Below are 72,089 nucleotides of genomic sequence, written 5' to 3'. Positions count from 1 at the left end.
TATTTCTGTATGCATTGTAATTAATTACTTTATGCTTTTATTCATGTATGAAGTGATCATGCAAGTTAATTAATTTATCTATATTTTATGTAATGGTGCAAACTTGAGTGATCACTTAGTATCATGTTTAAGGATTAAAGCATGTCATATGGAATGGAATGGAATGAGATTCTTTGTGCAATGTGAAATGTTTAAATGATTTAATTTATTTGTGTGAAGCATGTAATTATGTGTCTACTAATGCGTGTTAATTTAATGATGTTTTGCACTTGATGCATGAATTTTGGTGGAATTGAATCAAGGGAATTATTTTATTTAATTTTCGTGTGCGTGCGTAGGAATGATTAAAAATAAATAATCATTTCCTTTGAAAGTGACTTATTAGGGGCGATTGTGTGGCCGTGTCCACCTTTCTACCTTAATATATATATTTGATGATCATGAATGTGATTTATTAAGCAAGTGGAGTTCTTTCGCACTGATGTCGGCCTAAGAGTGTGTTATATTTCTAGGCAGAGAAGGAGGATGGCTAATAACGATGCTTTAGCTGCTGCTATTAGGACTAGTTGAACCAAATTCGATTGACTTGCCTATTAGTTTGCCTACTGGTGAGGTTGTGAGGTGCACCAAGTTACATAAGGGTTTACCTTTGAGTATTGGAGAGACTGATTTTCCATCTAATCTTATAGAATTTGAGTTGGGTGACCTTGATGTCATTTTGGAAATAGATTGGTTAGCCACTTATAAGCTAATATAAGATTGATTGTGAGATAAAGAAGGTTTAGTTAAGGAGTTCTTTGGGGGAGATTGTGTATTACAGACGTTATGGGAAACCAAATGGTTTTGGGATTATTTCTGCGTTGAAGTTGTCAAAACTTGTACGTAAGGGGCATCCTTTGTTCTTTTGTTGTGTGCAAGACTTGGATATGAGTAGTAAGTGAATGTGGAAGATGTGCCAATTGTGAATGAGTTTTGGATGTATTTTGTGAAGAAGAAAGATGGGAGCATGAGATTGTGGATCGATTATAGGGAGTTGAAATAATGCCAGAATAAAGAATAAGTACCCACTACCCAAGATCGATGATTTGTTTGATCAATTGAAGGGAGCTAGTGTGTTTTTCAAGATTGATTTACGTTCGAGGTATCATCAATTAAGAGTGGCTGATAAGGATATACCTAAGACTGCTTTTAGGATTAGATATGGGCACTACGAGTTTACAGTTATGTCTTTTGAGTTGACCAATGCACTTGCAATCTTTATAGACTTAATGAATCGAGTATTCCATGAGCAAGTTTGCAGTTGTTTTTATTGATGATATTTTGGTATACTCGAAAAGTGAGGAAAACATGAGCCATTGGGAGGCCGAGGATGATATGAGAAAGAGATAACCTAAGTTATTTAATGAGGTGAGTTACGAAGGCGTAACTCTTGTTCTTTAAGGGGGGTAGAATGCGTATAATTTCGCGCTTTTTGCCCTATTTTATGCTATTTTATGGTGTTTTCATGCTTTTCATAGCAATTTTATTTGTTTATGCATCTAGTGAAGTGCGTAAATTGGAATGGTGATAAAGTATTAGTGTCGATATTATGAAACAATTGGAATTCCAGTAACATAATTTTAAAATTTTTGAAATGACTTAATGCAAATGTTTTGCAATTTAAGGGATTTTGTGCTAAGTTTCGGGACGAAACTTCTTTTAAGAGGGGTAGATTGTAATCCCCCGTATTTTTAAATATATTATTAATGAAATTATATTTTATTCATAATACTTATTTGTATGTTTTCGGATTTAATTTTAAAAAATTCAAATTTTTTTTGGGTTTGATGAACGATTTTATTACAAAGAACTTTTTATGAACCTTTCTTCAATATTTTATGTCCAACAAACAAACCAAACCCATTTTCCTTTCTTAATTGGCCCAATAATTTTATGAGGCCCAATCTTAAAACTAACCCTACACCACTCTCTCTCCTATAAATACCCCATACATCCCCAAAATTTCCCCACACAAAAGGCGGTTAGTCTTATTTTCTTTCTCTTTTGTTTTATTAATTTGTGTAATTATAATTATTGATTCTGGGTTTTGATTTTATTGTTTGAAATTAATTTAATTAGTATCAAATTGTATTTTGATGATTAAACTTTATAATTTCAAATTTTATAAATGTTATAATTTTCAGATTTTGTAAATTTAATAACCTAGGGTTTTTAATTATTGAAAATCAGGATTTTAGGGTTTTTATGAACAATTGATTTAGGGCTTTTATAGTAATGATGTTTTGAAATTTTGGTGATTATAACTACTAATTAGTTTAACTTAATTCCAGATTATATTGAACACGTAAATTCGTGTTTTAATGTTTAGATTTCGGTTCGTTAACATTAATCCCGTTTTAATCCCGATCAAGTTCTGAAATCATCCGATTTTGACAAAAATGTAGTGTTTTCCATGTGGAAACGATGTTTTAAGAAAGACTCAGTACCTTTGGTAGTGAGCACCACCCTCTCGTGGCCAAATTCTGCCTCTAAATATGATTTTTGGGCAGTTTTTCATTTTTAACGAAGTTTTTTTTATGCTTAAAATTTTATTCTTGAGTTTGATTAATAAAATTAATTATGTTTAAATTTAATTAAGCATATAAATATGTTTTTTTATTTTAATAAGTTTTTCATCATATTATATTGTTGGAAATTACTTGGGTTAGTAATATTAATTGTTGGTTGTTTTCTAGGAAGTGATTATTTCCTAGGAGAATTTTAAGTGATTAAAAGTGGCTCAAAGGATTGTTTGTACGAGGTACGTACATGTCTACTTCGTTATAAGTAGTATCATGTTTAGGTACAAAAAGGAAAGAACTTAGTTTCATGATTATGGAACACTTGGATGGAAATTGTTTGGTTACACATTGATTTAATTCATGTGCTTATGTTTATGAACCATGTTTTGGTGAATTGATTATGTTTGTATGGAATTATGGATGCAAACATGTTGAATTATATTAGATTAAATGTTTGTATGGAATGTTGATACAAGCATAATTTTATTGGATTGGTTTGTTAACCACATTTGGATTATTAAAGGATTGGAATTGAATGGTTTAAGTGGAATGAATTTATTTATTTATTTATTCCACAAGGTTGCTATTTATTTTATTTATTACTCAATCATGACTTGTTAGTATGTTGAGTAAAGGTGGATTAAGCCGAAATGGCTAGGTGAGTTGACTATGTTCAACAATTTTGGATAATTTGGAAGTGTAATGGAATTAAAGGTCAATTTGTGAGGTGATCACCATTGTTCTAAATAAGATTAAAAATGAATTGATGTATGATTGTTATGTATGGTCTTCTTGATTGAGTCGGCTATTAATTAAAATTGTAATCACGTAAAGTGAAACATGGATGAGCAATAAAACTCTGGAAAGCGTACACTTCTAGAGTATTGACAATTATGGTTTGGGGTACACGGTGGTAGCCCGTGGCTTTTCGAGGCTTGTTTGATCAACATGTCCTCTTCTCTTTTGGTATTTACATTTTATTTTATTATGAAAGTTAGATGGGATCCTAGACTAACTTTGTGAGAATAGAGTCGCGCCCATTCTTGCATCGCGCTAAACTTTTATTTCAAATGCTCATTTGGGACCAAAATGATTTGGTGGATTGGACAACCTCGTCTATTGCTTACTCCAAACTAAATTAAATTAATTGGATTAAATATATAGTGTCAAGTGTTTGGATTTGTTTAGTGAGTATGTTGAGTCAATTGAATTGTCTAAGTGTGGAGTCTTGATTAATGAATTCGTATTGTATGTTTATTTACTTCAATTAGTTGAACATGCTAGGTTTTGTGCGTTGAAGCTTGTATGTACTCAGCTTTGCTGATTGCGTGCTCTTGTGTGTGTTTTCTTTTGGTCATGGCCTTCGCCTTTCAATAACCCTGTGATGATCCAATTATTACACTTGTATTATTGGGGAGCAGTATTGCACAGGTTAGCTTGATGATGTGAAGTTCGGGATTTGACACACGCATTGTCAAGGGTTTGGTGTGGTTGAGAGTATTCGATTCTTGTGTTGAACTTATTTATATTTTTCTATTTCATTTATGTTTTGGATTTTTAATATTGGTTTGGTTTTAAATAAGGGCCTTACATGGTTCCAATTTGTAAGCTTTGACTTATTCCCTTTCTAAACTATATTATGTTATTTAAAGACTTAAGTTTGATTTTCCGCTGCAATACTTTGATAAAGCCTTAACGTTTTAACACGTGGCGGTAACAAGTCAATGGTTCTCCACTATTTTATTTAAAGTAAGTGGTTTGGAAAAGGGAGAATTATTGGGGTGTTACATTTACTCACCATAGTAGTTGAAGCAACATTCGTACAAGAACCACTATCAATGATCACATTGCATGTTTTTTCACCAACTTTGCATCGGGTATGGAACAAACTCTCACGTTGAGAGTTATTGGAAGTGGACTCGGCATGAAGGATCTTCCTTATCACAAGAAAATTATCATCACTCTCGGGAAAAGCCTCATCTTCTTCCTCATCAGTGTGTATCTCCTTAGCTTCGGACTTTTCATCTTCACACTCAAAGGTTATGTTTTGCTCTTGCTCTTCCATTTGTCGATACTGCTTGATTGTAAGAGCTTTCTTTATAGGACATTGATCGGATCTATGTCCCTTTCCTTGACACTTGAAGCACCTAATCCGACTTTCAAATTCCTCTTTTGACACCTTAACAACCTTCTTTTCTCCACTCATCGAACTCTCTCCTTTGTTCTCATTAGAAAAAGTTGTGGAACTAGACTTGAAAGGCTTCGAAAAACTTTTACTTGTCTCCATTTTTTCCTTATCCTCGAGCCAATGATTTTCGATCTTCAAAGCTAGTTTGCACACATCATTGAATGATTCATAGGCACTCAACTCAATTTTTTTAGCAATAATAGGTCGATTAAGACCCTTGAGGAATCTAGCAACCCGCAATTGTTCCTTCTCCTCCAAACCACAAAGAGAGGTTAGTTTATCAAATTCAGCAATATGTACATTAACACTCTTAGTGCCTTGTGACAACAAAGTGAGTCGAATGTATAGGTTTTGTTCGAAATCATGTGGAAGGTTTTTAGAGCTCATCATCTTCTTCAAAACAGTCCATGTCTTGATTTTCTCCTTCCCTGCTCTAGCACGTCGAGCCTTTAAATTATCGAACCAAATTCCCGCATTCTTAGTGAGTCGAATATAGGCAATTTTGAAACGTTTAGCATCATCAAACCCTTATAATCTGAAATTTTCTCCAATTGTCTCGCCCACTCGAGAAAATCTTCGAGGCTTCTTAGACCAGTGAAATCATCAAGTTTGATTCTTCCATCATCAATCTTATGTGAATTATGATGATTATCATCATCACTACCAGAAGCATCACTATCACTATCATGTTTTTTCTTCTTTTTCTTCGTATCAAGCAATAATTGAGCAAAAGCATTAAAACGTTCTTCCGTGTTATCGTGTAATCTAGCCAAGTCGTCCATAATTTTTTTGAGGGTTTCCTCCATTATAAATAGACTCAAAACACCTTAAAAAACACAGAAACAAGCCACAAAAATTGCAGCACAACTTTGAACAAAATCGCACACAAAAAGCACCAACTACCAAATCGGACTAAAACTGACACATTTGCGAAAAACAGTCCAGTTTAATAGCAAACAAACTCTGAAAATTCTGAAATTTTCAAGTAGAAATTAGACGAAATTTCACCAAAATTAAAAAAAAAATCACCTTAAAAGACCTCATAACGAATGAGAATGAGCCCTCTGAAGTTGACTGAAAAACTGGTTGTCCGAGAACATTTTCAACTTGATTGAACAAGTTGTAGATCGATTAAACCAACCTAACTCTGATACCAATTTGATGTGGATTAAATCCCTTTAACCTAATATAAGATCTATAATCACACAATTAGAATAAAGCTTCGTTCTTGATAAGAAATTCGAACCAAAAACGAATGCAATAAACTGGATATAACCTTGGAAACGACCACTCCTGGAACGAATTCAATGCCTAATAAAATTATCTAGACTACTCCTAGAACTAGATACTTTGATGAATAAATCTTAGACTACTTCTAGAACTAAGAATTGCATGTTCGAATTATCAAAACGACTCCTTGAATTGAAAACTAGCAAAGAAAGTGTTTAAACAAAGCTAAACAATTGTATTGAATTAATCTGATTTTCATGACCATGAAAATCCTTTATTTATAGACTAAAAATAAACTAATTCCATCCCTACAAGGATTAGAACAAACCTCTAACCTTGCCTCCCAAGTATCCTAACTAGAATAGAAAACCAATCCTGATAGGATTAGGAAACTACTTCTAATTAGAATAGGAAAACTAATCCTAAACAAACTAAAAACTTTCCTAATATACTTAAAAATTTTATAGCAACTAAATAACAGAAAATAAACTTAATTCTAAGTGCTTAAACCAAGAAAACCCCTTTCAATTGAAAGGTAAAAACTTGCAAGCAAAACTCTAAAAAAAAACTAAGTATAGAATTTTATTCACTTCATGTCGTCGCCGTTCCGCCACCACACGTGCCGCCTCTTGCCTCACGCACCGGCTCCGCTTGTGGATGGGTTCAAGGTGGTTCCAGGAAGGTGGCGTGTTGGCCCCATCCCGGCGCGTGGCATCCGTCAACCTCGCCAGAATCGAATAACTGCACACCTCCTTCCTTGGCGATCAAGCTTTCTTCTTTCTCTATTGATCTAGTGGACTTTTCCTTGTTTATTTCATTGTTTGGGCAGCCTTTAACGAAGCTATTTAGACCTTCTAAAAGTATCTTGGGCCCTTCAAAAGAATTAGCCTCTTGATTCACATCACCATATCAGCCAACAAATAAAACATATTAGCCAACACATGAAACATATCAGCCAACGAGTAAAATATATCATCCAAGCCTCCGCAAAAAACAGTTTGTGCGTCCGTACGCATGCAATACTTTCTCAAAAAAAAGCAGCCTATTTCTCGGGTTGAGCCAAGATTAGGGCCGAAAATTATACGCCCAAACCCGCCCAGACTAGTCGAGTCGTGTGGGATTTTTGGGCCGGGCCAAAAAAAATGAATTAAAAATTGCGTAAAATCGATCGCTTTCCCAAGCCCGCACGAAAAATCGATCCGGATAAATCTGCCCCAAACCCGCCCAAATTCGGGCAAGGCCATCGGGCCGGGTTCACTTTAATCAGCCCAATGTTGGAGGGATAAGATGGTTAAAGGGTATGTCATAGATAGAATAAAGGAAAAATTAGAAAAAATAATCCCAACTTTCATCAATTTTGGAAAATTAATCCCAACTTTTGATTATTCAGGCATGGAATAACCCGAACTTTGGGGGGTTTTCTTTTTCTTCAATCCCAAATACCGGTTGCCGTTTGAATGGGTTAAATTTTTTTTTGTTAAAGTGATACGTGTCACAATTTAATTGGTTAAAATACAAAAAAAAAAACCACCCATTTCGAAACCCAGCCAGTCCGGCAAACCCGCCCAGCCAGCCACCTCCCTCGCCGGACTGACGTCTCTTCCCCCACCAGCAGAGTCGCCGCTCCGGCGTCCTCTCTAAACCACTGCCCCCCCCTCCTCAAAACCCCTACGCAACCACCAATAAAACGAATTTGAAGGTCAATTTTTTGGGCATAAATAGCTGCGATTGTTGGCGATTAGGTGCTGCTCGTTAGCTCCTCTTTGTGGGCTGTTGTTTTGTGTGTTCGATTGGTGGTCTAAGATAGCTGAATCGGCGACAGACGGTGGTTGGCTTATGGGGGGCGGCTGCTGGCTGGGTGTTGATTGTGGGGGGATGCTGCTGGAAAATCGAATCGTAAAAGGAGAGGGTTGGGGGTGGAGGTGGGTCGCAACACCGGCACAAGGGGGTTTGGGGGGAAAGTGGCGCACTTTTGGGGGAAGGGGAAGGGATGGGTAGGTCGCGGCCGGCGATGTTGGTAGTGGGTGTTACGGTGGTCAGGTAAGGGATTAAGGGTTTTCTGGGTTTATTTTTAATTAATTCTTTTCATATTTTTTTATTGGACCAATTGCAACTTGACATGTGGTACATAAGCTGTTATAATAGGTCATTGACTTTTGTTGATCAGTTTGGGATTGAAGTCATATATGTATATACCCCAGCCACCCCATCCCCACCGCGGCACCATTGCAGTCCCACCATTACCCTATCGTTCCCAGGTCAAAGCAACCGGAAAACCCCCCATTCCCTTTCCCCCTCCCAGAAGCCGAGAATCACATCCCAACGACCACGATCTAAGGTCGTCGTTCAGTTTTCAAACAACCATAAATCGGCCACTTAAGGTCGAAATCGACCGTTTTATGGTCGAAATCAACCATTTAGGCCCTAAATCAGACGATTTCGACCACTTGCGATCGTTTTCGGTGGATGTTTTTATGGAGTCTTGAAAACGGCGGCCGTTTTTGGTGGGCTTTGGGGGAGAGCTACCGGTTTTGGGGAGGGGAAAGGAAGGGAAGGGATTTGCCGGTTTCTAGGGTTAGAATAGGGTTGTTAAGGGGAAGGAGTGGTGGCGGCACGCTGCCAGAGGTGGGGCTGGCGGTGGGGGTGGGGTGGCTGGGGTAGTTTTAGGCATTTTGTTTTTTATTTTTTAATTTTTTTTTAAATTTTGAACTAATTATATGTTGACACGTAGGCATTGTGAGCCCCACCAACGGATTCCATCCATGAATCAGTTAAGTGGTGGTAATTTTAAATTTTGAGAACTTTTGGTGGTGTTAAAATAAAAGTTTTTTTTTCTTTTTTTTTAGCGTTAAAATCCATTTTTGTGCTTTTTTGAGGTGTTCAAAAATCAAAATTTCCTAATTTTTATATGATTGACTAATTTTTTATTCATTGTATGACATATATATCATATGATTTTGATTGAAAAACAAAAAACCAAAAAAAAAAGTGAACCACAACGATACCAAACGAAATATTTTCATATCAAGACGTAATATTTTCCTTTTTTTTTTGAAACAACGTAATATTTTCCTCACGAGACAACAAGATATAAATATGAATACAGTAACAATTCAGGATCGCTCAAAAGATCAACAGTTTGATGTTCGACAACGAAATGAGGACATGTATTAGTAGTATATAACAAATACATAACTATCAAGTATTTGTAATGATGACCCGTTGGATGATCGAATCATAGGAGGAAGTAACTTCGGGGCGTGTAATTCAGCATTACATGCGGAGGCTCTGGCGTGCTTGTATGGGCTACAATGGGCTTCTGATCGTCGGTGTCATTCTATCACGGTTTTTACGGATTCATATAATCTTGTCACCCTTCTTCGGGGGGACGGTCATGGTAATGTGGCTTACCTCTGGCTTGTTCGCAAGATTCAATTACTTGGTTCAACCTTTCAGTATTGTAGCATACATGAGTAAAAGGCAAAAAATAGACTTTAATGGGTTCTGAACCTGGTCTGGCGTCATCATCATGATAATGGATAATGATGACCTGTTGGATGATCGAATCATAGGAGGAAGTAACTTCGGGGTTGTGTAATTCAGCATTACATACGGAGGCTCTAGTGTGCTTGTATGGGCTACAATGGGCTTCTGATCGTCGGTGTCATTCTATCACGGTTTTTACGGATTCATATAATCTTGTCACCCTTCTTCGGGGGGACGGTCATGGTAATTTGGTTTACCTCTAGCTTATTCGCAAGATTCAGTTACTTGGTTTAACCTTTCAGTATTGTAGCATACATGAGTAAAAGGCAAAAAATAGACTTTAATGGGTTCTGAACCTGGTCTGGCGTCATCATCATGATAATGGATAATGATGACCCGTTGGATGATCGAATCATAGGAGGAAGTAACTTCGGGGTTGTGTAATTCAGCATTACATACGGAGGCTCTAGTGTGCTTGTATGGGCTACAATGGGCTTCTGATCGTCGGTGTCATTCTATCACGGTTTTTACGGATTCATATAATCTTGTCACCCTTCTTCGGGGGGACGGTCATGGTAATTTGGTTTACCTCTAGCTTATTCGCAAGATTCAGTTACTTGGTTTAACCTTTCAGTATTGTAGCATACATGAGTAAAAGGCAAAAAATAGACTTTAATGGGTTCTGAACCTGGTCTGGCGTCATCATCATGATAATGGATAATGATGACCCGTTGGATGATCGAATCATAGGAGGAAGTAACTTCGGGGTTGTGTAATTCAGCATTACATACGGAGGCTCTAGTGTGCTTGTATGGGCTACAATGGGCTTCTGATCGTCGGTGTCATTCTATCACGGTTTTTACGGATTCATATAATCTTGTCACCCTTCTTCGGGGGGACGGTCATGGTAATTTGGTTTACCTCTAGCTTATTCGCAAGATTCAGTTACTTGGTTTAACCTTTCAGTATTGTAGCATACATGAGTAAAAGGCAAAAAATAGACTTTAATGGGTTCTGAACCTGGTCTGGCGTCATCATCATGATAATGGATAATGATGACCCGTTGGATGATCGAATCATAGGAGGAAGTAACTTCGGGGTTGTGTAATTCAGCATTACATACGGAGGCTCTAGTGTGCTTGTATGGGCTACAATGGGCTTCTGATCGTCGGTGTCATTCTATCACGGTTTTTACGGATTCATATAATCTTGTCACCCTTCTTCGGGGGGACGGTCATGGTAATTTGGTTTACCTCTAGCTTATTCGCAAGATTCAGTTACTTGGTTCAACCTTTCAGTATTGTAGCATACATAAGGCGGATCGTCCGCGCGTTCATCGAGCTTATCAAATTGCCAGGGAAGCAGCGGTTAAAATTTTTTTTTTTTTTGAAGGCAAATGGGAACGGGGCAATAATATTAAAAAACACAGCTTACAACATATCTAATTCCACCAAGGCTATCACACCTTGCGGAAAATCATCCACAAAAATCTGTTCAACCCCATCCCCAGGCAACAATCTAGCAACTAAGTGGGCTACTATTAGCATTTCTCTTAAGATGAGAACAACAAAAATAATCACAAGAATTCCCAATAAGAGCAATGTCCTCAATGATCAAGTCAAACGGGGATCTTCCTTGCCTATCCTTTTGCACTGCATTAACAACACTCAAGGCATCTGACTCAAGCTCAATTCTTCTATATCCCAGACTCTTGGCCAGCAGCAATCCCATTCTTGCAGCCTGAGCTTCTGCAACCTTCACATTGCCATCCCCAGCCACTCTCTTCACCATAGCAGCGAGTAGCTTCCCCTGTCCATCCCTTAGTGCTGTACCCAAGCCCACACACCCTTCGTGAATCATAGCAACATCCGAATTCACACGCACAACGTTATCCAGAGGTGGAATCCACCTGCGACGCGAGCCAGCACCTATAGCCCCAATAGTACAGCCTACAGCAGAAGTGTACTTCTTGTAGTCTTCCACCAGCCGTAAATATCCCATCGTGCCAACGATATCGCAGCTCCAAGGGTTGTTAAAAATAACCGAGTTTCGAAAGGACCAAGCTGCCCACGCAATTGTAGCAAAAGAGATAAGTTCGTCCCTGCTCAGCTTAGACGCAACCCAAACAAATAATTCCTTAAAGTTAGCACGCGGAGCATCAAGCAGCAATGCATTAAAAGAGGAAGTATCCCAAATTCGCTTCACATTCTGGCAGAAGAATATAGCATGACATATAGTTTCATTGCTATTCAAACACAAAGGGCAAATGTCATCATCACGCACATGTCTATCTTTAAGTCTACCCAAAGTAGCAAGAGCATTAGAGCTAGCTTTCCAAATAAATTGTTTCAGCTTAGGTGGGCCACCAAAATTCCAGATCATTCTCCAAAAGTCCTCACCAATGCTACTATACTGCTGCTCCCATCCTCTAATATGACCCAATCTTCCCAACCAGTAGGCAGACTTTGTAGAGAACATACCATCATCCGAAGGCCACCAATACCTTGTGTCAGCAGGATCTCGCAGACTAAGGGGGATGCTTGCAGCCTTCGGCACATCACTGGCAGCAAGGTGTAACTGCAGAGCCTCCAAATCCCACATTCCTCTCTCATGATCGATTAAAGCAGCAACTTTCAAGTCAGCTGGACTTTCAATATTTGGCATAGGGACAATAACAGAGCTACGACCAGAAAGCCACGCCTCATCCCACACATTTATGCTTTCTCCATTGCCTACTCTCCATTTAAGACCATCAAGAAGCAAAGCTTTTGCCCCCCAAATACTCCGCCACACATAGCTTGGATCATAACCCCTCCTAGCATCCACAAACTCGTCGTTCTTAAAATATCTTGCCTTTAGGACTTGTAAACAAGAGAGGTAGGATTGCACAGGAGTCTCCAACCTTGCTTCGCGAGAAGAGCTTGATTAAAGACTTTTAAGTCCCGAAACCCCATCCCCCCATGAGACTTAGGCAAACATAATTTTTCCCAACTCATCCAATGCATCTTCCGATTTACACCATCCGACCCCCACCAAAACCGGGCTAGCAAGGCATGAATTTCATCCAATAAGCCATCCGGGATTTTAAAAAGTCCCATCATATAAGTCGGGATCGATTGTGCAACCGCTTTGATTAGGACTTCTCTGCCAGCTTGTGACACCAACTTCCCCTTCCATCCTAGCATTTTCTTCCAAATTCTCTCCTTGAGACAACTGAAAATCCCCTTCTTTGATCTTCCAATAATTGTAGGGAGCCCTAAGTATTTTTCATGTTTCGCCACTTCCCTAACACCTAGTACCGTAACAATGTCCCTCCTTCGATTGTACTCCACAATCTTGCTAAATGACACCTCCGATTTTTCAAAATTAATTTTTTGACCCGAAGCTTCCTCATAAATGCTAATAATGTTAGCAATTTTTGAGCATTCATGGAGAGTGGCTCTAGCAAATAATATACTATCATCCGCGAAGAAGAGATGAGAAACCCTTGGGGCTCCTCGGTAAACCTGTGCACCATGGATCTCACCTTCACAAGCCGCTTTCCGAAGTAGACCAGAAAAAGCCTCCGCACAAAGAAGAAATAGATAAGGTGATATTGGATCGCCTTGTCTAAGGCCTCTAGAAGGGATCACCTCACCATCCACAAAACCAATCCACTTAAAAGTATTAGTATTAGTATGTAATCTGTTTGTATCCTTTGTAAAAAAAAAAAGTATTTGTAATAACGATTATTAAATAAAAAAAATATGACTTAACGTTTGGGCTCGAAATTTGACCCGATCTGACTTGACATGATCTGACCCATATCCAACTTGACCCGATTAATTGTTGACCCAAAATCCAAAATGACCCGACCCGAACCCAGCTAATTTGCCAGGTCTAGATAAAGACATAAAGTATACAACTATACAAATACAAGTATGGTAAAAACAAAAAAAAAACCGATGAACGTAGACCAACTGTCTTCCTCCTCTCTCTCAATTTCCCATTGAAGCGCACTCCAAGTTCTCCATTGATATTTCTATCCTCCATTGAAGCAGCTGCTGAGGTAAGTTTTTCTTCTTTTTGCAATCATCGAATATCAATTTCGCAATCTAGGGTTTATCGTTGATCAAATATGATTTAATTGTCAGTATCAGTATAGTAATTTTAGGGTTCGAATTTTCGGACTATTGGTTCTAATAATTAAGGGTTCTGAAAGATCATAACGAGCAATTATGTTGCTAGAGAAGGAAATTATGAACCTAATTTGATGATTGAATTAAATGTGCCTTTTCTCCCTAAAACTATGTGATTTTACGAGCTTGATTTGATGATTGAATCAAATGTGCGTTTTTTCCTTCAAATTATGTGATATTACGAGCCGAATTTGATAATTGATTCAAGTGTGCCTTTTTTCTCTGAAATTATGTGATTTTTTGAGCCGAAATTGATAGTCGAATCAAATTTGGTTACTAATGTGTTGCAGAACCTTTTAATGTTAGGATTGAACTATGAAATTGGACCTGAGCTGTGAGAATACTAAGAGGAACATTTGTGTAAGACCGCCTTACTAGACAGCTTTTGTGAGTCACTACAACTCTATCCCAGGTCTATTTTAACACAAAATGTTTATTATATTAATAAAAAGTACTTAATACTTCATTTAATAAGCATAGAATTCAGTTCTAATCCATGTTTATTAATGATTTTGGCTAGATTGTAGTCTCAACGCATTATGGATGCAAACAGAGATTCAGGGGGTAGAATTTTCCGGAACAGAGGACGGCCATCATATGCTCCATACCAAAAGGATCGTAGAGGTTTTAGGTAACCTCTCTATTTATTTATTTTATTTTTTTTTTTTTTGGGGGGGGGGGGGTGGAGGCTAGCTTTTGTTATACTTGTGTACACATGCATATGTATTTTAAATGTCATTGTCGAACTTGTTCTAAATCTGGATATATGGAATTGTTTATATCTTGAAACTTGTATTGAGCTGCATAATTAATTTTTCAAGTAAATTATGCTTGTTATGTCGAGGTACATGCTAATTGACATTTGAATTGAGTGTCTATGATATGCGTCATGTGTTAATGTCATGTTTGTTTGGTTTTTTATTTTTTATTTTTCCTTACTGCATCATGAGATCAGGTTTTGAGACATACATATGATATGTGTAGCATGCTTTCTTTTTTGATCTGATGTCATGCATTCATGGCTGGCACATGCTATGGGTGTAATGCTTACATCTCTCAATTACATGACGTGTCTAGTTAAGAAATTAAGAAAAGGTGGAACTACAATTTTGAGATGCTTTGTCCGTCCCCACAAGTGACTGTAGAGAACTTTTTCTTTTGAAATTCTGAAAACTTGAATTTATTTGGGAATGAAGGAGCATATGCTATACAGATTACCTGCTATGCTATCTAAGCAAGATAAAACAAGAGAGGGGGGGGGGGGGGGTTAGGGACTTACTTTAGGCTCCTCTTTAAAGTTTTTTCACCTGCTCATGATAAGTGACTCTGTGACAGCCATTGTATAATTTGTATGTAGTTTACAAGCCCTTCCAGTTGGTATGGAGAAATCATCAGCAACTTTAATTAGTATGAGGTTTATATGATAAAGTCTCCTGAAAATGGCAGCGTTAAGCGTGAATGTAATTGGCCTTGGCTAAAGCAGTAGCATATTTGTTGCTATTATAGTTTAGAAGGACTGAGCTATGATGTGTTCACTAGATGTAGTTGCTGTCATTCAATGTTGCAGGGGCTTCACTCTTTAGTTACCTATATGTCTTGGTGGGTAGACTGATGGTTGTTTTCAGTGGTGGATCTTAGTGCTTTTTGAATAATGATTAGCTAGGGCATTTCTTCAGGGGATAACTTTCCCAATGTTTTTTTGCCCCCATTTATTTTTCATTTGTGGAAACAAAGGCAAATTAGGAGCAGTGGAAGAGAAGAACAAGGAGATTAAATTTGATGTTTTTTAGCGCACTTTTTGATTTTCAACACAACAGATACTTTTGGCTGTTACTTTGATCATTTTTAGAAGTTATCAACATATGTGGACAGTCAACTTCTGATTTAGTGTCTGTAAGGACTATACTAATGGCCCGTTTGGTAGCCGGTAATAAATGGTGGTAAATTTTTTTTTGTTTTTTTTTTGAGAGGAATGTTTGGTGGTAATTGAAATGAATCTTAAAAGTGATAATTGGGATGATCAATCAAACTAATAATTGTTGATTTTTATGGTTAATGAAGATTGAGATAGACAGCTCTCCTCAATTTTAAGTGTAAATTAGGAGTGAAATTAACGTTGTAATCTCCATGGTAATGCAATTTCAACACCAGGCATGTGTTCTTCATTTTTTCAATTGCCATCCATTACCACTTTGGAAGAGGTATTAAATTGAAATGAAAATTTCTAAAGGAAAATGGTCATTTTGGGGTAAGCTAGCATTATCATGGTCATGAACCTTGATTTTCCTTACAATTTTAAATACAAATTCATTTCTATCACCATAATTTATGGCCACATACCAAACAGGCCTCAAGTTTAATATGTTGATTTGATTAGAATCGAAGGGACAGTAAAATATTTACAGCCTGAAGCAGCTTTAAGGGCTGGAAGTTAATTAGTGGCTTGCCTGATTCTTAAATGGAAAGTGGAAAAGATTGAAGTACCTTAAGGTTTCATTTTGGAACATAGAGTTGATTATTAGAATTACTAATTGTTCTGGAATGTTAATTTATTAATTTCCATTTCACAAATGTTTGGATAATTGGAAGAGATTTCACAGTTGTTAAATCCAAGTCACAGTTGTTAAATCCAAGTGCACTAATTGAAGAGGAATCAAAGATCAATAGAGTTATAAGATATAGGACAGAGTACATGCAAAGTTTAGGGGGTGGGGCAATCAAAGAATTTACCCCTTGTTACATTGTCAGTTTATCATCATTATTTCTGTTATGATGTATAAACTATCATAAATTCATTATCATCATTTGTCAGCACTTCATTTTTCAAAAGTTACTCGTGATTGGAGGGAAGTGGTTTGTGATGGATTTTTTAGGGAGTGCTTGAATTTGAATGAGAGTTTAAGTAAAGGTCTAAGTTGATGATGTTGAAGTTTTGAAAGTAATTGTGCATTAGTTTTTTGATGGCAAATCTAACCCCCCACCCCACCCCCCCCCCCCCCCCCCCCCCCCCCCAAACAAGCAGATCATTAACTGAAAAAGGTGAATTATAACATGAAAGTGGTACATTTCCTTGCCTAATTTAACATGTTAGGAAGCAAATTGTGGGCTCGTGTCCAATCTCGTGTTAGTGAGTTTGGTAACTATGGTTGGAACTTAAATTGCTGTAATGTCCCTGAGAAATATTTCATTATAAGAACAAACATTTGTTTGGTTGGCTTAATTTATGTTACTTGCTTAATGTTATTGCTACTGTTATTGTTATTATCTGATTGCTATATGCCTATATCTCAACTATATGCATAGGCTAATCTCCCTATTTTTTTTCCTTTGGTAAATGGAAAAGCTGATTTTCATGTACAGTAATTGTTTGATATTATAAGATCATTTCTTGTATTGTAACTAAAAAAATCAGTAAAACTAGTATAATTATATATTGTTTCTATGTGCAATTTGTCCTTTAGTTTTACATATTAGCTACTCCCTCCATCTCCAAATAAAGGTCTTAAGTCTTATTTGCCTTCAGCAAGAGATTTTAGGAAGGTGATTAAAAAAAGATAGAGAGCTTGGTTGATTAAAGGTGAATATTAAAAAAAATAGTGTTTTGTTGATTAAAAGTGAATAAAATAATTAGATAAAGGTGAAATATGACTTATTTAGGAACAAGGATTTTAGGTGAATGGGACTTCTATTTTGGGTACAAAGGGAGTTTGCCTTTATTTACTTTTGAAGAATTTAGTTATAATCATACTATTTGTGTTTTATTTAGTACATTTAATATGTTGAACTCAATTAACTAATTTCAATACATGTTTGATGGCTGCTCAATTAAATAAGTATATATTGGTCTTGTTTAGTTGTTTGGCAATCTTTTGATGGTTGTTGGTTTTTTTTAACTTGGTATTTATCACCTGTTTAGTTGAATTAGTTGTTTATGTACAGTTTCAAAAAAATTCTTGTTTTTGTTATTTAATTTTTAAAATAATCAAAATTTTCAAATTGTCTTTGAAAGCTAGCTCATAAACTGCTCTAGGTTTTCAACAACCATTTACCTAATTTATGTTTGGGCTGTTTAACCGCATTGATTACTCAAAGCCCCAAGTTATTGAAAAATGGCCATTTAAATTGGTTTTTCATTTGAATCTTTGACCAGCTTATTTGACTTCTTGAACAGAATATCTTTCCTTTGCTCCTCTAGTGCTGCAAGTCTTGCAACATGGGGGAGTGCACACAACTTTAGATGTTGGTTATTTTCTAAATCAACAAGCATAAACAAGTAAAAGTATATTGAGTATGTTTAGTGTGAAAGGAGATGTATGCTTACCTAAAGTGGGTATTTACAAGGTAAATGTCGCCATAATTAGAAATTGATGAAGTATTATCGTTCCAAAGTTTTCTTCAGCCAAATCTTATGGTTAGATATTATAATCATATTGCATATATAACAGATTAATAGATAAACTTACGTATATTTACATGGCTAATAAAAGCTATTACTTAATTCGGGCCCAAAATATTTGTGAGCTGTGTGTATTTTTTTTATTTTATTTTTTATTACCTCTTACCTTTACTTTTACTCTAAAATTTGTATAAAATGCTCAATTGACGTTTTCTTTGTGTCTGAAAACTTCCTCTGATACTTCTTTAATTATCATTATCAATTTTCAACCTGTATATCATGTGGGGTATTTGATTTTGTTTTCTGTTGTTGCCATTTGCCAATATTCGTAATACATATTTAAAAATCTCATATTGGTTGATAAACCGTGTGCTAATTACTTGTATGTCTTTCCAAAATTTTAGGATTATTTTTTATGTCTTCTTTCCTAGATGAGCTTTCTGCTGATGACTAATTTTTTTTTACCTATCCTTGTTTTTATTCCACCATTACTAATTACTCTATTAATATAAATTGCTTTTCCAGGCAAAGTTATCTGTGTAAGAACTGTAAGCGGCCTGGGCATTTTGCTAAAGAATGCCCAAATGATTCTGTGTGCAACAACTGTGGGCAACCTGGGTAAGTAAATGAACCTTTGTTGCATAATGAGTTCATTTTATCTAATAAGGCTACCTTGGTCTATTGTTATAGATATTGGAGAATAATGCCTCCCGCATTTAATCAGAACCCTGACTTGACTTTATGGTGTGGAGGGAAATGATCTTTTTTGAAAGTTTGTTGACTGATCTGTCTAGATTTAACAAAACCCTGAAGTCATATGTTTCGTTAAGCAATTAGACCATGATCAGTATTTTAGTTCCTGGAATTGCTGTTAGAGCTGTTAAAGGTTCTGTTTTGGGAAAGGAACAAATTTATGTATAATTAGGCTAATCACTGCATGGGGTAGGCCAGAAGTGTAGAACTATAATTTAAAGGGCTGGTGAACATCTTTTCATTTATGGTGGATACTAGGGTTGCTAATAAAACGTTTGGCAATGTTAGCCCCTGAGATGGGTATTTTCTGATGAATACTCCTGTTGTAGATTAGTTTTCACACTTATCAGGGCCTACATGACAAGATTTCCACCGGATTTTCAATTTGGGTGGTAATCTGAGTATTTAATTAAATTAAGGGGTGGTAATTAAAATAAAGAAAGTTTTGGGTGGTTAGTTTTCAATGGTTACATTTTTGGGTGGTAATTTAAAAATTTTCCTCAATATTTTTTTAACTTAAAGTAAATATGATAGAATTGTGGGGTTTTTTTTTATTATTTTATTTTATTTATTTTTTTTTTATTGAATGAAAGAGTGTGGGATCCTAAATTTTTGTATGGGAAGAGAGAAATTATTAATTACTATTAGGATCTTTCCCAACTTAGAACAAAGTTAGTAAATATTCACAATCTATAACAAATACTAAAGTAGCAACCGCTGATGTCATCTTTTTACAAAGTTGTACACGTGGTGCTATTTCATGAAAAGATTTCCCACTCAAATGCTAATTTTTTAATTTTTTATTTTGAAACAAAATGCTAAATAATTTTAAACAAATAGTAGCTATTATCTATAGGTAATTAATTTATAAAAAGTACATATTACTTTGGTGATTTATGTTGATATTAGGTTGTTGGAGTCTTTATAGGAGTTGTTGGCACAATTGAGGTCAATTAAATTGAACTTATGAACATTTTAAACTCAAAAAAATTTTACAAAAATCCAAAGATAATTTACTGGTAAACCTGTGCATCGTACGGGTGCTAACCTAGTAGGAAATGATAGGAGTACTCATTAAACTTTGATTCAGTCAGTTATAGAGACAATTCAGACAAAAATAAATGCTGGAGAGAAATGTTCTTTGGATTGTTGCTATAAGAAAAGTGAGTGTGATGATTCACTTACAATTTAGTCTTATGGTTATTGTGTATGTGTTGAAAGGATTGAATAGTTTGATAGCTTATGTTGCATTCTGTTTACTTTCTGTAGGCCCTGATCAGTTGTTTTGTAGTTTGTGCACAGTTTTTTTGTTTGTTTGTTTATTTTTATTATTATTTTTTTTTTTTAAATTTTAATTTTTTTTTTACATTTATACTTTGAACCATATTCAGTTTTTCTGCATATGGCCAATTCAGAAACTAGAAGTAAAACTTCAATAGAATTCCCACAAGAGAATCAGTTATTCAATGCTTTGAAATCTATGCTGAAATCACCACTATTCGTTTCATTTGGGAGATGAGGTGTGTTATACATAACTAAAAAGCTGGATAAAAGCGACAATGTTTGTACTCACCTGGTTGCCCATATTCTTTTTGCTAGTTATGAGATCAGTTGCTAGATACTGTCAACCATTATAAACTAGTGGGGACTTCCAAAGTTTTGATATGATAAATGGAGTGTAGATAAACTTTTGCAATAGGGTTTATGCCCTGTTTTGAAGGTGGTAATAAATGTTAGTAATGAGAATGAGTTTGTATGTAAATATAGCCCATTGGATTTAGGCACATATATCAAGGAAGGGTGGATAAAATGTCAAAAGACTATTTACCCCTGCCAACTACCCCCTCCCCCCCCCCCCCCTTTCCCACTACCGACATCACCACCATAGCCACCTACACCGCCAGGTCCACCACCATCCAGACCACTGAAAATAGCGCATCCCTTCACCCCCGAAGTAGAGAAACAAGAGAAGAGAGACAAGACCCACCCTTCAACAACCACCACCAAAATTGACATCAACGATGCAGCAAGACCAATCATCTCACCGGTACTACTGCTCCAATATGTTGTCGTATTTCTCACCACAGTCCATACCACCACCAAAGTAAACATACGAGATGAAATTGAAATACCCACTCTCCACCAACCATCGTCACATAAGAGCAAAGTTTTAAGAAATCAAGAGCTTCTAGGTCGAATTTAGTTATGATGGTTTCAGATTTGAAATATCCAGCCAAATTTGACCACCATGTCCTTGGGTTTGATAAACTTTGAGAACTTCTACAATCGACAGCGATGGCGACGGTGACGGCGCGAAGGTGACGAGAGGGTGTCAGGGGAGGAGGGTGGAGGCCTTGGAGGGCTTTGCCGGTGAAAATGAGAGAAGTGTGGTGATTGATGTTTGGTGGTGTTTCAATAATAAGGGTGGTGGTGACGATAGTTGCCATGGATAATTTGGAGGGATGGAGGTTCTGTTGGTGAGCTGTGAAGAACTATGGGGCTTGGTGCTTTTGGTTAATTGGTTAGCCAGCCAAAGGGAGTGACGGATTGGTTGTTGAGTGTTTGAGGTGAGAGAGGAGGGAAAGTGATAAGGATATTGTGGCCTTTGTGGGTTAATGTTTGTTGGAAAGGTGAAGGTATATCAGTAAAAGAGTAGTGTTAAAGTTGCCTAAAAAAGGAAACAGGTCAAGTAATAAGAACTCCGAAAAAGGAATATAGGTAAAGTAATAAAGAACGGAGAAAGTAATTTGCTGTGCTAGATTCTCAAGTTGAGCTACGAAGCGCTGACATAGGATTTTAGACTTGGTTCTCATTCACACACACACACACACACACACACACACTCACACACACACACACGAAATAAGAAATAAGGGTATAAATGTCGCACACACGCACACACACACACATGAAAAAAGAAATAAGGGTATAAAAGTCGCTCACACACACATAAGAATAAAGAAATAAAGGTATAAAACACACACAAACACAGACACACACACACACACACACACACAAGAAAAAATAAATTTGATCAAGAATAGATATAAAATTTACAATTTTGCTTTCTTACCTGGCCCTAGTTTTCTTTCTCTTCACTCTTCATAGCTCCTCTCTGTAACAGCTCCTCTTCTTTGCCTTCACCACCACGGCAGCAGGCACATCATGTGGCAGTGGTGCACTTGATTTTTGTTAAAATTTCACTGAACGGTTGTGGCTTGATTTTCATATTTCAGCCTCTTGGACCAACTGGAGAGTTGTCCCTTCTCCTAGCTCTCTTCCTGAACTTTCCTGTCCTTTCTCTCCCTCCCATAATTTTTTAATGTTTACTTTCCCTGAATTTCACTGTGCTTACTGGCCCTACTTGTGTTGCTCTTGAATAATAAAGTTACTGAGCTGCCTGCCATGACTTATCATTGCACTAATTCAATGAAATAGGCATCGTTGCACATTATAAGCCTTCTCATAAACTAAATTACTTCATCTAGTCGTTGTGGGACATATGTGAATAGCATAAATGTCTTTTATTTTTGATGGAATCTTTTTCTAAAAGGCTGTTTTGTTGACAATCTTATGTCAGGAAAATGATTTTTTTTTTTTTCTTCCTTTTTGAATTTTTTTTTTTTTTTTCTTTCTAATTTTGATAAATTTCATTTCTGATATCAACCTCTCCATTGTTGAAGGGCAAAATTTTGAGTTCTCAAATTAGATTTGGCCTGAAGATAAACAATGCTTGGAATTCATAAGCTAAGTCATGTTGGTAAATGTTAGTCCTGTCTGAGAGTATTAAGTTCCGCTAGGCATGCTTCTGTGATCTGTTGGTCAAGCTCTTTAAGCTTTCTGGGTTGTGAAGAAGATGCTTGTGCTTTTTGTATCATTTGATGTGAAGTTAACGCTACACTTAGAAAGCAGCATTGTCTTCTTGGTGTCTGTCTACATGATGGTGACTCCACAAAGTTTTGGAAGTTTGAAACCAGGGCAATATCAAAGCCACTGCTGTCTCTAATAGGAATTGTTAAGGGATTGTACTTGGTTTAATAAAGAAACATGATATTTACGCTCCATCCTTTTGAAAGTATATTTAACAGATATACTTATTTTGTCTGCCAGTTATAGCATACAAGTACAATTTGTAGTACTCCTTTTCTCCTTTGTAGCCTAAATATGTTTCCTTTACTGTTTCTCTGAAGTTGGGCTCAATGCCCATCCGCGAACTCTCTTTTAATCTGTTTTCTCTTTATCTTTGTGCCTTTTATTTATGTTAACTTTTAACTGAGACAGGAATAGCTTATTAATATTCTATAAAATTTTAAATTTGGCCCCTTAAATCTCTCCTCAGTTTTTTATGTTATAAGGAATAATCAACTTTAATTCATGTAGCCGACCCCAATTATGGGATTAAGGCGTTGATTGATTGATTGATTTGGTAAATTGTTGAATCATCTCTAGTACATTTGTGGGTGTAAGCTTCTCAGTGATAGGTTTCCTGCTAATGGATAAATGCATAAATGCATGATATATGCATATATGTTGCACCAACCTGTAGATCTTTTTTATTTTTCTGGCACTGTGGCTTATCAGTATAAAGCTCCACTTGGTTAATAGTAATTTTCATGGATTTTAGGCACATGGCTGCTGAATGCAACTCAAAAACAATGTGTTGGAACTGCAAAGAACCAGGTCATCTATCTACCGAATGCAAGAATCAACCTATTTGCCACTCCTGTGGGAAGATGGGTCATCTGGCCCGAGAGTGTCCTAAATCAAGCGATCCAAGAGTTTGCAGCAATTGTTTCCAGCCAGGCCATTTGACAGCAGACTGTATGAATGAAAAAGCATGCAACAAGTGCCGAAAACCTGGCCACCTTGCTCGTGACTGTCTCAATGAGCCTATTTGCAACAACTGCAATTTAACTGGACATATGGCCCGCTATTGTCCTAATCTAACTTTCCCGCCACCATTTCCACCACCATTGATGTTTAGGGGCCCTCCACCCATGCTTGGTGGCCCACCACCTATTCCTCCGCCCATTGCTGGGGGTCAATTGTATGATATCTTCTGTCAAAATTGTGGACGTCCAGGACACATAAGTCATCAATGCATGTACATGATTATGTGTGGTGCCTGTGGTGGGCGTGGTCATCGATCATTTGAATGCCCATCAGGTCCAATGCTTGATATGAATCATATGATCTATCGGCGATTTTGACAATTTACTGATATATGAAAAGTTCATTTATAGATTTTCAAATCTTTGCTTAATACATCGTAGTATACTAGTATTGAACTTGGTCTTTTGAAAGAAATTCACTGATCGTGCAGGTTAGATGATTTTACTTATTGGCCCTTATGGTTTTGGTTTGTTTTTCCTTTTTTCGGTAGGGATTGAAAATTGGCAAACCATCATTAGAACAAATAATAAGGGGCAGAAAAGAGTTTCATGCGATGTTTGTTCAAGGACTGGAATAAGATATTCGGCCCAAAAATGCCAATATGCCAATATGGGTTATTTTGGCTCCAGCCACGGCCTTGTTAGTCCAATTTTTGTAGTACGAGTGTACGATTTTTATTTTTGAAATTATATACTCCATCTCTTATTTTTTGCTCGATAGAGGTAAGTTACATTAAAAATTGGGGAGAAAAATGGTGGGGTAAGTCCGTAAGTGAGCTGGTTGTGAGAATAAAAGTGTGATCCCATATGGTTAAAAATATAGTGCGGTATGACTGAAAAGGAAATTGGTAGGGAGTATAGGGTGAACCAATTTCGTCAGGATCCACCTTATTTTCCTATGTATTTTCCTTTCGGTTCCTATCCACCTTCCTTCGATACTCACCTCGATATGAAAATGACGCGAATGATTTAGTATCACTCAAACCCAAACTAGCTTAACCCTAGTAAGGGTGTAATTGAATTGAGATTCAATAAACTATTCAGGCTTGAGCTTGTTTGAAGCTCGTTCATGTTTGTTTATTTAATAAATGATCCGAACTTGAATAAATTTTATAACTCCTTTAAAAAATGAGCCGAGCTTGAGCAAATAAATTTTGCTGCTCATATAAATGAGTTTGAATACGAATATAGATATACGTAATTAAATACTTTCACGAACTACTCGTTTATTTATGTTCATGAAATAACTCATTCTTTGTTAAATTATTTATTTTATTGTCACCGATTTACCATATTTTTTTACAAAAATATCGTATATTTATTCCTTTTTTTTTTTTGGTAATTTTGAGATTTCAAACATCAAAGGTACATAGCTTATTTATTAGAGATACTTGTTCATGAAAAAAACACGTTTATAAATTTGTTTAATAAATGAGTCATTCACAAACCGTTTGCGAATACCATAGTGTACTAATGAACCGAGCTTTAAAACATTTTTGACCTCACTTTTTTTTTTTACCTCACTTAAAGTCTCAAAATTAAGCTCGAAGTCTCGAACTCATCTAAAGTAAATAAACTTGAACATGAAAAAGTAATACTCGACTCGACTCAATTTATTCACACTCATAGACCCGACCTACCTAGTGACTCGAATTGACACCTCCACGTCAAAGTTTGCAAACACCACCAATCCCTAAACCGTTTGCAAACACCAACATCAAATTCGTACACCATGGTAAATTGGTAATGAGTCATCCACACACATACAGCAATCCTTAAACAACACCAACATCAAATTTCACATACGTAGCACTAGTATTAAAGCCCATAAAAAATTTAAAAAATCCACACATTAGTAAAAAAGCCCAACAAAATGAACGAGTAACCAAAACCCTAACCCTATAAACACCCCTCTTAAAAACCCTAATTCGCACACTTTATCCTATTTCCGCCCAACCCCATTTTCACACCCACCACTTTCTCTCTCCTCCTTCCGCCGTCACCTCCTCCCACTATCTCCCCACCATGCCGCCGAAGCTCGACCCCTCCCAAGTCGTCGACGTCTTCGTCCGAGTCACCGGAGGCGAAGTCGGAGCCGCGAGTTCACTCGCCCCCAAAATCGGACCCCTCGGTCTTTCCCCGAAGAAAATCGGAGAAGACATTGCTAAGGAAACCGCCAAAGATTGGAAGGGTCTTCGTGTTACAGTCAAGCTTACTGTTCAGAATCGTCAAGCTAAGGTCACTGTTGTTCCTTCTGCTGCTGCTCTTGTTATCAAGGCGTTGAAGGAGCCTGAAAGAGACAGGAAGAAGGTGAAGAATATCAAGCATACTGGTAATATTTCTCTTGATGATGTTATTGAGATTGCTAAGATTATGAAGCCTAGATCTATGGCGAAGGAATTGAAGGGTACTGTGAAGGAGATTTTGGGGACTTGTGTTTCTGTTGGGTGTACTGTTGATGGTAAAGATCCTAAGGATTTGCAACAGGAGATTGCTGATGATGAGGTTGAGATTCCAGAGAATTAAGGGGTTTTTTTTTTAAATTTGGGTAATTTTTGATTTTTGATGGAATCCTTGATTTTGGTTGTTAATGAGGAAATTGTTATGATTAGGGTTTTGATGGATGAATTTTGCAGAAAAATTATGTTATATTTCGATAATTTTGAGTATGGATATGTTTTTCTCTGTCATTTCCTTTTTATAATTGCATATGTTATCATGGATTTTGTTAAGGATCATTAATACAGTAGTTTTTTTTTAATCTTATCAAATTAGTTGTTTTATCTTTGATTATTCATCTGTTGATTTTGGTTAATTGCTCTGGAATGTTGTTTTGGGTATAATTGAATTTTAATTTGCAGTTGGTTTTTCAATTTTATTATAGCTGTGTAATATATTGAAGTCATTTGTGATAGTTTAACTGATTTTGAATCTTATCTGAATATTCTATTGAAATTATTGCTTTATCTTTGATTATTTATCAATTGATTTGGTGGATTTTGGTATGATTGATTTTGAAATTGTTCAACATTGGGTCGCTCTTTTAATATATTAAAGTCATTTGTGATGTTAAACTGATTTCAAATCGATTTAAGGTATAATTACTAATAACTTTATTATGTTTCAAACTGCTCAATGTTGCAATTATGCTGCAAGGTTTCTGGTAAAGTAGATTGGACTTCGTTCGAATTTGTTTAAACCTATGGTGTTGTTACTCATATTAAACCATACTGCTTGGTGGTCAAGTTTATGGGTTTGATATTCAGCAGAATGCTTGAGCAATTGTGTTTGTTGGCCGCGCTCGCCTGCTCGGTCTTGAATCAATGTTAGTTGTTCTTAGACTAGCAATTCTATTAGTATTCTCCATTAGTTCACGAGTTCAGAATAAATTTTCCATCATATTGGGATTTCTATATTCCTTAGTAATGGATAGCATTGGTGATATTGGTTGCCTAAGCCCAGTCTTTTGGCAAGTATACACCAATCTCGATTTAGCGTTGGTTTTAGCTAGCCTTGATGGGGAATCATGGGTTTCATTAATCGTGCTTAGGAGTTAATAACTGATCGGGCCGAGACTTAGCTTTGTCTAGCTTAAAGATTACATGCAGTGTTTACCTTTGACCAATCTACTATACTCCCAACTTGGCTAAAAAGGTTTTACTTGCACGTACTGCTGTACTAGAAATAGATAACAGAGAAGATTGCTGTGGCTTGTGAGTGATATCCTGCTTTGCGAGTTTGCCTGCAAAATGATAAAAGCCAAGATAATATTAATGCTTAAAAATGCCTGGCTTTGTTAAAATATAATGCTTTATATTTAAGAATGATAAGTTTGGGCTAAAAAAATCCATTTATTAGGTGGTTTTACATGTTTCTTGTTCAATAGTGAATCACGAGTAAATACAAGTTTCTCAACATGAGAAACATTCTATGTATCTCAAAGGAGCAATTTTGTCATTTTCAGTTATTAAGTTGGGCAATATTGTAATTTTGTCAAATAAATAGATGAATTCAAGCTGTAACAGAGGAAACTGAACATGAGCTTTAACGGAGGAGCTAGGATGATGCATCTACCCTTTAGGGTTAACACCGACCCTTATTTCTCCATTACATATTAGGGTTTTCTTTTAATTTGGCGGCGGAGCCGTCGTTAAAACGGTGGTAAAAATGGTGGTTCAAGAGAGGAAAATTTGGCAGTTTTAATGGAGTACTACTTAAAATGAAGGTTGGAAGAGGACGAAGAAGAAGGATGAAGATGGAGGTGGGTTAGAGTTGGGATCGAAGGATGATGGAGTTGGGTTGTTGATGGAGATTTGAGGAAGGAGTCACGGGAGGAAGAAGGAGATGAGGGGAAAAAGTAATAAAATATTAACAAAGTTTGTCTTATTTACTATTTGCCATGCTTTTCTCATGTTGAGAAACTGGGGCAAGCCCGTAAATCACCATCTTAAAGTACCAATTATGTGACCCAATTCAAGAAATCTGAAACACCCATTACCTTCAGAATGCTCCTTTAATAGAATCCAGATTAGGCACCCCATAATTGAGAATTATACAAAATAAAAAATTTTTTGAGACAAAGACTTGGGTTATCGATTGTTCCACAATGGCTAAGTGAAGATAGCATCATACACTTACAAAGCCAACATTTCTGAAGCACCTTTGAGACAATATCACACATCACAAAGTTCAAAGCGTGGACCACATGATATGATGGCCTGATGGGCATACCTGAATGCTATTATCTCGATGAATTCTGCATCAATCTAAAGAGGCAGAATCACATTAGCAAAACATTGGATGCATCCTCTTCCATAATTGGAATAAATGACATTGAGAGACCACTTACTCCTGTCTCTTCCTTCACTTCTCTAACAACTGCTGCACATATATCTTCTCCCTACATGGTAAATAAACCATTAGAAACTTACAATATGCATAAAGCAACAATAAACAGGAAGCGGAAAGTAAAAGTCTCTTAGATATATACTTCATCCACGACTCTAGTAGGCATCTTCCAGGTACCTAATCCTTAAAATCCGCCACTCTTCTCCTGTACTACAAGCATCTATAAATAACAATTGATCAGGCTATGACTTCTAAACTATGACTATATAAAAAGCATTTGGTACTCAGCAGTTGGACATTAGAAGTTAAGAACCATAATCATGGGACAATCAAATGGTAGTCAACAGTTAGACTGCTCAACCTCAATCTGGTGGCTAGAACCCGAGTACATGATCAAATTTGAACTGCCAAATTCAAATCCGATAAACTCAAGTTTTCAGTTTTGAACTGAAAAGAGCTGAGCCTTCTTTACCCCTCCCCACCCTATCCATATTATAAATTTCAACTGCTTTCAAATCTATGTTATGTCCCACTAAACTCTACCATATGCTCATTATCTTATTGGATATTTTATGTCTCACTATACTATACAAAGTAGTGTTTAAGATTTTGAACATACAATTATTTATAATTGAATATTTAATTAAAGAGCATTATTTTAGATGAAAAATGTATAAAATTTATAATTTTGTACTCCCTCCGTTTCATAAAGATGTTCCTGTTTCGCAAATCGATGCAATATTTTACCCATCTTTGACCGCAAACATCTTTAATCTCACACTAGCAAAAATTATAAAAATTAGATATTAATAATCTACTCACCAAGACGAATCAAACTAGATCCCACATGACTATATTTGCTCTTATAGATTAAGAGAAATTTAGAAGATTCTCTCTTTCTTAAAAAAGTCAAAGATTCAAAACAGGAACATCATTGTGGAACGGAGGGAGTACTTGTTATTGAAAATTTTTGAAGGTAGCACACACTCCTTATTATAATTGTAAGAATCATTCCATGAAAACTACAACATAGCACACACTCTTATTGAAATTCCTTATTAAATTTGTTAAAATAACTAATTCATGATATAATTGGGTGCTTTAATTAGTAGTATAAAAATGAAATTTTAAGTATATGCACGTATTCATTTTAAAATTAATGCATTTACTTATTGATCATGAATAAGAACGAAAATGAACATTTATCAATACGTAAATTAACATTTATATATAATGAAAATGAACATTTATCAATACGTAAATTAACATTTATCATCTATTAAAATGTGAATGATGTTATACTAACAACATATAAATGAACATTTAACAAAATGAAAATGAACATTCATAAAAATAAAAAAAAAATTAAAGAAATAATAAATAATAAAAAAAATAACTACGAACTATAATCTTTGTTTCTCTTCTCTGAAATGGTTTCCTTCGCTCTGCAAACAAAACTGAAGAATGTACAGATATAATTTATTAGTTCTTCAATAAAAATTGCTAAGATTATAGTATAATACTTACATTGATTTACATTACTATATATGTAAATGAACATTATGAATTTCATATATTATCAAAAGATTTCATAGTATGCACAAGTCAGTTTCTCAACTCAAATGAATGAATATTTATATATGCATTTCATAAATGTGCATAACGTATCATAAAAATGAACAATTTTTTATTTTGGCATATAAAGTCAAATATAAACTCAAATAGATTCAAATATACAAATGAACATTTATAATTTAGTATATGTTCATATATTACCTCGGAATTGTAGAAATGTTAACATATATACCATAAGTTTTAATATCTTTTAAAAGTTCTTGATCTACAATAGGAGATTTTTACAATGACTATGTAGTACTCTCTCCGTTCCTAAATGTTTTTTACGTTTCCATTTAGGGTGTTTCTTTTTATTCTTTACATTTAGTATCTTTCCTATTTTGGTCATAAATTTTGGACTATTTACCCTTGTTTTACAATTTTTTTTTACTCAAAAGTCCTTACTTTTCCATGTGCTATTGTACTTTTTGTACTATTTTAATACTTTTTCAACACTTATTATTACTTTCTCTCTCCTCTCTCTTCTAATTTCTCCACCCCACATGCTCAACTTTGTATTTTTCAATAAATTTGTACTTTCAATCATTGAAATATTCCAATATACATCAACTTTACACAATTTCTTAATTACCGCGCATAATTCCAAATGTAAAAAACATTAGGGAACGGAGGGGGTAATATATAAATAAATATTTGTATTAATCATTTATTAACATGTGAATGATTGTATACTAATATATAAATGAACATTTATCAAAATGAAAATGAACATTTATAATTTTTTTTTTTTAAAAAAAAAAAAAACCACTACGAACTAATTTAATTAATGCTTACTTTTCTCCAGATTTTTTTTGGTGTTCTTCTCTGAAGCTATTTCCTTCATATTGCTATAAAAAAAATGAAATACTTCATACTCAAAATTCAAAATGTACTTGTTGAAATTACTAGTTTTAAAACTAAAAATAGTAAATGTTCATGTAATACAATTGCAACAATAAATTATAAAAATTAGGGTTTATACTCTTTTTCGAATTGAATATGAACAAAATCACTTACTCCTTTGAATTTCGACCTTGATTTGTTGAATTATGTAGCAGTTGAACAACTTTTTTGGATAATTTGTCACAAAGTTTGTTGAAAATTTTGGATTAGAAAATGCTGAAAATGGGTGTAGAGAGAGAAAATGCAGAAAATGGGTGAGGAGAGAGAAAGTGAAAAAAGATAAATGGTGGTTTGATTTTTATTGTACAATTGCAGAAAGTGGGTATATGAGGGAGATTGTGAGAGGGGGTGTAGGGTGTGGTACCTACACTAGGGTCTAGTGTATACCAATTAGTAGTTTATCCCTAGACCCAAGACTAGGCACCTATACCTACACCCCCTTCCAAACGATGTGCATAATACCCACTTCACATCAACTACTACATTTAAAAAAAAAAATTAAAACCACAACTTTTCATTTATTCATTTCAATTTCTCTACACATTCTCTCTCCTCACCCATCCTCTCTCCTCACTCATTCTCTCTTTACATCATTTCTCTTCCATTTTCTCTCTCATCAAAAACTTTTATTGCGAAAGTATTACAAACTTATCACAAATTATCACAAGAAATCTTTCTATCACTACGAAATTCAATAAAAACAAGACAAACTTTGAAAGAGTAAGTTATTTGTTCAAATTTGGAACAAAAAATACTATAGTTTATTAATTTTTTTTTTTTTTTTTTGCAATTGTATTTTAGAAACATAATTGAAACATCAACATTGGAAAATGTATCATCGTAAGTATCATACTATTGCTTTAGTATTTTTTTGTTCAAAAACTAGTAAATTAAACCAGTACATTCTTCAACTTTTTTTTACAGAAGGAAACAGTAGTATTAATAATTAGTTCATAGTGATTTTATTTTGGACAAATGTTCATTTTTATTTTGATAAATGTTCATTTCCATATTGAAAAATGTGCATTTATATATTAGTATACTATCATTGACATAATAATGTTAATTGTTTTTCAAAGTTTGGAGTGGAAAATTATTTTGATGAATGTTCATTTTTATTATTGTAAGGTGTTCAATTGCATAATTGTATATAGTCATTCACAATTTTTCATATTAACATTTTGATAAAAGTTTATATTTGTGTCATCTTCTTCCCAATATTTCATGTTCATTTCAATTTTGAATTTTAATATATGTTTTTTTTTAATATGAATATATGGTCAATAACATATTGATAGCTTCAAGGGTTTATTCACGTATATATTTCATGTTCATTGATCGGTAATAGATGGTCATTTCAAACTAATATATATTCATTTATATATAAATAGATGTTCATTTCCATAATAATAGATGGTCATTTCAAACTAATATATGTTCATTTATATATTAATAAATATTCGTTTCCATAAAAATAGTTGATTATTTTCAAATTAATATATGTTCATTTATATATTAATAGGTGTTCATTTCCATAAAAATATATGGTCATTTCAAACTAATATATGTTCATTTATATATTAATAAATATTCGTTTCCATAAAAATAGTTGATTATTTCCAAATTATTTATGTTCATTAAAATATTAATAGATGTTTATTTTCATATTGATCATGTCAATTGTTATACTCATCCATATTCATATTCATATAAAAATTGGTTCATTTCAACACTTATATTCTTGTTCAAATCTAATGATTTATATGTTTTTGTCTATTAGTTAAAATAATTTGTGGATATATTAGATCAAGCCACACAATAGCATGAAAAAATGAAGATGGCAAACATAAAAAAAATAAAAATAAAAATAAAAAAAATAAATCAAGAAGGCATGGAGTCGCCAAGCAACATAAACCAATAGCACAATTATCTTAAATTGTTCGAATTCGGATTGAGAAGTTTATTGTGTTTGATAATGTATGTGGAACATGAAATTTATATATATATATATATTGTGTGTGTGTGTGTGTACATACATACATACATACATACATACTTACATACTTAATATATATATATATATATATATATTACATATATATATATATATATATATATATATATATATATATATATATATATATATATATATATATATATATATATATATATATATATATATATATATATTATACAATTTCATTTTGATTTTTATGAAGGACATAAACCTTTCTTTTTCCTTGAGTACTACTATAAATCACGTCCTTCAAAAAGAAATATATAGATAGTATATATATATAATGTTCATATTAGGAAAACAACATGTTCATAAACAAAAAAAACTAAATACTACATCCGGTCCAAATCACTTGCAACTTTGGAATATTTTATATCTCACAAATAATACCCCAAAGTTGCGAGTAATTTGGACCAGAGGTAGTATTCATAACAACTTGAATTGGTGATTGGCCATTAACAATTGTAAATTTTAAACCTTCACTAACTATATATATATTAGAACATTTGGGAAAAAAGTTATACTTTGTATGTCATAATTCATACAATATTAAGTAATTGTTTATTAATCATTATCAACATAATAAATGTTCATTTACAAAACTAGTAATAAACCAATAAAGAAATACTCGTATAACCTTATCAATAAAATAATAAATGATAAAATGTTCATGAACCAAAAAGCATATGATAAAAAATAACTATAGAAAATCAAACACCTAATAATAATTACCAAAACATAGCTACATACAAAAATGTTCATTTATTATTACATAAATGAACAAATTTCCTAAACAACAAATTTGACATGAAACTTGTTTGTTTATTAATCTATTCATGAATTTGAAAATTAGTAAATCAATATTTATTTTCCATGGACATGTATTATCACCCCACAAATTAATTAAAAAATAAGTACAAAATATGTAAATGTAATTCATTTTTCTATAATAATGGATCACAATTAAAATGTTCAATAGTAATTAATTATATGTTCATTTGAAAGATATTATATGTCCAATATGAAATAATTACATGTTAATTTATAATTACTATTGAAAAAATGTTCATTTACAAAATATTGTATGTTCACTTATAAAGTCAAATACGTTCACTTATAAAAGTTTTATATCTTTGGTTTCAAAAAAAAAAAAAGTTTTATATCTTTATTAAAAAATAAAAAAGAAAAATCAATAAATATTAAAAAGAGGAAAAAATTTAAAGGAAAAACACATCTGTAACTTTTCTCTTTTTCTTCAACACCATAGCTACCTTATGAAGCTTCATATTTCTCTCTAATGATACTCATACCATAAGAATTCATCAATGGAGGGAGTAAATACATATCCAATTATTTACCACAATCCCCAATTACACTAAATAACTTCTAGATTTTAGTCAATATTCACTCTAGAATTTCATGATTTCATCAATAATTTCTTTAATAGAGGGGGCACCTTAAAGCAAGCTACCTCCCATGGAAGTCAAACACACCTCATAATCAAAACCACACCTTCAACCAAGTGAAATTAACCACCATAAACCCTACTATTTAACTAAATAAACACAAATATAATTATAATGAGCAAATTAAATATTTAAAAGTCAACTATTGTAGCCTCGTCGTCGTCACTACCACAACAATTCAACAACAGTAGGCAATTTTGGATCAAATTATTTGAACAATTATTGTGTTTGTTTGTTGAAATAGCTTCGCTGCGGTGGTGGTGGAAAGCAGTAGTGTTTCATTGGAGTAATACTCATGAATACATAGGGGGATTGGGAATACTAATTAAAACGGTGTAGTTTGATAGGGGGTGTAGGTAGTACTAGATACACCTGGGTCTTGGGAAAAATTTACTACATTACAAGCAAGTGTAGCTGTGTAGGCCTATAATAATCATCCCTTTAATATTGAGGTCCATTAGACTCAATTTTCAAAATTTCCATTTCCCACCCTATTCCTTTATCTCCTTCCTATAGAATACTAGCGAAACCTAAATTCACATAATACTACTCATTTCTGCAGATTGTGAAAAAAGTTATAATTCCCAAAGACACCAATATATACTAAGGGCCTGTTCTCATTGACTGAACTCAGCTGAACTGAACTGAACTCAGCTGAACTGAACTGAAAAGAATATTTTATAAGAGAAGGAAATTAGGAGCTGAACTGAACTGAATTGAGCTGAACTGAACTGAACTCAGCTGAACTAAACTGAATTTCAACGTAAGAGAACAGGCCCTAAGACTATTAATTAAAGTTTTTTTAATACTAATTTCTGATTTTGCTTTTCTACTTATTTTGATCATTTTGCTAGATTAGAATAAACCCATGTTCCTATATATACTGTCAACTCAAATTATTCTTAAGACAAGTCATCCTTTTCATCTTTGTATTTTATTAAGCGACACTTCGTACTTAGATAGGGCAGGAAAGGGTTAGATGGTTGCAAACTCTAGCTAAGACATGTGTATTTTGAACCTAGAAACTCAGACATTAATAACTGAAACTAACCCCCCCATAGTATCACATGACACAATCTAGTATAGTTGTATGTCTTCTACTAATGTCTAAACTATAGTTTGCTTACCAAGTTTACTTTCATCTTAGTAAACTCGGAAAGCAAATTATCATGTCTAAATGCTAGATGAAGTTGTTCTACAAGCATCAAATTAAAGATATCATTACAGTAGAGTCCACAAGGAAAAACATATTTTCTGCTATAAAATTAGTTCAGCCAATGCCAATTTTTATTGAAGAACATAACACTTACAAAAAGCATTTTAAAATCTATGAAGAAAAATACAATAGCATGAAAAAAGTCCAAAACAAGTAGACTAGTACTAATACTACTTATAATGATGGATAATAAAAGACATATATGGCGTAATCAATTATCTTAAAATGTGCAGGGGTTGGAGGTCAGTGGTTTGTTGACTTCGCGAAGACAATAAGGCAGCTTGGATAACTTTTGCCACTCATGTTTTCTAAGAAGATAAAATTGTAAATCTGTCTCATAGTCGATATAAACGGTGCTATAATCTAGAAAAGGTGTTCCTTCAGGCTCCAGGAAAGCGCTGTCAGTGGACGAATCATCACCATCATCGTGATTTTCTTGTGCTAGTTCTCCATCTGGTTGAAATTTTATTCCTACCCTTGAATCCTCTGCCCCTTGATGATGTTCTTCTGGTGAAACGTGTTGTTGCTGTAATAAGGTCATTTCAACGGATAAATCCTCTTGATGATCCTGTAGTAATCCTGCAACTGCTGAATGATCGGGTGGTGGTGGTCTTACAGAAACTAGACTCTCTGTGTAACAAGAAAAAGCCTTGTTTCCAGGAAACCGGAGCGATTTCATTTGTTGAGTACTCAAATCATAGCATGTTATTGTGTTGATGCCAAACACAATTGCCTTATTTTTCCACATCATCTTTGGTTGACTAAAAGATACTACTTCAGGAATTGTTAAAGATTGTTGTTTGTTCCAAAACCCTGTAGGACCATACTTTTGTAACACCCAAATATGCAAACCAAATGTACCGTCTTTGATCATGCTGTCCATATAGTATATGGTAGGGTATACATTGTTGGAGCCTTGATCAAAAAACCCATCGCAACTCCTTTGACTACAAGGCATAGGGGTCTGAACAAAGACCTCATCAACCATGTCAAAGGAGAGAAGAAAAGAGATACTTCCATATATACCAAAATCGGAAAATACCCAATGATGCTTGCGACCATTACAGATAGAAGGACAATTAACAGCACTTACAAACCCACCGTAACCAATAATGTTCAAATCCACATCAATCTGCCTCCAACAATTAGCAGCAAGGGAGTACAATAGTACCATGCTAGAATTGGGGTCGACACCATCAAAACAAACAACCTTGTAATCATTGGTTACGGAGTCAAACCCGAAACCAAGAAATGACCCTGACAAATCATATAAGTTGGGGAGTCTAAATACTTGTCTAGTAGCCGGGTTCCACAACAAAAACAAAGTTTCACCAAGACCAGTTTTGTGGATATGGAGAAAGAAGAGGCCATTACAAGGGCCGTAAATAAAAACATTTGAAATTACATCACGATGATGAATACCGAACTGGGGTGGTTCATAGACGACAGCAGGTCTAATCTTAAAGGCAGTTTCAAAAGCAAGGTTTTCGTATGAGAAAATAGAAAAGGAACAGGCGGGGGTAAATTGGGTCATAACAGAATCGTAACCATTATCATTATGACTTAAACGAACAGAATAATGTTTGGATGCAAATTCAGGGGATTTGATGAGAAAGAGCCAATACTTACAAACACAAGTAAATCGAATCAATGATTTTACAGGCAATCGAGCAAGTATATCGGTTAACGCATCCTCCGGCAACCCCATTTCCTCTCCTCTACAATTCTTCTTCTTCAACCTTTATAACTATTTTTCTTTAATTTTACTCGTATGTATGTGTTATTACAGCTTACAGGAGGATTGGAGTTTTTATAGGAGGAAGATGTGGGGATTGGATGAAAAGATTTTTCCCTAAATAAATAAAAGATTACAAAAGATAATATCTTTAATAATCAAAGATATTACACCTACAAGATTTCATAATGTTCCATTTCAGAACATTATATCAATCAATAGATAATCTTGATATTACCTTTCATACAAAGTAGGTTCAATGAAAAGGAAATTGAAAGAGGTGAAGAAAGGAAATAGAGAGAGATACAATCGGTAATTCAAAAAAGGGGTAGGTAATACTAGAGCTCTCAATTCGGGTAAATGGGTCAGGTTTGAGTCGGGTTTGTGTGGGTCGGGTCATCTTGGGTCGGGTTAATGTCAGGACATATGTGGGTCGGGTTCGGGTTGGGTCATGCTTGAGTAGGGTCATACATCTTTTCGGGTTCGGGTCGGGTTTAGGTCGGATCAATAAAAGGTCGGGTTACATTCGGGTCAAGTGAAAAACAAGTCGGGTTATATTCGAGTTTTTACGGGTTTAAATGAGTTAGGGTCGTGTTCGGAGTCGGTTCAAGTCAATTATTTTTGGGTTATAATCAGGTCGGGTCATTATCGGGTTTGAGTCGGGTTCGGTTCAAGTCAATAATTTGCGGGTTATAATTAAGTCGGGTCATTCTCGGGTTCGGGTCGGGTTCGGTTCAAGTAAAAAACTTGCGGGATATAATCTGGTCATTTCCAAGTCGGGTCATTCTTGGGTTCAAGTCGGGTTTAGTTGATAATTTGCGGGTTACAATCAAGTTGGGTCATTTAAACTTGTCTGGTCATTCTCGAGTTCAAATTGGCAAGTCAATAATTTGCGGGTTATAATCATGTCGGGTCATTTCCAAGTCGGTCTCGGGTGTGGTTCAAGTCAAAAATTTTCGAGTTATAATTAGATTGGTCCTTTTCAAGTCTTTTTATTCTCGGGTTATAACAATCAAGTCGAGTCATGTTCGTATTCGAGTATCAAATATTGGATTAATAGGGTTTAAGTTTGATATCAGGTCGGATCATATTAGGTCCAGTTACATTTTTTTTTTAATTTATTTAAAACTCCAAATTAAATTACGTAATTTAAAAAATTTCCAAAAAAAAATATTAAATAGACATGTGAATAATAAAATTTGAATTCCCTTTAAAAAAAATAATAATATGTTATAAAATAAGGGAAAACATGAGAGATTGAGAGAGGATTAATCTGTGTATATTTATTCCATATGATAAGGTATATATATACATACAATGTACTTAGGGTTTGGTTGGATAAGAATATAAACCCTAGATCTAGATTGTTCCGGAATGATACAAGTGAGGATAATGGATATCCACAAATATTTCATAACACTCCCCCTTGGATGTCCATTATCGAAGACTGTGCCTCGTTAAAACCTTAATAGGAAAAACACAATGGGATAAAAACCTAATTAAGGAAAAAGAGTACAACATTCTTCGTAATACGCTAGAGATGCTGCCTCATTAAAAACCTTACCAGGAAAACCCAATGTGGGACAAAACCATGGTCAAGGGAAAAAGAGTGCAGCGCGTATTTTCTCCCCCTGATGAATACATAACTTGAGATCTTCTAGTGTCGCAACAATGAATCCAATATGTTGTATATCTTCTCATATGCAGTAAAATATCACTCATTGATATGATCTTCGATCCTCCAAAACTGAAATTGAATCTTCAAGTTCACGTTAACATGTGAAGTGTCTTCATTTCACCATACATGTGTTTATCACTAATATCAATATTTCAAATCTCTGTTTAACAGTTGATTTAAAGGTTAAACTTATTATGCGGTTATGACTTCTTCTGGAAGTCGTTATTGATGATCATTATTTGATCAAACATTCATTAATAATAATTTGATGAAAAACTTGATATTATTAATGTCATTTTTCAATCTCATATGAATTATAATATAACACATGTAATTATATATGTTAATCATGGTTCTTCTGGACCATAAGGAAACATTCTCACGCATAAGTATTCAATTGATACTCTTTAGATGTTTCATAATTGACACGATAACTCTCTTACAAATACAAATAATAAATCTCATTAACTCTCATCAACTTCAGGTTGAGATGTCAATGATGTAGTTACATTGAATTTTCAAGAGTTTGTTAGTAATTGCAATATTCAAGAATATAAACTTTGTAGGGCTGGATATTTAAATATGTCGTACATAAGTTCTTCAGGAACTCATCTTACATAATTCATAACATGCAATTAAATCAGTGTCATCAATAATTTCATTACAATTATAAGCTCATTGGAATATAAATATCTCTTTCTAATTTTCATCAAAGTTGTAAATATGTCTTACTATACTTTGAATGAACATTCACATAAACGACAGTCATGGTAAGAAACTAATGCATACAATATGAGATATAGAAAGCATGATAACATATTAACATATTAAACAAAATATACAGTGTGTAATACATCTAACAACTTCATACATATGCAATAAACCATTAACTTATGACTCACATGTACATGAATATAAGACTCAAAATGATGCAAGACACTATACAGTGTGGATTTAAAAATCCATATTTCATTGGACTTCGGGTCCATGATAAACTTATGATCTATTTCATTATGTCGACATCAAAATGTACATATATTTCAGATCCCTTATTCACTAGTCCATTCCATTATGCATATGCATATTATATTATTATTCATCGGTTCCATCGTGTACCGGTATCATAAAATTCTTTTAACTTACATTCCACATGCTATTTTACTATGATTTCTGAATACATTTCTCATTGGTACCATCATAACTTTTCTTACATCATAGGCCATCTATTATAATAATTCAGATATCTATACCACTTTTAGGGTATTTCATACACTATGGTATTTATACACTATTACACTATTAGTGTCAACTGCACTATCTTGCCAAATATCATATCTATTAGACATATCATTTTTTTTTGTTGGAACCGATCATACAATCTACACTTCAGGTGTAGTGATTGAAGTATAATTGGCAAGATTCTATCTCAATGTGTACACATAATTAATATGACCAAAATGTATCTTCAACGCTATGCAACATGAGTCATAACTGAATACAAATCAAATCATACTTGTGCAACATATCTTGATAATATATATACAAAAGTTGGCACATAACTTTTCAAACTACCATTATAGGGATCATATTTATTATTTAATTAATTTTTCCAACTTTTGCTAATTCTTCTTCTCCCCCTAAGTTGGTAAAATATATCATTTATAGGGGTGTCTTATTATATACCAACTTAGTAGACAAAGCATTAATAAAATTCACTTCATTAGGAGGATCACAATCAATATTAATTTCTCAGAAGATTTGTATTAAAAAAAAGGTTTTATCTCTTCTGGAGAACAACTTCAATGAAGAATCATTTCTTCATTAATTTTACATTGCATAACACATGTATTTATTATTAAGTCTTTCATAATTTGTTCTCTTCAGGAGATCAATAATTCAAGATCAATGGGGAGACATATGTTTTGCAGTTGAATTTCCTTCTTTTCTATTTCTTATGTGCTGACATATAATAGCCTCAATCATTAGAATTGTTATACAAGCATATATCACTTGCTTGTAATTTAACTAGGTGGTGATCTTTTGGATCTTAAATAGTGTATTTGATGAGCTTCTGGTCACTTAATAGTTGACAATAATATATAAGTTATTTTGGTGAACTTCTGGTCACCTATTACTCTTTTATATAAGAAATCAAAACCTATTAACTCTTGAAATTTTCATCAATACAAATGGTTATGAATCACAATCCAAATATAGCTCAATCTCAATGTTATGTCTTGCCATTCAATTCATTTTATATATCTAACATTAAGAGAGCGTCAGCACATTATCAAATGAAACTTCAGGTTTCCATAACGGGTAATTATTAAACCCAGATAGCCTAATTTAATAATCACACCTAATCACTTCTCTAAATTTGAATTCTGGTCAGTTTTCCAACATTAGCGATCACTTTATTAAACTTACTTTATGCATGGCCACAAATATGATGTGATATTTGAACACCGACATGTGTTTCTTTATACTATTGGCAAGACAATCAACTAATATTTATTCAACAATTAATACTCTGCTGGAGTTTTGACTATAATGTTGATACATGTTGATCTTGTTGGATATTTCATACTCTTCAAGAGCCTTTTATATAATTATGAGACATATCAATTTTACTAAAAGTGATTTCTTCTAGAAATGTAAAGAGATTTATCACTTTCTCAAATTTGTCATTGTCAATAGTATGTAGCTCCTTTCCTTATCAAAGATACTTAATTATCTTTAGAACATATTGATGCATCACGCTTCAGGCGTGCTATAGGTTCGTCAGCAATCAATGTAGTCCTTCTAGGACATCAATTTTAATTGGAGCATGCATTTACAAATAGTATATGATCAATGACATTTATTTATATCCATCTTCGTGATGGTATAATTTTAAAATATTTATTTAACATGAGGCCTCTTCTATTAAATAAATCGTTGATATTAAAGTTAATGTATGTATCAAACTGACCATTAATATATATAATTATTTATACATACAATCTCCCCCTAATCCTTGCATATGAGGATATGAAGTCAATCCAACAACCTTTAAAATCTCTTGCACCTTGTAAGTCATAAATTCTTTTGATAAATTCATGTATCAAGTAAAGTGTTCCTCTTGCGTTCATTTTAAATTGAAATATCCTAAAAGTATGGACATAATAATTATATTTATCAACGAGTTGCTCACAATGCCATGTTCAATTTCTTAAACTCATGAATAATATGTCTTGCTCAAAAGATAATATGCACTCATGTTTGCAATTCTTATGAACTTTTCCATGAATTATATATAATCAAAATAACATCATGCAAACATGCTTATAACTCTTTCAAGTGTGCAATTTTTTTTTTCATTCACTTCTAGGAATGTGTATATCTAGTTATTTATTAATACTCATTTAGAGCTTGGTATCTTGAATATCCACCCAAAAGACAATATTTAACTATACAAATACTTTGTATTTTCACATGATATTGTGCATATAGGATCACATTATTTATATAAATGGTGGATTATCTAGGCAAAAGCTTGAGGAACTATTAGAAAAGTCTAGGTTAGTACATGTCTTCATATTATTCTGACAGGTTTAAGCTTGTTTATAAGTTTAAGATGAACTTCAGAACCATATGTATTAGTACTCTTTAATATATATCTAAGGAACTTCAAGTCCATATGTAAACGAGCTTCATCCCAATATTCAACTTCATGTAGGTGTATATAATTGAATGTAATTAATCACACATCAATCATCATAATATATAGTATGCTTCATAATATTAATATAACCAAGTTATTAAGTTAAAGACAAAGTGTAATGCATATACATGAGATGTTAAATAATTAAAGATGATAGTATTATTTTAGCAGCACACTACTGGACTTATGGCACTTTTATTAAGAAATTAAATTTGCAATACGTCATAAAATTGTCATCATGATCACTATCAATTATAATCCATAAATCCATTCATTTCATGCCAAATTAACAAAATAAGAGACTAAGAGTATTATGAGTATATAGTAAAGTAAATTACTTAAGGTAAAATCAGAAACATATTTCAATCAATTACTCCGTAATATATAACTTTAACATAAGCTTTTAGTATTAGATGCAAAAGTATGAATGCCAACAAATATTGTACCAAACATATACATCCATTCGTTTGGCCGATTCTCGCACATTAGATGTTACATACTGAATACTTGATGTAATTATATGATCAAATAAATCTCATATAGAAGCATAATATAATATTAGATAAGAAACAAAGTAGAGGTATTATCGAGACAAAAATAGTATTTACTTTGTATTATATTAAGACAAAACTTATAAATCAAAGACAAATAAAAATAAACTTATTTATTCAGCTATTATCAATAAATTAAAAATGGATAATAATAATCAAATTATGTATCATGGTAATATTTAATCAGCAAATATTCTTTGGTATATGAATATATATATACTTTAAGCCACAATTCATAATTTTATATTATTCCATGCTTTAAGTTGCACAGTGATGCATATTCCCTTAACAAACTTTACCTAGTTCACTATAAAAGTCACATATAAGTTTCAAACAATTAGGGACAGTTTATAATTGATAATTATATTACTAAGTCTTATAAACAATACTAGAAACAAATCCATATATTTCACTTATATTTTAGTAAGTCAGAAGTCTCGAATTCAGTTTCTGTAAGATTCTAATTCAATACATATTGCTATATTAATTGTGAATCAACTGAATTAACAAACTATAATCACATGTACATATTAGTCAAGTTTTAGGAATTCCAAAGATTAGTGAGAAAAACATGAACTAAGAATAACAATTGTATACTACATGTACACTATACATATATTTTATTATTATAACATGTAAATTTTGCTTTATCTTAAAACGATAGAAAATAAATAAATATTTTTCTTAGAAACTATGTAAATATTATGTACTTTATTATTTTTTTTATTTTTATTTTATCTTTATAACAAACTCCTTATCTGATCTTGGGATCAGGAGATAAATTTATCCTTTTGGATAAAACTGCATAATTAAGCAAAACAAAAAAAATGGATTAACTCCCAATAAACAGGTTGTACTCCATCATCTAGAAGATCGACAAACATATTTGCAACTTTGATTTCAATGTATGCAAAATCAAAATCTAGTACTTAATCATTATTCAATATATGCAAAATCGTAGCAAGTGTGATTAATATGGGAGAAATAAATTAATATACGTAGTACTTCCCTGATAGTGATGCAAGTCCACAAAATTTAAGATTAACAATCCAAATCATCAGATCATAAATTCATGGTCATTATATTGACACATATATACTCCATAATATATCTTCAATAGCAATTAGAGAAGTAAATATTGTAGAATAATATTAACTTACCTTTTTAAATATAAGTCGGACAAGTGCTTCATGCCGGTTCAATGATTGGATCAGATGTATTTAATAAGATCGCCACTCATGGACTCCACATCCTCCAGGAGCTTAGCGTGAAGAAGCTAAAACCAATTTAATTATCCCAAAATTGTATTATATTTAGATTAATACTACAAAACAATAATAAGACGGACCGATTATTGTGACACGATTATTGAATAAATTGGAACATAAGTTTTAGCATCTGAAGGAATTATATAACGGGTTGGTTTTCGGTGGCTTTGAGCTTGGTGCTGATAACGTGTTATAAAATAAGGGAAAACATGAGAGATTGAGAGAGGATTAATCTGTGTATATTTATTCCATATGATAAGGTATATATATACGTACAATGTACTTAGGGTTTGGTTGGATAAGAATATAAACCCTAGATCTAGATTGTTTTGGAATGATACAAGTGAGGATAATGGATATCCACAAATATTTCATAACATAATAATAAAAAAGGCCACTTTGTTATGAAAATATTGTGTGGATATCCATTATCCTCTTTGTATGTTTCCAGAATATTCTAGATCTTGGCTTTATTGTTATCTAAGCAAACCCTACTTATAATATTCTATGTATATATACCCCTATCATATGGAATAACATGGATAGATTAATTCTCTCTTAATCTCTCATATTTCTCCTTATTTCATAACACGTTATCAGCACCAGCTCTAACCAAATAAAACATAATTACTTAGGAGACGAACAAAGGAGTTAAATAGTAACTGCACGAGTATTCCTAAATATACACCTCCCTCAATCAAATTGTAATCCTTATCATACATTCATTCAGGTATCCCTATATCTTTTTCACCTTACTTTTATTGATTTTATTATATTGTTATTATCCTACTTGAATTAAATTAATCATAGGTGTTAAACCTTTCGGAATTTCGGAATCGCATTATATCTAAACAGAATGTTGGAATTTTGCAATTTTGTTTAGAGTGGGCTTGATATATAATTGAGTGTATTGACCTGTATGAGTTTGAGACCTTTATTATAATTTGTTGTTCCATGTGAAAAGTCCTACGAGTAGGAACTGGAGTATAGGCAAGCCCTGATAAGTGTTAAATATTTAACTTAAATGAAATAGTCCACCAGTTAATTTTCTTTTTTTATTTTTTATTTTTTTAATCCATGGATAACTAGTGTATGTAGATGATTATGTGGTCAAGTTAGCATGAATCAATTTAATTTTCATGACTACCCATGAATTTCATGAAATACTCCATATTGTTTTATCTGATTGATTACGCTTAATTTATTAAATCAGCATAATCTTTAAACATGTGATTATCTATATTGAACTGATTATTTGTGCGAGATCCGATTTTATTATTCAATCACTATCTTAGAAAATGTATTTGTGTGATTTGTTTTAGGTGAAGGTTACTATATACTTTGTACAGATTTATTTGGTACAATAAACATTTATTTTAATGAATTACATGATCTCGTATTCAAATATAGATTGTCTATTTGTCTTATATGGGTATATGTTATCTTATGGAGTCATGATAAATCATGGTTTAATTGCATCCAATTTTTAGTGATCTTGTCGATTGTATATATGCCTTTTTTTTTTACTTTCTTTTATTGTGATTTACTACAGAGAGTATAATTGATCAGTTAGTTTGTGATCAGTTTATATGCTTTGAAATCAATTCAGGGATTTTGTTTTTTTTTTTTTTTCAAAAACTCATCAATAGTTAGTAATTAATTATACTTAGCGTGATTGACTTCATGGTTCGACTGAATCAAGATGAGAACTTCAACTAGTATTAATGTTTTATTCACATTATGTCTATAGAACACTTACATTATGTTGGTCATAAATAAGATGTCTATAATTAACCCCACGGAGTTAACAATCTATGTTCATTAATAATTACAAAAATCCCAAGAACGATGGTTGATTATGGCCATTTTTTTTACCACTCGTGATCTTATTGCATATAAGATTTGTCTCCGATAAACAATATATAGGATTGGATATGGGTCTAAATGGGCTATTGACATTTTAAATAAGATAGTATTTATATAATATTGTGCCACAATTAGTGTGAAGACCTATGTGTGAGTGATTGCTATGTATTTCTAATCTTGATGCTATGCTTGGTTAATGGTTATCCTTGAATAATGATGATCTTAGTTTGTTAAATTGATCCCTTGATTTTAGGCATTGCTATTATTTGAACATATCTTTTAGTATACGATACTTTTCCATTTGTATATTTCCATTGTATACGAATAGGTGTAGCATATATATATATAGCATGATCCTCTAATTAAGCTAGCATCTACGTGAGTTAATATACCATATACTTGTATATTATTTGGCTCATTTAAGTATTTTGCTGTTTCTAATATTTCTTACGAGCAAGTGGTCAAAACTCAAGAACTTGATGTGTATGTGCTTATAAAAGGATTAAAGTTTGAGGCCTAATATATACAAAGAATGATCTAATTGTAATTCTTTGAAACTCATAAAACTAATTATACTTTTATGACTGTGATGATTAATATATATATATATGATGTCATATTTTTATTGGGCACATGAATGTTTGTTCGACCACGTACAATTCATGCTAGCTACACGTGTTTGAAGATGAATTTGACAACAATCATTTATTGTGCTAATTATATGTGAAAGGAGTTTCATTAATGAATTATACTTCTTAATGATCATGTCAATTACATGATGATGAGTGACATTTTTGGCACTCATTTGGTTCCTTTTTGGATGATTTTTATTTCTTTTTATCTCTCTTTTCTTTAGTTTCCCTTAGTTTTATTCTTATTTTCTTCATTTCATGCTTTTTGTAGTTAGTTTCTCTATTTCGTGCTTTTTCTCGTTTACTTGCTATTTTTCCCTTTTTACTTGCTTATTATCCTTTGATTGTAGGTTGTGATTGATTGTCCAAGGATTCCCGGGCTTCCTTTCCATAGTTTTCCATTGATTTTCATGCCTAAAGCTTGTGCAAGAAGTTTCAAGTCAATGTGAGGTTCAAGGAGCATGCTTCAAGGTCTTGTTTGTGCCTTCCTCATGGCTTCTATTCTTCAAGAAATTCAAGGAAATTCCTGCCTACCTTGTCCTCCATCATCATCATCTAGGATGCGTGCACCTCGTGAGCTAGGGCAAAGAAGAAAGGAGGAAGCAGCAGCGTTGTGCGGGCGCACTAGAGGAGTGTGCGGCCGCACATCAGGTGCGTGCGGGCGCACCTTCCTGGATGTGCTCCCGTGCACACCATTCTCTCTCCTTCGAGCGCCCGCACCGACGTGGGTCTATTTTTGGACGTCTTTCCCAACTTCCTCTTGGGGATAGTTAGTTATTTCTTTCCATTTTATAGGGAAAAGAGGAGATATTGAAAGGAGAGAATTAGATTAGATTAGATCCTAGAGAGAGAAAACATTAGTTCTTAGCATTTTTAGAGAGAGAAAGTGTGGGTTTGATGATTGATGATTGAAGATTGCTTCATTTGATTTGATTTCTATCAAGTTTGTAAGGATTCTTTACTCTTTAATGCAATTCAATGTTTGATTTCATTAGTATTGTTGTTTGATTTGGTTGATTGATAGTTTGATTGATTTGATTGAATTTGTTGGTTTCAATTTGATTTCAATTGATGAATTTGGGAATGATGATTAGTTTAGCTTTGATTTTGTTGCTCTTTATGGATTGTGAGTAGTTTATTTTCTAGGGGTAGTGGTGAAGCATGTAGTGATGATGAATTGAGATTAATTTGGGGGAAATTGATTGAGTTGATGATGTGATTAAATTGGTTGATTGATTTTGTGCATGTGTGTGCTTGATTAGGCTTGATCACCCTTGTTATTCACACTAGATTGCATTGTGAGTTCACATTGATACGGACCATTGATTTGTGGCTTACATTTACTCGATTGAGATATCTTGTGATGTTTCCTAGCTAGTGTTTGATGTAGTTGACGCTAATTAGACCTCTAGGAGAATAGCTTGATGTACTCTCTTGGTTGCAATTTCGGTTTTCCCTCACATTGCTTGACTTGATTGGTTAATTCCCCAAGTTGATTGAACTTTATCGTTGATGCATGTGGATCCATTCCCCTAGTGCTTTAGCATTCATTTAGTACAAACCTTTTGCATCGCCTAGCTTAGCCTTAGTTTCTACCATAAACCCCTTCTAGATTTCGGAATAACTTAACTTAGGCATCGTGCATTTGACCTCCATTCCTTTGGGTTTGACCTTGACTTACCGCTACACTAAATAGGGGTTTGTTAAGTTACAAATTTTGTTTGATTGGGTGGGGTGGTAGCCCAACGACCTACCGTTCTCCTTCCCATCAAAATGGCGCCGTTGCCGGGGAATGGTGCTTTGAATGCATGTTATTGTTGAGTCTATTCCACTCTATTTGCAAAATACAAAAAGATTTTACACTTAGGCTACACTTGTAGCCGTGTTACTAATATTGTCTTTGAGTTTTGTGTGTATAGATCCCAAGTCATGGGAGGTAATTCAAGAGTTACCTTGAAAGAGCTTGGAGTGCCCGGGGCATATAGGTATGAGAGCGCCATAGCTCCACCTATAACACCGGAGAATGACTTTGAAATTCGGCCGGCAATGATCACCCTAATTGAGAGGAGACAATATAGTGGGGCAAAGAACGAGAGCCCATTGAACCATCTTAAGGAGTTTGAAAAATATTGTAACACAATCAAGATTAATGGAGTGTCTCAAGAATTCATCCGCCTTAAGTTGTTCCCTTTCTCCCTCATAGGAAGGTCTTTGGAATGGCTAGATAAAGAGGTGAAGCCCAATTCATTGAAAACTTGGGATGATGTCACCAAAGCTTTCTTGTTCCGTTTCTATCCTCAAAAGAAAACGGCGGAGGCAAGAGCTTTGATTCAAGGGTTCAAGCAAAAGCCTAATGAAAGCCTTTATGAAGCATGGGAAAGATTTAAGGATTATCAAAGGGAGTGTCCACACCATGGGATTCCTACCTATCAAATCATACATATCTTTTATGGTGGGTTGAGTTCTCATGGGAGAGCAAGTTTGGATGCCGGAGCCGGAGGCCCAATCATGAACAAGACGGAAGAAGAAGTGGTTGATACTATTGATGAAGTAGCTCGTCATTATATGAATTGGCAAGAAGTGGAAAGAGAACCAACAAGCAAGGGTTACTCGATCGAACAACTTAGTGTCATCAATGATTTGACCATTTTGATTGCGGATTTAGGGAAAGAAGTTATGTCTCTCAAGGAAAAGCTTGAGAAGCCCCCTTCCCAAGCTCCAATTCTTCCCTCCCAAATTAAGGGGAGAGGTACATCTTCTCACTCTAACTCCAATCTTTCTACTTGTTGCATGATTGTGGAATGTTGGCCATGTCAATTATGTGGAATGAATGATCATAATGCTTCTATGTGCCCAAATGTTCCTTGTAGTGAATGTGATGGAAGTGAAATGGAACATATGAATTATGTCAATAATCATGCTTGTGAACCTAGAAATGATGTTCAAAGGAATATTGGAAATAGGAATTATCATATGAATCATGATGATTATAACCAAAATGGAGGTTGTAGAAATCGTGAATACCAAGAGATTCATGGTAACTATAACCATCATGGTTGTAATGGTCATGGTCATGGCTATAGACATGGGGATCATAACCAAGGTTATGATAACTATGGTCAACAAAGGAGCCAAAATGAAACTAGGGGTAATTGGAATAATCAAGCTAGGGGATATTTTCAAGCAAGTTTTCAAGATGGTTCCCCAATTGATTTAATTCCAAATGCTCAAAGTTTAAATGATAATTCCCATGTCCAATCATTTTCTTCTAGGGAATTTTTGGAAAGTGTCATTGAGAAACAAGCCAAAACTTTGGAAATGTGTATGGTTTTGAATGAAGAGAAGTTTAATTACATGTTGGCTTATAACAAAGATTTGAGTGAAAAACTTTCTCAGTTGACTAGTATATTCAAGGAATATGCAAACTCTTCTTCTTTGACTCCACCTAGCTTAGATTCTAGGAACCCTATGGATGCCATTGTTACTAGAAGTGGTAAGGTCCTTGAGGGAGGTGTGCCTAAGAAGAGTGTTGCTAATGAGAGAACTAGTAAGAATTCCATTGAAATTGAAGGTGATGAATGCCCCTTGAGCGAAAATGTTGGTGAGGAACAAGTAGAGAAGGTGATAGAGAAAGAGAGAGAGGTTTTCAAACCAAGGCTCCCCTATCCTCAAAGATATAATAGATATAAGTTGGATGAGCAATTTGGGAAATTTGTAGAGATGCTTAAGCAACTTCATTTAACTCTTCCTTTCACCGATGTTGTTGAACAAATGCCAAATTATGCTAAGTTCCTTAAGGAGATTTTGAGTGGAAAAAGGACTTGTGATGTGGCGGAGACTATTAGCCTTACCGAGCATTGTAGTGCAATCATCATGAATAAGATGCCTCCTAAGTTGAAGGACCCCGGAAATTTTTCCATCCCTTGTGCTATCAACAAGACCCAAATTGATAATGCCTTATGTGACTTAGGAGCTAGTGTTAGCCTTATGCCATATTCGGTTTATCGAAGATTAGATCTAGGAGAACTTCTACCTTCAAAGATTACCTTGCAATTAGCCGATAGGTCAATCAAGATTCCTAAGGGAAAGGTAGAAGATGTGCCTTTAAGGGTTGGGAAATTTGTTATCCCGGTTGATTTTGTAGTGTTGGATATGGATGAAGATGCTACAATACCTATCATCTTAGGTAGACCTTTCCTTGCTACATCGGGGGCTATGATAGATGTGAAAAGTGCTAAGATATCTCTTAAGATAGGAGAGGAAGTAATTGAATTTGATTTGAATGAAGGAATGAAATATCCTTCATCTTCTTTAGAAAATTGCATGAGAGTTGAAGTGCTTGATAATATTGTGAATTCCATGCATGAGCACTTGCTCACATCTAATGATCCTCTTGAGTGTGTCTTGTTGAACAAGGAAAAGATAGGTATCTCGACCAAGGAAGAGCAATTGTACGAAAATTTGCTTAATGAAGGCGATATAGGGAGTGGAGAAGAAACTTGCATGGGGATATCAAGTCAAGATGCTTTGCAAGTGGCCTCAACCAAAGAAGGTAAAGGTGTTCCCATGGTAGAGCTAAAACCTCTACCATCACACCTTAGGTATGAATTCTTAGGCCCTAATTCTACATATCCCGTTATTGTTAGTGCATCCTTGAGTGAGAGCCAAGATCAAGTGTTATGTGGTATTTTGAGAAAGCACCAAGGTGCTTTGGGGTACACAATTGATGATCTTAAAGGCATAAGCCCCGCCTTGTGTACACACCACATAACACTTGAGGAAGGCACCCTTCCTTCTATCAAACGACAAAGGAAACTACATCCCCAAATGGGAGAAGTAGTCAAGAAAGAGATCACCAAGCTTTTGGATGCAGAAATTATATTCCCCATTTCAAGCTCAAGGTGGGTCTCCCCCGTGCATGTCGTTCCTAAAAAGGGGGGTATGACCGTAGTTGAGAATGAGAAAGGTGAGCTCATTCCAACTAGAACGGTCACCGGTTGGAGGATGTGTATAGAGTATAGACGTCTAAACACGTCAACCAAAAAGGATCACTTCCCTCTCCCTTTTATTGACCAAATGCTTGAAAGGTTGACTAGGCACAAATTCTATTGCTTTCTTGATGGATATTCGGGATTCTTTCAAATTCCTATTCACCCCGAGGATCAAGAAAAGACAACCTTCACATGCCCCTATGGTACTTTTGCATATAGAAGAATGTCCTTTGGATTGTGTAACGCTCCGGCGACCTTTCAAAGGTGTATGATGAGCATTTTTGGGGACATGCTTGAAGAGGAAATGGAAGTCTTCATGGATGATTTTTCCGTGGGAGGTGTTTCATTTGAGGATTGCCTCAAAAATCTTGAAAGATGCGTAGAGAGATGTGAAAAGGTCAACTTAGTGCTTAATTGGGAAAAATGCCACTTCATGGTGGAAGAAGGGATTGTTCTAGGCCATAAAATTTCTAATAAAGGCATCGAGGTTGACAAGGCTAAGATTGAGGTAATAGAGAAGTTGCCTCCCCCGGTCAATGTGAAAGGGGTAAGATCGTTTTTGGGTCATGCCGGATTTTATAGAAGGTTTATCAAAGACTTTTCTCTTATTGCTAAGCCCTTAAATGATCTTCTCCAAAAAGATGTTGTTTTTGTCTTTAATGATGCTTGCTTGGAAGCTTTTAATAAATTGAAGAAAGCTTTGACTTCTACCCCTATTGTCCAAGCCCCTAGATGGGATTTGCCATTTGAGCTCATGTGTGATGCAAGTGATACGGCTATAGGAGGTGTGTTGGGTCAAAGAATCGACAAAAAGCTCCATGTCATCTATTATATGTCAAAGACTCTCAATGGTGCTCAAAGAAATTACACAACAACGGAAAAGGAATTCTTGGCTATTGTTCATTCTTTTGAGAAATTCCGTTGTTACTTGTTGGGGGTCTAAGACTATAGTTTTCACCGATCATGCGGCTTTGAAGTATCTCTTTGGGAAAAAAGAATCCAAACCGAGGTTAATTCGTTGGGTCCTTGAGCATCAATCTTTTGATCTTGAGATCCGAGATAAAAAAGGTGCTGAAAATGTTGTTGCGAATCATTTGTCTAGACTTGAAGATTTTCAAGTTCAAGACGATGGGTCTCCTATAGAGGACCGGATGTTGGATGATTCTTTATATGTTATCAATATGAAGGAGCTCCCTTGGTTTGCCGATTTGGTGAATTTTCTTGCTTGTGGGGAGTTCCCTCTTTCTTTTTCCAACAATCAAAGGAGGAAGCTCAAGAGAGAAGCAAGGCACTATGTATGGGATGAACCAATCTTGTACAAAAGAGGTGTGGATGGATTGTTGCGCCGATGTGTGCCAAATGAGGAAATACCAAATGTTTTGAAGATGTGCCACTCGGATCCTAGTGGCGCTCATATGGGCGTTTCAAGAACGGCCTCTAAGGTGCTTCAATGTGGATTATGGTGGCCTAACCTCTTTAAGAATGCTTGGGAGTATGTCAAAAGTTGTGATCAATGCCAAAGGACCGGGAATATTTCGAGGAGGAATGAGATGCCCCAACAATCAATACTTGAATTGGAAATATTTGATGTTTGGGGTATAGATTTTATGGGTCCTTTTCCATCTTCTTATGGGAATCAATATATCCTTGTTGCCGTTGATTATGTGTCAAAGTGGGTGGAAGCCATTGCTTCTCCCACTAATGACCATAAAGTGGTGATGAAATTGTTCAAAAAGATAATATTCCCTAGGTTTGGCATCCCCAAAGCGGTTATAAGTGACAATGGCTCACATTTTGTGCACTATGCTTTCCGGAAGATGTTGAAGAAGCATGGAGTGAACCAACGATTTGGTCTTCCTTATCATCCTCAAACTAATGGGCAAGTTGAGGTATCTAATCGTCAAATTAAGTTAATTCTTGAGAAGACGGTTGCAAGGAGTAGGAAATATTGGGCAAATAAGCTTGATGATGCCTTATGGGCATATAGAACGGCTTTCAAAACTCCTATTGGTACCACTCCTTATCGCTTGGTTTATGGAAAGTCTTGTCACCTTCCGGTTGAGCTTGAGCACCGCACTCATTGGGCTATTAAAAAGATCAATTTTGATTTGGCTAGTGCGGGTGAGCAACGTTGGTTAGACCTTCATGAGTTAGAAGAGCTTCGGTTGGATGCTTATGATTGTGCTAGCTTGTACAAGGCTAGAACTAAAGAGGTGCATGATAAGCTCATTGAGAAGAAAGAGTTTGTTCCGGGGGATAAGGTGCTTCTTTTCAATTCCAAAATGAGGCTTTTTCCTGGAAAATTGATGTCTCGTTGGACCGGCCCTTTTGTTGTTCAAGAGGTGTTTTCAAATGGCTCTATCGAAATTTCTCCTTTGGATTTTTCAAGAATTTTTAAGGTTAACGGACATAGACTAATAGAGGTATTATGATGGAGTGTTCGTGGGGGTCATTCATGACATGACTCTCTATGATCCGCCTTGAAAGAGGTGGAGGATGTCTAGCTTAAGACTCTAAATTAAGCGCTTCACGGGAGGCAACCCGTGTTTTCTAACTTTTTCTTCCGTTTTCTTTTGGTTTTTCTTTGGGTTTTGGTGATGTTTTTGTGATCTAATTTTGTTGTGTTTGATGTTGTAGGATGGTTTGAGTCGATTTCCAACAATTTTGATGCCAACTTTGAGGTAAACTTGTCCCAATTCTTAAGTTGGAAAGGTGGGTAAGTATGGAGAATGGTGAATACTTGTGTTTATTTTCATGATTTTCATGTTTTTCTTTTTCCAATATGAAGTATAGCTACTGCCTATGTGGTTCCCCATGACCATCATGGGGGTGTGCGCACATGATGAGGGAGGAAGAAAGTTGGAATTAAAAGCCCAGTTTTTGTGCGCCCGCACATCAGCAATGTGCGGCCGCACACGAGTTCTGTGCGGGCGCACATCTCTCATGTGCGGCCGCACCTTGCTGGGTGTACGAGGGCTAGTTTTCCCTCCTCTTTTAAGCCCGATTTTCCTTCTCTCTCTCTCTCCTATATCATTCTACTTCCTCCTTAGGTCTATTGTGGTTGCTCATAGTTTCCCTCCATTTTCATCATAATATTTTTCATTTTTCCTCATCAAATTCTCCATAATTCTCACTACTTTGCTCCCCAAGTCTTCATTCTTTATCCTTAAAGGTAATTTTCTCACTCCTAGTTTGAAAATTTTGGGTACTTTTTAATTGAAACTTGTTGGTATGATTGTTGGAGATGTTTATGTGAAGTAGTGTTTTTCTTGCTTAATTATTGTGATTTTCAATCAATTGAAAGTATAATTGCATGTTTTATGTGATAAAGTTTCAATTTTCATACCTCATGAGAATTTGAGCATGACTAGTACTACCCTCATACTCTCCACCATTACTACCACTTGTTTTTATAATGATGATTATGGACTTGTTGATGATGGTTTTGTAAAATCTAATTATGATGATGATATTACTTGAGCATTTACGAATTTTGGCATGCATCTTGTTGGATTTTCATATGTTTAGTTTTAGGGTATTTTGTTGATGTTGATGGTGATAATGGAGAAAGTGGTTGTTGGTAGTATGGTATATAGTTGCTTTTGTTAATTGTGATTTGGGGTAATACTTGTGTCAATTGTGATGCCTTGATTATGCATTATTCACCTCTATTGAACTTTTGCTTAACTCATGTCATATTGTCCTTTTATTTTTCCCCATGCACATGATTAATTTTTGGCACACTATTCCTACTATTGAAATCATTTCCTTTGTCCATTATTTTATAGATGGGTGGTTCAAGACAAGCTAAGCGCACCAAGGTTACAAATTCGAGGAAGACAATTGATCCACCTTCCTCCATCAAAGAAACTTATGGCATCAAGTTCACGGTTCAAGAGCATTGGGATAGATTTGAGAGTCTTTCATCAAGGAAACTGTATTCTACAAGATTCTATGATCGGGACACCACTACTCTTCTTGGGATCGACGATGATGTACGGATGTTAGCTCGAAATTTGGGCCTTGAGCAATTCATTGACCTTAGTGCTCCCACCTATGCAAGGCTCACCTATGAATTCCTATCATCGCTCGATGTGCAAAAGGATGGTGACGATAATGAATGTCCAACACTATCTTTCCAAGTATTCAATGAAGACTATTCTATTCCCCTTTCATTCCTAAACAAGATGTTCAACTTTCCGGAGCCCATTGACGGTAAGCCTTTGATTTATCCGGCCTATGAAGCTCTTCAGCGCAACCATAGGTATGATGAGAATGATTGGTGGGATGATATTTCTATTGAGGATACTTATTGTGCCCAAACTTCCAAATCGGCGTCTATAGTCCATGGAGCGATGCGCTATTTTAGCCGCATACTTACTTATGCATTTTTCTCCAAGGAATCTCTTGGAGCTATATCTCAAGAGCAATTAAGTTGGCTATGGTTGGCTCATCGATATAGGGATGATATGCTGGAGGACTTTGAGGTAATTGATTTTGCTAGGCACTTGCTCGACCGCTTCATCGACATTCATGACAGTTTCTTTCTCTCGGGAAGCATACAAATTGGGGGTATGATTACCCTCATCGTGCTATCGCTTAACAAAAAATATGCTTCCATGATTGGAGATCTTGTGGAGATTAAGGACCCTAGAGAGAAATCTTCGTCTTATTTGTTGGGCACGTTTGCCTTAATCAATCAAAAGTTCATTGAGCGCACTATCATGGACGATTTGTTTATTTGGAAAGTGTCTCGGACTACCGATTGGTGCCTTATTCCCTACGAAGGGTCGATGGTGAGAGACAAGAGTTCGCCCTACCCTTGGAAGCCGCCCAAGAGAGACATTCCGAGTTCTTTTCGTCGGGTTTCCATGCCTTCTTCGGGTAATGCTCTTCCAAAGTCTAAGGCCTCTTCATCTAAGGGAGGTATCCCTCATACTTCTTCTCCTACTCCTCTTTCTCCTTCATCCCCTCCCTTGCATGATTTATCAAGTTTGCATGAAAAGATTGATGCCCTTTCTGTTGCATTGTCTTCTTCTTCTATGGGGAATGCTTGTTTTGTGGGTAGTTATGATTATCATGCTAGGAGGGTGTATGACTATCATGTTTCTAGAGGGGATATTGAGTCTTATGTGAATTATCCATACCTCCCGGTCCAAGAGGGCCCTGTCCCACAGTGGGAGCCTTTTGACAAGGCGGTGGGGCCTTGTCTTTGCTATCCCTACTGGGAGGGCCCACATATGGCGCATAGTGCCATTCGTGGGACCTCTAAAGGGGATTACGATTACAGGAGGCCGGGAGGATGTGACTGGACTTATGATCCAGCAAACCCTGCTCCTTTCCCTTCCCCTGAGACTGAGGGGAGATGGGGTCGTTCAGGGCCCCCTGTCTTGGATGATTGGTCTGACTATTTTGCTGTTGATGCCCTTAGGAGGTTAGGTAAGGCTAAAGGGAAGGAAGTTGTTTCGTCAGGTGGGGGGAGTACTAGTTCTACTCCCTACTTTAGTGCCGAGTGAGCCATTTTGGCTACCCCCCCTCCGTATGCATGCTTTATGATTGTGCTTTGTGTTTGCCCTATGGTTGGGTTTAGCTTGGGGGAAGGGTGGCTCATTTCTAGCTTGGGGGAGTTGGTTTAGGTTGGTTATGGTTTGTATGGTTCACCTCCTTGTTAGTGGTTCACTTCGCATTTTTCCTTCTTAGCCTCTATGTCCTCTGTCCACTCTGATGTCTCTGTGATGTTTTATCTGCTGTTTCTTTGATGATGACTCGCTCTGTTCTTTATCTATCTGCTCTGCTGTTACTCTGATGATTCTTGTTGCTGATGATGTTACCTGATGTTTCACTGTCTCTGATATATATTTTTCATTTCCTGTCGTTATGCTGCCGAATTTTCGGCTGATTTCATTTGGAAGTTACTAACAATTTTCTTTGTATATAGATTCTTTAATTCACTTTTTCTCACTTGGTTTTTGGTCGAAGCTTTTGTTCATGGAATGCAACGAGGTGGCTTCTACTTACTTCGTTTATTTTTGCTAAGCTTGGAGCCGGTGAGATCTTTCTTATTTTTCTCTTTATTTTTCTTGGTTGCATAGAATAGGATTAGTTTAGGGGATGTTGAATGGTTCGAGGATGGATGCTTGTTAACACGTAATGTGTTTGGGATCGATGACGATGATGTCAATCGATCACTTGTTTGTCGATTGGGATTCTTATGTGTTTAACTTGCCTTCTAGTCCTTTCATATTATCTCTCCTATTTTCCTTTTCTATGTTCCATTATTTCGCTTTTATTTTCTTTTATTTTCCCTTTCTTTTATTTCCTTTCATTTTTCTTTGTGGTATGATTTTGAGGCCTTATTTTTCACTTTTCTTTTGAATTGGACCTTGTACATTGGACTTTGTCTTTTGCATGATTTTCTTCCTAGGTTGTACAGGTATGCACGGTTTGAGACTATGTTCGGTTGACTCTAGGATAGGTGTATGCTAGGGTAGTTGGTTTGAACTAGGGGGATCATGAAGCCGGATTCTACTTGTTTGTGGTACGTTGGTAGTTGCTTCTTATAGTTGATTTGACACCATTAGTGAGTTTTTGCCACATCCTTGTGAGGTTACTTGTTTTTCTAGCCTTCAACATTCTTTGAATGAGCGGCGTGGATCCTTGACTATGCAAGCCTAATCTAATAAAGCTTGATGTATGATTCTCAAACACGAGATCGAACTATCTAGGAAGGACAAAGGCACATTTTTTCGGGGTGGTATTTTCATTTTTGTTATATTTTGTTATTTTCTTTATTTTTGGGTTTACATTTGCCTTCTTGCAACCATTTGAGCCTATACCTTTCTTTTCTAGCCACGTACTTAGATTCTTGAGCCTTTTGTTTCTTTTTGTTCCATTTTTGGTTTTTGTGAAGCAAATGGTCATCTTTTGGAGTTGTGGTGTGAAAGTTTGTTTTGGTTCTTATGAAAGCAAGATTGTGTTATGATTTCTTTGTGAATAATGGCAAATGAGTTTGAGTAAAAGCCGTCCTACATTATAAACGGCATGGATAAATAAGTGCAAAATCGAAAAAGCCGTCCAAAGTTATAAGAGGCGAGGACAAAGCACTATTAACAAAAAAAAAAAAAAGAAAAACAGTGAAAAATTATTTTGATGTGAGTTTTCTCCCTTTTTGAGCATTGAGGACAATGCTCCATTTAAGCTTGGGGGGAAGCGTTCTCACGCTTTTTGCATATATGTTTGTGGTTTATAGCTTTGAATAAGCTTGGGGGTGTGAGTATTTTTGTTTGGATTGGTGTTTACTTGATTGTGATTCTAAGAAAGGGCCCGTTCTTTGCTTCACTTTTAGGAAAACCACCAAATTTCAAATTTTTAGCCTACCTTCACCCTTATTGCCTAACGTTACAACCTTTGGGAAAGACCTTTCGACCTAGATAGTTGAGTCACTATTCGGGGGAGGGCATCATGGATCTTTGCCTACGGAAAGGGGATGCATAGTCAAGATGTCGAGTAGCCTAAAAACATTTCTTTTTCCGGTTCCTTCGGGGAATCATTGGGACGCTCACTAAAGGGAGATTTGAGACTAGTGGGAAGAACGCGGTAAGATTGTTTGGGATGAAAGTGAATTGTGATAACTAGTTCCTATGCCTAGCATACCCTATGTTTCAATCAACCTTGGATATCTTGAAACGTGCATACCTTAACTACTTGAGAAAGATTGTCATTCATTTGCATTATAGTCTTTATGTTGGTTCATTTCGCAAAGGTTTGTTTTTCTTATTTATTTTCTTTCTTTTTCTTTTATGGTTTGCCTCATTGATGTTTGGTGGAGAGTTATGGGTCAAACTCTTAGGATACCCTTACGAGACCTCACTCGTCCTCGTAGGCGACTTTGGGGTTTAAAGGGCTTGTTGTAGCTAAAAACAACCGTGATTCCTACGAAAATGAGTTTTAGTGTATATTCTTATCTTGAGTCTTTCTTTTCCGTTATCAATAAAATTTTCATCCTCTCTCTTTCTTGCTTTGTTTTGCTCGAGGACGAGCAAAAGTTTAGCTTGGGGGAATTTGACGAGTGACATTTTTGGCACTCATTTGGTTCCTTTTTGGATGATTTTTATTTCTTTTTATCTCTCTTTTCTTTAGTTTCCCTTAGTTTTATTCTTATTTTCTTCATTTCATGCTTTTTGTAGTTAGTTTCTCTATTTCGTGCTTTTTCTCGTTTACTTGCTATTTTCCCTTTTTACTTGCTTATTATCCTTTGATTGTAGGTTGTGATTGATTGTCCAAGGATTCCCGGGCTTCCTTTCCATAGTTTTCCATTGATTTTCATGCCTAAAGCTTGTGCAAGAAGTTTCAAGTCAATGTGAGGTTCAAGGAGCATGCTTCAAGGTCTTGTTTGTGCCTTCCTCATGGCTTCTATTCTTCAAGAAATTCAAGGAAGTTCCTGCCTACCTTGTCCTCCATCATCATCATCTAGGATGCGTGCACCTCGTGAGCTAGGGCAAAGAAGAAAGGAGGAAGCAGCAGCGTTGTGCGGGCGCACTAGAGGAGTGTGCGGCCGCACATCTGGTGCGTGCGGGCGCACCTTCCTGGGTGTGCTCCCGTGCGCACCATTCTCTCTCCTTCGAGCGCCCGCACCGACGTGGGTCTATTTTTGGACGTCTTTCCCAACTTCCTCTTGGGGATAGTTAGTTATTTCTTTCCATTTTATAGGGAAAAGAGGAGATATTAAAAGGAGAGAATTAGATTAGATTAGATCCTAGAGAGAGAAAACATTAGTTCTTAGCATTTTTAGAGAGAGAAAGTGTGGGTTTGATGATTGATGATTGAAGATTGCTTCATTTGATTTGATTTCTATCAAGTTTGTAAGGATTCTTTACTCTTTAATGCAATTCAATGTTTGATTTCATTAGTATTGTTGTTTGATTTGGTTGATTGATAGTTTGATTGATTTGATTGAATTTGTTGGTTTCAATTTGATTTCAATTGATGAATTTGGGAATGATGATTAGTTTAGCTTTGATTTTGTTGCTCTTTATGGATTGTGAGTAGTTTATTTGCTAGGGGTAGTGGTGAAGCATGTAGTGATGATGAATTGAGATTAATTTGGGGGAAATTGATTGAGTTGATGATGTGATTAAATTGGTTGATTGATTTTGTGCATGTGTGTGCTTGATTAGGCTTGATCACCCTTGTTATTCACACTAGATTGCATTGTGAGTTCACATTGATACGGACCATTGATTTGTGGCTTACATTTACTCGATTGAGATATCTTGTGATGTTTCCTAGCTAGTGTGTTGATGTAGTTGACGCTAATTAGACCTCTAGGAGAATAGCTTGATGTACTCTCTTGGTTGCAATTTCGGTTTTCCCTCACATTGCTTGACTTGATTGGTTAATTCCCCAAGTTGATTGAACTTTATCGTTGATGCATGTGGATCCATTCCCCTAGTGCTTTAGCATTCATTTAGTACAAACCTTTTGCATCGCCTAGCTTAGCCTTAGTTTCTACCATAAACCCCTTCTAGATTTCGGAATAGCTTAACTTAGGCATCGTGCATTTGACCTCCATTCCTTTGGGTTCGACCTTGACTTACCGCTACACTAAATAGGGGTTTGTTAAGTTACAAATTTTGTTTGATTGGGTGGGGTGGTAGCCCAACGACCTACCGTTCTCCTTCCCATCACATGAAATTCTAATGTTTTTTTTTTTTTTATGAAATATTAAGTAGTGTACTACCAAGTACTAATACACTAATTGCATACTCCTTTTCATATATGGACGGTAAGTTCTAGATATTATTCATGTACATATGCATCATAATTGACATTAATATATAATTTGAACTATCACAATTTAAGTATGAATATGCTGATTGATGTGTGATTAAATTCAATAATAGTATTATGTACGAATGTACCTACTTGAAGTTGGATCATTGAAAATAAATTAAACATGATTGCACTATATTTATTTGAACAAGAGATAGATGACATTGTGGAAAACTTACTTGTAAAAATAAATTTATTATGCCCATACTTATAAGAGATTAATATAATTGGGCAAGAGTTACGAGTTGACTTTATAAGAGTAATTATGTTTGATACATGCATTGATAAAGAATTTATGCCTTAAATTTTGGATGAGATTTATTGTTGGATTCATTGTATTCCCCATATGCAAGGATTAGGGGGAGATTGTATTAATTCTATTATTTTATGTATTCCTTGCACATAAATAATAAAATATATTGATGGTCAGTTTGATATATACATTAACTTAAAAACAAAATCAAAGATTTATTAAATAAGAGTGGCCACATGTGAATTAATATTTTGTAATGATACCATCCTTGAAGATGGATATGAATATATGTCATTGACTATATACCAGCTATTAATGCTCCAATGAACCTAAAGAACGCTAGAAGCGTGATAGCCCAATGGGTTCCAAAGATAAGAAACTTCAAATAGTAAAAGGAGCAATTATTGACAATAATTTGACGAGGTGATGCATTTGAATATATCTCTAGAAGAGATTATATTTATTAATGATATGTACCATAATTATATAAAATACTCTAGAAAAGTATGAAATGTCCAACAAGGTTAGCATGTATCAAGATTATACTCCAGCATATGAGTAATATTGGACTATGATTGTCTTGCCTATTGTATAAAGAAACACATGTTGGTGTTATAATATCACATCATATTCATGGCCATGTATAAAGTAAGTTTAACAAAGTGATCAATAGTGTTGGAAAACTGACCAGAGTTCAAATTTGGAGAAGTAATTGGATGTGATAATTAAATTAGGCCATCCGGGTTTAATAATTACCCGTCATGGAAACCTGAAATTTCATTTGATATTGTGCTGACACGCTCTCTCAATGTTAAATATATGAAATGAATTGAATGGCAAGACATAATAACATTGAGATTGAGCTATATTTGGATTGTGATTCGTAATAATTTGTATATATGAAAATTTCAAGGGTTAATAAGTTTTGATTTCTTATATAAAAGAGTAATGGGTGACCAGAAGTTCACCAAAATAACTTATATATTGCTGTAAACTATCAGGGGACCAGAAGCTCACTAAATACATTATTTAAAGCTTTAAAGATCCAGAAGATCAACACCTAGTAGAATTACAAGCAAGTGATCTATGCTTGTATAACAATTCTTTTGATTGGGGCTATTATATGTCAGCACATAAGAAATTGGAAAAGAATGAAAAACGTACAACTGCACAACACATGTCTCCCCATTGACATTGTTTTCAAAAGATATTATGAAAAGGGTAATATATAATAAATACACATGCAATGTAAAATTAATGAAGAAATGATTCTTCATTGAGTTGTTCTCCAGAAGAGATGAAACTTGTATAATACAAATGTTCTGAGAAGTTAATATTGATTGTGATCCTCCTAATGAAGTGAATTTTATTAATGCAAATTTGTCTACTAAGTTGGTATATAATAAGACGCCCCTATAAATGAGATATTTTACCAACTTAGGGGGAGAAGAAGAATTAGCAAAAGTTGGAAAAATTATTTAATTAATCAATATGATCCCTATAATGGTAGTTTGAAAAGTTATATGCCAACTTTTGTAGATATATTATCAAGATATGTTGCACATTTATGATTTGATTTGTATTCAGTTATGACTCATGTTGCATAGCGTTGAAGATACATTTTGGTCATATTAATAATGTGTATACATTGAGATAGAATCTTACCAATTGTACTTGAATCACTACACCTAAAGTGTAGGTTGTATATGATCAGTTCCAAAATAAAGATATGTTTTATAGATATGATATTTGGCAAGATAGTGCAGTTGACACTAATAGTGTAATAGTATATAAATACCATAATGTATGAAATACCCTAAAAGTGGTATAGATATCTGAATTATTATAATAGATGGCCTATGATGTAAGAAAAGTTATGATGGTACCAGTGAGAAATGTATTCAGATATCATAGTAAAATAGCATGCGGAATGTAAGTTAAAGGAATTTTATGATACCGGTACACAATGGAACCGATAAATAATATGCATATGCATAATGGAATGGACTAGTGAATAAGGGATCTGAAATATATGTACATTTTGATGTCATGAAATGATCATAAGTTTATCATGGACCCGAATTCCAATGAAATTTGGATTTTTAAATCCACACTGTACAGTGTCTTGCATCATTTGGAGTCTTATATTCATGTACATGTGAGTCATAAGTTAATGGTTTATTGCATATGTATGAAGTTGTTAGATTTATTACTCACTGTATATTTTGTTTAATATGTTAATATGTTATCATGTTTTCTATATCTCATATTGTATGCATTAGTTTCTTACCAAGATTGTCGTTTATGTGAATGTTCATTCAAAGTATAGTAAAACATATTTACAACTTTGATGAAAATTAGAAAGAGATATTTATATTCCAATGGGCTTATAATTGTAATGAAATTATTGATGAGACTGATTTAATTACATGTTATGAATCATGTAAGATGAGTTCCTGAAGAACTTATATACGACATATTTAAATATCCAGCCCTACAAAGTTTATATTCTTGAATATTGCAATTACTAACAAACCCTTGAAAATACAATGTAACTACATCATTGACATCTCAACCTGAAGTTGAGCATATGAGAGTTAATGAGATTTACTATTTGTATTTGTAAGAGAGCTATTGTGTCAATTATGAAACATCTAAAGAGTATCAATGGAATACTTATGCGTGAGAATGTTTTCTTATGGTCCAGAAGAACCATGATGAACGTATATAATTACATGTGTTATATTAATTCATATGAAATTGAAGAATGACATTAATGATATCAAGTTTTGTCATTAAATTATTATTAATGAAGTTTGATCAACCATCAATTTCTATCATTAACGACTTCCAGAAGAAGTCATAATTGTAATAGTTTAATTTTTAAATCAACTACCAAACAGATCGAGATTTGAAATAATGATATTAGAGATAAACACATGTATGGTGAAATGAAGACACTTCACATGTTCACGAGAAGACTTGAAGAATTGAAGACGCAACTTCAGTTTAAGAGAATTGAAGATCAACTAATGATATTTTACTTACTACATATGAGAAGATATGCAAACATATTGGATACATTGTTACGGCACTAAAAGATCTCAAGTTATGTATTCATCAGGGGGAGAAAATACGCGCTGCACTCTTTTTCCCTTGACCATGGTTTTGTCCCACATTGGGTTTTCCTGGTAAGGTTTTTAATGAGGCAGCATATCGAGCGTATTACGAAGAATGTTGTACTCTTTTTCCTTAATTAGGTTTTTATCCCAGAGGGTTTTTCCTATTAAGGTTTTAACGAGGCACAGTCTTCGATAATGGACATCCAAGGGGGAGTGTTATGAAAATATTGTGTGGATATCCATTATCCTCTTTGTATGTTTCCAGAATATTCTAGATCTTGGCTTTATTGTTATCTAAGCAAACCCTACTTATAATATTCTATGTATATATACCCCTATCATATGGAATAACATGGATAGATTAATTCTCTCTTAATCTCTCATATTTCTCCTTATTTCATAACATGTTATGAAAATATTGTGTGGATATCCATTATCCTCTTTGTATGTTTCAAGAATATTCTAGATCTTGGCTTTATTGTTATCTAAGCAAGCCCTACTTATAATATTCTATGTATATATACCCCTATCATATGGAATAACATGGATAGATTAATTCTCTCTTAATCTCTCATATTTCTCCTTATTTCATAACACGTTATCAGCACCAGCTCTAACCAAATAAAACATAATTACTTAGGAGACGAACAAAGGAGTTAAATAGTAACTGCACGAGTATTCCTAAATATACACCTCCCTCAATCAAATTGTAATCCTTATCATACATTCATTCAGGTATCCCTATATCTTTTTCACCTTACTTTTATTGATTTTATTATATTGTTATTATCCTACTTGAATTAAATTAATCATAGGTGTTAAACCTTTCGGAATTTCGGAATCGCATTATATCTAAACAGAATGTTGGAATTTTGCAATTTTGTTTAGAGTGGGCTTGATATATAATTGAGTGTATTGACCTGTATGAGTTTGAGACCTTTATTATAATTTGTTGTTCCATGTGAAAAGTCCTACGAGTAGGAACTGGAGTATAGGCAAGCCCTGATAAGTGTTAAATATTTAACTTAAATGAAATAGTCCACCAGTTAATTTTCTTTTTTTATTTTTTATTTTTTTAATCCATGGATAACTAGTGTATGTAGATGATTATGTGGTCAAGTTAGCATGAATCAATTTAATTTTCATGACTACCCATGAATTTCATGAAATACTCCATATTGTTTTATCTGATTGATTACGCTTAATTTATTAAATCATCATAATCTTTAAACATGTGATTATCTATATTGAACTGATTATTTGTGCGAGATCCGATTTTATTATTCAATCACTATCTTAGAAAATGTATTTGTGTGATTTATTTTAGGTGAAGGTTACTATATACTTTGTACAGATTTATTTGGTACAATAAACATTTATTTTAATGAATTACATGATCTCGTATTCAAATATAGATTGTCTATTTGTCTTATATGGGTATATGTTATCTTACTTTTGTTTTTTTATTTTTTATTTTTTTGTTTAATTTTTTTTTGGCTGCTGTCCAGTTCAGTTTTTCTTTGACGAGGATTATGTAAGAGATAAGTCAAGTAAGATGAGAAAGACCACTTTTGTTTTATAATTGGAATCCATGTTAATAAATTGAAAAAAGTAATAAATTGAAAAAAAGCCTGAAACTCAATAGTCAATACGGAGTACTCTTTTTATCCTAAAAATTCCTAAATCCTAAAATTCGGGTTAGTAATAGGTCGAGTTTAAATTCGGGTCGGGTCAATAACAAGTCGGGTTGAATTTGGGTCGGGTCAATCACAAGTCGGGTTGATTTCGGGTCGGGTTTGTAATAGGTCGGGTTTAAATTCGAGTCGGGTTAGGAACGGGTTGGGTTGAACTCGGGTCGGGTTAGTAACAGGTCGGGTTGAATTCGGGTTTTGACAGGTTAAATCGGGTTTGGGTCATTCTCGGGTTCGAGTCGGGTTCGGTTCAGGTCAATAATTTACGGGTCACATTCGGGTTGGGTCCTCTTTAGGTCGGTTCATGGTCGAGTTCGGGTCTCAAATACTCGGGTCTAGGGTTGGTTCAGGTCGGGTTCGGGTCACCATTCTTTTCGGGTTCAGACGGGTTAGGGTTAGGGTCGGGTTAGGGTCGGTATTTCGGGTCGGGTCAACTTTTGACAGCTCTAGGTAATACGTTAGCTTATTGAACAATGAACATCTGTCCGTCACATTTTATGGGTTTTTAATTTTTTATAGGAAGTTAAGATACTGAACTGGATCTATTCAAACATTTTCGGGCCGATTCTAACTCTGAAAATTGGACCCTAATAAAAAGATACAATTTTTTTTTTTAAACTCGTCTTATGAAAATTTATTTAGATTATAAATTAATACGGAGTACCAAATTAATTCCAAAATAAAATTTATTTAGATTATAATTAACACCTAATTACGACCATTGATAACCGCACACCCCTCTTTGGCCCAGGTGGGAATTTAATTCCCATAAGAATTTACACTTCATGGAAAGTTAATTCCTTAATGAAATTTGTAGAAATTTCTTAAATAGGTTTGGTTAGCAATAAGAGAAATTGAAATTTCCATGAATTTTGGTTTACCTACGGAGATTTGGAAATTTACTTCCCATGTTTTGTGGGAAGTTAAAATTCCCATGAATTCTTACTTTTCCTATTTTTACCTTTTCTTGTCAACCAAACAACTATCCATTTTATAAATTCCCACGAATTTTCAATTTCCCCATTTTGTAATTATAACCAAACAAGGCCTAGGTGCATTAAGTCTCATATGCCAATGTCTTACTTTTTTTTTTCTTTTTCAATTTTGACTTTTGTGGGTAAATTACCCATTTCCCAATTCGTACACATTGATTTTGCTTTTTACTTCAACTCCCCTATACACAATTGTAGGGAATATTTCAAGTATTATCCCAAACTTGAACCCCACTGTGATCATACACTTAAGTATGGTGGCGTCCAAAGGGAAGGAAGATTGAGCAAAAGAGTCGCCAACAAGTTTTAGAAACTTATAAACCGTTCACAGGGTGAAGGTTACACCCCTTAACGATCCATGAGATCGTTAACTCCAATAGTTCTGGAACCAAGACTAGAAGTTCGGGGATGAAGGTACAAATTCAATCTAAAAGAGATTGATCCTGCCCTAATAATAGGCCTCTACTTTATTCTTCTCGTATTCATGTGCGCTTTTTGACTAACATTCAATCATTAGGTTTACCCTAAACCTGTGTTAATCTATGTTAGTTGAATATTAATGTACAAATAAAACTATTATTGGCGATCACTTGATTTATAATCATATTATTCCTAAACAAGATTATTAATTATCTTATTAAGCGTGATTACAAGTTCAAATTCCCTTTAAACATGCATAAAAGGTGTGATCAAGCAATAACAATAAATATAATCAAGCAACATAATCACAATAACAATAATCATGATAAAAATAAAGCACAATAATAGCAAGATCCTAGGCATGATACTAACAATATTAATAACAAACCCTAGCATGTCACTAAATATTAAAAATCAAAGCTTTAATCCTAACATGATACTAACATGATATTATAAAAGAAAATAGGAAGCATCATTTTAATCATACTTTATATTAGAAATATTAATTAACCCTAAACATGATACTAGGAAGCAATAAAACATCCTATCATGATATTAGGAAGCAATAAAACAATCTAAGCATGATTTCTATATCATAATATTAATTAATACAATTAAAGCACTTACTTGGATGCCTCGTATCTCTTTCTAATTAAAAAAATACACACGTTAATAACTTCAAGGAAAATAATAAAATAAACAATTAAATTAAATAATTGAAACAGAGAATTAAGAAAGTTTAGACTAGATTTGGGACCAAACCCTCATAAACCAAACCTTTCACACCACCAGCCCCCTAACTCAACCACCAAAATCAAAACAAAAACCCCTACCGACCCACCTAACCCTAACCCACCCAAATACATATCTTCCACCCAAATAAAACCAGATCTACACTTAAAATCGGATTAAACAACAAATCGAACACAAAAAAATCGACCACAAAAAATCGGATTAAACAACAAAAAAAATTAAAAAAAATACACTTACCTTAATTCGACCACAAAAACCTCGAAATTAGGTTTAAGAGGCCAAATTCGACCACGAAAACTCTAGCTAGATCTAGAGTTTTCATGGTCGAATTCGGCCTAAAAACCTTCATTTGCACTGTTGGAGATCGCGTTAGGGGGGTTGGGTTCGGATATTCGACCTGGTGTTGTTTACATTGGTGTTCGATCTTGTGGCGGCGGGTGGTAGTTTCGGCGGTGGAAAGAGAAAGGAGTGAGAAGGAGAACGAGAAGTAAAGAAGAGGAAAGAGAAGGAGTCGAGAAGAGGGGACGAAGAAGAGGAAAAAACAAAGAGAATTGGCGAACAGGAGGAATGAATGAGAGAAGATGAGAGAGAAACAGAGAAGGGGGAAATAAGAGAAAGGGAGGCGGAAACAAGAGAAGGGGGAAATGAGGAGAAGGGGTGCGTTTTAGGGTAAGGAGAAAATCAGTTTTAATTTTTTTAAAAATTATTTTACGACGGAAAATTCCGTCGGCAATTTCCGACAGACCAAAAATCCGTCGGAAATTTTGTTTTTTCCGACGGAATTTCGAGTCTGTCGTAACCAATCCGTCGGAATTAGCCTGTTTTCTAGTAGTGATACCCCAGACGGTCTTAAGGTCAGGCGCATACGTTTGGTAAACATTGTGTTGAGCCTGCAGGCGGATAAAAAGGCCTCGTCTCTTAACCAGGCACTTTTAGGAATCCAGTTCTTTGGAACTTTTATTGTTTCCCCGGCTGACAGGGTAGCATTCTCAAGACCAAAAAAGTTGGTCTTAATTATTTTGTCGCAGTCCTCATCCGGAATCCGGGGAAGACAACACTTCCGGCCCAGAAGGTCGGGTTTCTTATTATACCGGCGCAGTTCAAAATTTTCTCGCCGGCTAGGTGTAGACAACAAGTAGAAGCGGTGCTTTCAACCATCGAATTTGGACACATTGTCTAAAGTCATCATGTATTGAGGGAGTGTGGTCAACGTATACCACGCCCTCCAGCCTCCTGGGTTTCGACTTAGGTAATAATTATGGGCAAAGGCCTCCCAGCCGGGATGCAGCCCTTGAAACTCACGGGCAGCAACATACCCCAAAATGTTAGCCCAAGAATTGGGGGTAAGTTGCAAGACTCCAAGGGCATAACCTCTTAAAATTGCCTTCACCGCCTCGTGAAGTGGAAATCTCAGCTCGACTTGGAACGCCATCTCATAACAGCCAAAGTAGGCATTGTCGTTTCTTTCGTCATCTTTCCAAGAGACGGTGCCCTCTACAAGCGGTACTCGGATGCTATAATTACCGGCTAGGGGCGCATGAATTTGAAATTCTCTAAGTCTTTGTCCTTGGTTGCCCTATCTTTGGCAGAGACGTGAATCTTGAAGGGGTCATCCTTCTCACTCCATTTTTTCCTCTCCTCCACCTCACCATCCTCAAGCAGTGACATAGGTTCGTCACTGCTCTCAGAGTTAGAGGCGGAGCTTTCTCCAGATGACTCCTCATCCTGCGAGCAAGGCATACAGACGGCTTCCTCAACGTCTTCCTGGTCGCATTCATTCTGGAAGGAATCTCCAGGGGTCGAAGGGGCACGCGGAGGAGACTTCTCAGCAGCCTTCAGGTTTTCCCCACCTGACGTCTCCCCCTTAGGCGGTTCCCCGCCTGAGCCCTCGCTCCTATAATCGGGATCTATGGCCTTCTGCATTGTCCGAGCCATTGTGTCCTACACAGAAACATAGACGGTCAGATTCCAAGCATAAGGGTGGTCCCAACACCCCAAGGCGGCACTCCCAGTCCTAGACTCAGCCGTACCAGGAGACCGACTAGACTCTAACCTAGGTTGTGTCGTGTGTGTTGACGATGCATCCATTTATTGCAAAGAATATATACAACCGAAAAAAATGAAAAGAGCTGACAGAGACAGAGGTGGTACCTTTAGAATTGATATCTGTAGGTAAGACAGAACCGGCTGTGGCACATGGGAATGAGCTTGTTTGCTTGCGCTTGACACAGACGTAAAAGCAGACTCTTTCTCTCTCTTAAAGTTTTTGCAAACGTACAAAATAATGAGGGTAAATGGCTACATATAGGGGTTAAATTCAGGGGTACCTCCGTAATTTCTGCAGAAGGTGAACAGTAAAAAATTGGCAGTAAAATACCCCCCAATGGAAGAGTGACACCTGTCAAAGATGCCACGTCAAATGCCACGTCACATCTGTGAAGGGCAAATGTTTGGTGTAATTTTACCCTGACATTGCGGCTTTCTCGGGATTTAGGCCATGAAGGCCGCCTTTTTTCCCATTTCTTTGGGATGACACGTGTCAAACAAGGATTGGTCCATTTTGGACTAACCTTAGGGTGACACGTGTCATCCCAAAGAAATGGGAAAAAAGGCGGCCTTCATGGCCCAAATCCCGAGAAAGCCGCAATGCGGCGCAGCCCACCAATGATTAGGGCTTGATGACCTAATCAAGGGCACGATTCCCGAGGACCCTATAAATAGGGAGATTTCCTCTATTTGGAGGCACACTTTACCATTTATTACACATTTTACTCTTTGAAAGAGACATCTCAAGCTTGGAATCCGAGCAGATACCAACCTAAATTTCCGCACCTTTTTACTCCTATTCAAGTTAC

General features: G+C 35.0%; 2 protein-coding genes and 1 non-coding gene across 6 annotated transcripts; 2 read left to right on the top strand and 1 right to left on the bottom strand.

Annotated features, from left to right (window-relative positions):
- The first annotated feature begins 13,389 nt into the window (after positions 1–13,389).
- LOC145617796 (uncharacterized) lies at positions 13,390–24,044 on the top strand. Of its 4 annotated transcripts, none has more exons than XM_081672550.1 (5): positions 13,390–13,513; positions 13,950–14,030; positions 14,171–14,274; positions 18,565–18,657; positions 23,417–24,044. In XM_081672550.1, exons 3-5 carry the CDS (start codon positions 14,183–14,185, stop codon positions 24,000–24,002), a joined length of 771 nt encoding a protein of 256 aa, XP_081528676.1. In that variant the 5' UTR covers positions 13,390–13,513; positions 13,950–14,030; positions 14,171–14,182; the 3' UTR covers positions 24,003–24,044. The 4 variants fall into 4 exon arrangements, with proteins under 4 accessions (XP_081528676.1, XP_081528673.1, XP_081528674.1 ...); XM_081672547.1 differs by having other exon boundaries at positions 14,164–14,274; XM_081672548.1 differs by having other exon boundaries at positions 13,950–14,055; positions 14,164–14,274.
- Positions 24,045–25,611: 1,567 nt separating this feature from the next.
- LOC145616639 (large ribosomal subunit protein uL11z) lies at positions 25,612–26,374 on the top strand. The gene has a single exon (XM_081671396.1). The coding sequence runs from the start codon at positions 25,710–25,712 to the stop codon at positions 26,208–26,210; it is 501 nt and encodes a 166-aa protein (XP_081527522.1). The 5' UTR covers positions 25,612–25,709; the 3' UTR covers positions 26,211–26,374.
- A 23,121-nt stretch (positions 26,375–49,495) lies between these two features.
- On the bottom strand, positions 49,496–49,601 carry LOC145618760 (small nucleolar RNA R71). Its single transcript, XR_014108013.1, has one exon. It is a non-coding gene; the product is annotated as a small nucleolar RNA R71 (small nucleolar RNA).
- Between the last annotated feature and the right edge of the window lie 22,488 nt (positions 49,602–72,089).

Source organism: Chenopodium album, chromosome 26 (genome assembly GCF_948465745.1).
Source record: "Chenopodium album chromosome 26, dcCheAlbu1.1, whole genome shotgun sequence".
Lineage (NCBI taxonomy): Eukaryota > Viridiplantae > Streptophyta > Magnoliopsida > Caryophyllales > Amaranthaceae > Chenopodium > Chenopodium album.
This window is presented reverse-complemented; position numbering and strand designations above follow the sequence as displayed.

What these genes read in the sequence shown, in the direction of transcription:
- LOC145617796 (XM_081672550.1), top strand. Translation starts at nt 14,183, where the DNA reads ATGGATGCAAACAGAGATTCAGGGGGTAGAATTTTCCGGAACAGAGGA. An exon ending in AAGGATCGTAGAGGTTTTAG is followed by an intron (nt 14,275 to 18,564) that starts GTAACCTCTCTA and finishes TTGCTTTTCCAG; the next exon opens with GCAAAGTTATCTGTGTAAGA. An exon ending in AACAACTGTGGGCAACCTGG is followed by an intron (nt 18,658 to 23,416) that starts GTAAGTAAATGA and finishes CATGGATTTTAG; the next exon opens with GCACATGGCTGCTGAATGCA.
- LOC145616639 (XM_081671396.1), top strand. Translation starts at nt 25,710, where the DNA reads ATGCCGCCGAAGCTCGACCCCTCCCAAGTCGTCGACGTCTTCGTCCGA.